This window comes from Cyprinus carpio, chromosome B2 (assembly GCF_018340385.1).
Source record: "Cyprinus carpio isolate SPL01 chromosome B2, ASM1834038v1, whole genome shotgun sequence".
In the NCBI taxonomy this organism is placed as follows: Eukaryota; Metazoa; Chordata; class Actinopteri; order Cypriniformes; family Cyprinidae; genus Cyprinus; species Cyprinus carpio.
This window is the reverse complement of record NC_056598.1, coordinates 11,370,224-11,436,379: the sequence shown is the minus strand read 5'-3', so window position 1 is coordinate 11,436,379 and position 66,156 is coordinate 11,370,224. Positions and strand designations below refer to the sequence as shown.

General features: G+C 36.5%; 1 protein-coding gene across 9 annotated transcripts; it reads left to right on the top strand.

Annotated features, from left to right (window-relative positions):
* The first annotated feature begins 5,701 nt into the window (after positions 1-5,701).
* st3gal3b (ST3 beta-galactoside alpha-2,3-sialyltransferase 3b) lies at positions 5,702-59,616 on the top strand. 9 transcript variants are annotated; one of them, XM_042718030.1, is made up of 14 exons: positions 5,702-5,990; positions 14,359-14,507; positions 19,606-19,689; positions 20,061-20,165; positions 23,163-23,205; positions 25,375-25,467; positions 29,470-29,564; positions 33,049-33,112; positions 33,985-34,080; positions 34,207-34,393; positions 50,397-50,435; positions 52,090-52,236; positions 56,091-56,237; positions 59,145-59,616. In XM_042718030.1, the coding sequence occupies exons 2-14, from the start codon at positions 14,399-14,401 to the stop codon at positions 59,232-59,234; spliced, it is 1,299 nt and encodes a 432-aa protein (XP_042573964.1). In that variant the 5' UTR covers positions 5,702-5,990; positions 14,359-14,398; the 3' UTR covers positions 59,235-59,616. The 9 variants fall into 9 exon arrangements, with proteins under 9 accessions (XP_042573964.1, XP_042573966.1, XP_042573967.1 ...); XM_042718032.1 differs by having other exon boundaries at positions 5,703-5,990; positions 20,061-20,108; XM_042718033.1 differs by lacking the exon at positions 19,606-19,689 and having other exon boundaries at positions 5,703-5,990.
* The last annotated feature ends 6,540 nt before the right edge of the window (positions 59,617-66,156 follow it).

Here is a 66,156-nt window from a genome sequence, read left to right as displayed (position 1 = left end):
GTCGAGGCAACCTTCCTTCTGTAAACAATGCCCATGGTCACGCCCTGCTTGAACCACTGGGGCTCCTTTCAAGGGTCCAGAGCTGCCACGCAGGCCTGGCTCAACCTGACATGAAGGCATCCGGGATGCTACGCATGGGGTGGAACTTGTGGTTTCAGCCAGTACTAAAGAGGTCTCATGGGAAGCAGGCCCAGGTGTAGTACCGCTGATGTGGCGGTCATGAGGTCTTGCATCATTTGAAATGCTTTAAGAGGGCAAGAGGCTCCAATTTGAAGGATGCTGTATGGCCAGTCATGCAGTCTGAGTCAAAAACTGCTCCTAGGAATGAGGTTTATTGGCCGGGAGACAGTGAGGTCTTGGCAAAATTGACCCCAAGTCCCAGGCACTCCAAGTGGCTGAGGAAAAGGGATCTGTGGCATACTAGCTTGAGCCAGTCACTGAGGTATTTCAGAATGCGGATTCCCATCTTTCTCAGAGGGGAAAGAGCCGCATCTATGCACTTTGTAAAAGTGTGAGGAGCAAGGGACAGTCCGAAGGGCAGGACCGTGTACTGATATGCCACTCCCTCAAAGGCGAATCTCAAGAATGGTCTGAGATGGGGGGCTACCTGGATGTGAAAGTATGCAATTTTCAGATCCAGAGAAATTAACCAGTCCCCTGGGTGTATTTGCAACAGGATCTGTTTCAAAGTAGTCATCCTGAATGGCCATTTCACGAGAGCGCAGTTCAGGTGCCTAAGATTGAGGATGGGCCAGAGGCTGCCATCCTTTTTGGGGACAAAGAAGTAACGGCTGTAGAAGCCTGACTCACTCTGAGCTGGCGGGACCATTTCTACAGTACCTTTGCCAGTAAATTCATCACCTCAGAGTGCAGGACATGTGCGTCTTTGCTCTGAACCAAGGTGGGAACCACGCCAGTGGTCAGTGGTAATATTATTAGTGACAGCATTCTCCTTCAGTCTGCCTAAAAAGATCAAACCACTCATTAGAAGAGGGGTACTGCTGATCTTTACATGTAAAAGCAGATCAAAGGTGCAGCGTGTATTCTCTCAAATCCACTCGTAGCAGATAATGGGAGGGGCGGGCCGCCTTCATTGAAGAAGGAAAACCGTGAGCGAGCAGAGAGAGACACAAACTCTCGTAGTGAGAGCTGTCTGTCTCAGTGAATGCAACCTCAGTGTGGGCGTGGCCCGAGCAGCACACTTGAACTCGAAGCTGTCAGCGATATTGAAATCACTGGTGACGGCATTCTGCTCCGATCCCCTTAGTAGGACTGAGCTGCTCTAAAAACGAGGGGCGCTGATCCTCATGTGTAAGTACACTTGGCAGATCAAAGAGCTGCGTGGAGAGTGAAACACATGGGTCTGTGCCAGTGTGAAATAACTCTAACCTGATAGCTCAACCCTGCGCAGCGACCTGCACCACTCTGCTGTTCCTGCTCCAGATAATTTATCTCCAGATAAATTTAACTAAATTTTTTAACTAAAGCATGCTGCTGCTGTGTGCATGGTTTGGCAGAATGCCAGCAAAGAGGCTGCATTTAGAATCTCTAAAAGACATCTCAGTTAATCACAACATCAAGTTACATTACTTTTTTCTCCAAGAAATTTATGAAATCCCAGCATACACGCTCCTGATAAATATTTGTTATTAGAGCATCAACATTCACCGAACAGTTATTTTTAATTGAAGCAAACGGCAGCTGTGTGCATGGTTTGGCAGAATGCCAGCAAAGAGCGCTGAATTTATAATCTCTAAAAGACATTTCAGTTAATCGCAATCTCACAAATCACTGTTGTAACACAATAAATATATGCATGATGAATCTTTCATAATGTCTACAATTCGTGTGTTATAATGAGAGGATTCGTCTTGTGGGAGCAGGTCTCTAATCCACTGGCACTTGACTCGGCAGTGTGTGTACTACATCCTTTTTATCTCTAGATTATAAAACACTGCATTCTGTCAGCAATGTAACACGGCAGTAACGTATACTGTAGAGACCTCGGCTTGTAACTATACTCTAATTACTATTTTGAAAATTATAACGTGTTAAATTACTACGTTACTAAAAAAGTAATCAAATTACAGTAACGCGTTACTAAGTAATGTGTTACTGCCCAACACTGTTTATATTATACCAGTCTTTTGTACTTCTTATATTCTTCTCTACGTCTAATATTCCAAAAATAAAAAGTATTAAATTTGCTGTCTCTGTTAAGCACACAAAATGTAATGTTTGGTGTTAAACTTACTCTACAGGAAGTCATTAAGGGTGTGACCCATACCTTTTTCTAAATGCCTTCCCTCCCATAATGCAAGTTCCTCTGCTCACTCCCACAAAGCTAATAGCCCACAAGACATGATTTAAAGTTAGGGTTTCTGACCATTGTGATCATTGATATTCTCATGATATGAGACAGAGGTTGGATCATTAATGATCCCTTACTAGCAAGCATAACTATTTCATTTACGTTAACTAATAAGTCATTAATCATAAAGCAGTACCTGGCTGATTTAACATTTATTGTCTGCCTACAACAAAGCATCACACAACACGTGGTTATTACAAACTATGTTTATATTCAACAATAAACCCATATTTAATTTAGGTTGTATTATTTTTCTTACCTTACAAAGTTTTGCTCATGGTTTTAGAAGATGAGGGCATGTCACATAACATGTCCATGCTGGCATCTGATTAACCTCCTATTAACTTCCTAATATTCAAATGTGATGGTAAAATATGATAATTAAAAACAATATTCTAAGAAAATTAACAATTTTGAAGTTGGCTCAAAACAGGAAATATTTAATATCCTCCCAATAAAAGGAAGCATGGTCTGAAGATAAGAAATCAAAGTCTGTGCTCATCATACATAACACTATTTACTGTGAAATCTGTCAACTCCTACTGACCAAAACCTGCAGATAGGCCCTGCCTTTCAGCAACAAGCGTTGTCTCATCCAGACTGCAAAAATTGCATGTATTCCACCCTTTACGTTTGTTTCAAAGCCCTTTAGAGCTCAACATATTCTGTGATGGTAATTTGCATTACTGAGTCTGAGTACAGAATCTTCAACATAAAGCATGTGTTGTGCGTACATAATACAATAAGACTGGACCGGGTAAATTGACCTAGAACACAAAATATCACATTACATTTTTTTGTTTATTCTTGTAAGTAGTCATGTAGCAAACAATTTTATCCAGAGGAACATATAGTATCCGTTCTAGGGATAATTCCCCTAGGGCCAATCTGGTGTCATGTGGCTTTATCCAGGCCTCAGTGCCAGTGGCAATAGTCCATGCCTCACCTGGGGATCAAACCAACAACCTATTGCACTGTGCACAATTCTCATAAATCTCATTCTTTAATTTTTCTGTAAAACTGAGTTTTAGCACTATATGTATTGTGAAAGGTGCAATCATCTTCCAGATTATATTTATTTGCATAATTTCTTTGTGGATTTGGATTTAGGTATCATAAATCAAAACAAAATCTGAGTGATTGTTGCACTCATATCAACCAAACTTACCAGATTTGACTTATCATAAGTCTTTGAATACCCAAAAAATAAATACACTCCCATTTTGTTTGCCCAGCAGACATGAGTTAAATTAATGTAGTTAGGTGGATAGTAGTTGTTACGATCACCAGCTAAAGTGCCCATGAACTCCTACAGAGGGCACTCCATCCCGTACCTTTACCATTCACACCGGACTCCATTTCCTGTAATCCTTTGCCTGGACTCATCAGAACTCATCATCAGTTTGCAGCTGTCTCATTAGGAGGACTATAAAGGTTGCATTCACACTCACACACATCGCTTATTATTGTTAGCCTGTTTATTTAGCCATTCTGTGTTCCTTGTTTTTCTGTCTTGGTCCTTGCCTTGCCTAGTTTTGATCCCTGGACTGTTTTCTATTGTGGACTGTTTGTTGATCATTTTCTGCCTACCCTGACCTTATGCCTGTTTATGGATTATGCCTTGCCTCTGTTGTTGTGCTTGCTGATGACTGACCCTGTCTGTGCAACCAATATCTTAATAAAGCCTGCAAGTGGATCCTCAACCCTGTTGTCACACGCTTCCATGTTACAGTAGTCATACACCCTCATGTTGTTGAAAACTTGTACAATCATCTCAAAAGGGGAGAGATGGCAGGATGTTCATGCTACTCTTTTCCATATACAATGTAAGTATATGTTGACCAGGAGCAGCCAAGCTTCAAAAATGAACCATAAAAGAAAATCATTCATGTTTTTCAAAAATGAACCATAAAAGAAAATCATTCATGTGCATATATTACCCCTGAACTATTTTCCAAATCTTCTGAACTCGTTACATCCACACAATATATATGTGTGAAGAACAGACAAAAACAGATGTGATTTACCTAAAATATTCCCGTGCTGTCATATTTAAATGTCAACACAAATGCAAATGACATTTGAGAGCTGTTCCTCACACAAAGCTATCGTGTGGATTCAGAAGACAAATGTAACTTGAGTCGTATGGACTCATTTTATGGTGCATTTAAAAGCACCTGGTCACCATACACTTTCATTGTATGAGCAAAAGACCCATGAACATTCTGCTGAACTTCTTCATAGAAGAATAAAGTAATTTAGGTTTGGAACGGCATGGGTGAATAAATGGTGGCAGAATTAAATTTTTTGGTTGAGCTGCCTGTTTAATGTAATAGAAGTTTACAATCAAACACTGAAAAATACTTGCAGATCAAGTAGAGCACTGTCTTGAGAAGAAAATACCTGTTTTAACTGCTACATACACAATTTACAGGGGTTAAGATTGTTTAAACATTAACTTAGATAACCAGGGGACTATAATAATAATTATAAATTATTTACACACCTCACAAGAGTTTATCACTATTTATTGTCTTCTATTTATGCTATTTATCCATAATCCAGAAAAAATAAATCCAGATGTAATACATTTAAAAGTAAATAGATATATTTCTGTTGGTATTTCCAACAAAAAAGGTCTAAACCATCTGTAGAGCTACTCCAAACAATGATGAAACTAAAATGCTGCTCAACTGCATATAGCCTATAAAAGCCCAACCGGACGATCATGTGCGCCAAACTGCAAAGATATAATACATTAGCTGACGACGACAGACTGTCATGTGAGAAAGACAAAATGCCTGTGAAAAGATGCATTCATTGTCATGAAACTGCCAGATAACACTACATATATTCAAAGCACTCGACATGTGACATTCACCGGAGGCACAACAAAATGAGTTATTTCAATTAGGCGATTTGCCTAACTAGTTGATGGGAAGTCCGAGTCATTTCTGCGAATCGGTTCTTTTGAACAATAGCCTTAACGTTTCAAAGTATCGTTTCATTTCGGATTTCATCACTTCGATTATACTACACATAGGCTAGGCCTACTATCGGCATGCAGGCGTGATATGCTCTAGTCTGAAATGTTACAGTTTAATTTACTTAAATGTTTCCTGTGATTAGATGTAGGCTATTGCAGCGATTGGAAAATTATTTTTGAAACGAAATAGTATATATTTATTTGTAACATTTGTAGGCTAGCCTATTCAGCTATAAATGTAATAATTTTCCTAATAGTCCAAACTTCCTTTTTTTTCGGGGTGGGGGTGTTGGGACAGTCAAACATCCGAATTTCAAAACTAGGTGATGTCCCAAAATTGCGAATTTGTAATCCGTCTACAATGCCGTCTAAATAGTCGACTCGCTAGAATTTGAGACACGTCCGTGCTGAGGTCTGTCTGTAGACCTCCCACTTACTTAAAACGGTGGGGAGAGAGAGAGGGTGATTCCTAAATAAACCAACACGCAGCTTCATTCTCGTTGCTTTGAGGAGGTAATAAAGTATCCTCGCAATTTTTGGTTACCGAAAAAGGATGGCCCATAAAAGCGGAGGAGAAGAAAAATGTGGTCGATAACATTTTAACCTGAGGATTTTGACGACTGGTGGGGACAGGTAATGTGAAACCGATGGAAGGGGGGATTTATATGGAAATTTATATGCGTTCTACCGGACGTTTGTTTTACCATAGAGCTGCCATTCAATCTGCGCGCAACAGACAAACTCAGCGCTGTGTTAAACGTTGAATGTATGAATTTATGAATGCTTTTAAAAGAGTATCGTATGTTGCTTTCTTGTGAATGAGTTTTAGTCCGTCTGGACTGTATTTGTGTGTGGCTGGCTAGCTGAATGAGCGCTAATAGGCTGCTTTGCTTTAGGCCCCTAAACGCATAATCCATGTCGCTTCCTTCGTATTTTCCATTATATGTATTTTAGTCAGATTGAAACTGTCCTCCTTTGACACTCGGTTTTATGTGGTCTGACGTGTCGAAATGTATCGGTAATGTTGTGTTGTTTATCTTGAGAGCAGCCCGCTGGTTTGTGTGTGAAGTACAGAGAAGTGTAAACCGTTAGCCTGCCTGCGCTCTCAGTCTGAGAAAAGCAAACATAGGGACATTCTAAAACGCTTAACGTACGTAACGAAACTCAATTTTTTTTTGTCAAACCTTACTTGAAATAAACACTAACTACTGTCAAAAGAGCGAGCCCTTACGCCACATATAAAGTGAATAATATCACGTTAAGCGTATTTCACGATAAGCGTTTTAGAATGTCCCCGAACATATCGGGACATCACAGTCCCATTATCACACAGCAGTCTGCATACTTTTAGACAGATAAACATTATCAAAATGTATTTGTTTGTGCTTCGGCAGCAAGTCACTTGTGCTTTGAAGAACCGAATAGCCAGATGAGCGTTCAGCATATGGATCTGGACTTTCGCGTCTCAGATTTTAAAACGCCACGTTACATTAGACTAATGGAGTGAATTTTTTTTTTTTTTTTTTTTTTTTTTGTGAGTTACACTGTCCACACACAGTGTACATAGATAGTTAAGCCAGAATGTTTTGATGTCACTGTTTTGGCAACGTAGTTGGCAAGTGTTATTTATACTTTTAATGCAAAGCATTTCACAAAAGTATTTATGTTTTCAGTTGTTAACAACAGATGTACTCAACATAATGAAGATAAAATGTGTTGTCGCACTTTTTGGTTATCAGATATTAGTTGAATATGTTCGTAGTTCGTGTGCGAACTCTAGGGGAAAGGCTTAAATTTATTTGCATGCGTTCTTTGACTTTTAGGTTTTCAGGTTTCATACAGGAGAACATCTCTATAGCACGTATTGTTGTTTTAAATGATCGTTATACTCTTGAGAATAACATATTTGATCTTTTTATTGTAACAGACTTAGATCAACCTTGAGGTGCTACATTTTTCACCATACAAGGAATTGTTTCCATTCTCTTTGATAGGCTGCCATGGGTTAACTTTGTGTTGTTGAAAACCTGTACGTTTTTCAGTCATGTCATCAAATGAGTGGTTAGCAGAATGTTCATGCTACTTTATGTGTAGTGTAAGGGGGTGATGACCAGTAGCAGTCAAGCTCCAAAAATGAACCATAAATGATAGTCATGGAATTGGCTCATACTACTTCTGGACTATTTTCCAAGTGTTCTGAAGGCATACCATAGTTTTGTGTGAAGAACAGTTATGAAGAAAGGTATTTGCTGAAAATATTCCCCCTGCTGGCCTATTTGAATGCGTAAACAGACATGAATGATGTTTGAGAACTGTTTCTTACACAAAGCTGTCCTATGGCTTCAGATGACAAATATAACTTGAGTCGTATGGACTACTTTTATAATGCATTTAAAAGCACTAGGTCACTGTTCATTTTCTCTGTATAGAAGAAAGCAGTGTTAATGTTGTGCTAAACAACTAAAGGTTTGAAATAAATGGTGGCAGAATGACTGAACAGACAAAATACTTGCAGGCCTCCACTTTTAACAAACTGATTATTCCAGAGCAGGGCTGTGTGATATTGAAGAAAAATGCGATATGCGATACCTTGTTAAAAATGTGAAATTCGATATTCTATACGATATTGCTTAAAGTGTGTAAAATCAATTTAAATTATATTTAAAAATGTTTAAAAATGAAATTATAAAAGCAGTTTGTTTCACATTCTTTCTCGGAAAAGAAAGAATCACTATAACTTCTGAAAGTGACCAGCAGTGTTTTAGCATTACATAAAAATTAATGTTACAAATCAGAAAATGTAATTTTAACATCAGTGTGAACACAAAAAATAAATTAATTAATTAATTAATGACACTAATTTTATATCATTGTAACTTTGCTTTCCATACACTTTAAGTACTTTTTCATATACCACTGCAAAAAATATAGTCTGAGAAAGTTCAAACATGAGTAAAGGCAAGTGTAAACAATATTATTTAGGTACAAAAATTTTATAATTAAGTGTAAAATAACATTGCATAGTTTTCACTGTATAAATTAAATTTAGATTAATCTTTGTTATAGCTGTTTTGTTGTTTGATTAACATTAGTGAAATATTCAGCAGCACGTATTTATAGGCTGCTGTCCCTTTAAAACCGACTGCCTGGATCCAGTGTAATGATACACATCCGATTTCTTTCTCAGCTGTTTACATCCATTTTAAACATTACCGACTGCGTTTTTCGAGAATGGTTGTCGAGATGGGTACTGTTGACATAATTCTGTGTATGTGTCTGTTCAAACATGTGAACTCGTTGTTCACGCTGTCTTAAACACCTGTTTTGAACACCTCAGATGCCCCGCGAAACAGTTCTTATTCGCTCTTGAATATAGCCATTTTTTTACTATCGGGCTGAACAGTTCTAAGAACTGTCAGGTACGGTTACAGCTGTATTTCCACATGAGCATGGTACCGTGCTGCACGATTACAAACCGTTCTTGGCCCGGAATTCTCAGCACGGTTAGACATTCTCGGTGCTGTTAGAGTGCATGTGCGTGACGTTACCACTCTGTTGCCTAGCTACCAGTTTCACCGTAGCTGGCTAAATAAGCAGAAGCATGCTATTTGATCAAACAGCCAAGTAAACAGCTACGCTACATTCAATATAAAAAAGAAGAAAATGTCTGAGACAGTTTGGTCTGTGGAGGAAACATTTGTGCTTATTGATATTATACCCGATAGTGGAAAAGCGGCTTATGAATAGCCCATGAAAAAAAATCAAAAATAAGATAATACGGAAGACAAAAAAAAAAATCAAAAGACCTCAGCTGTGTGGGAGCACTTTAAAGGGGTCATATGATGCAATTTAAAATTTTCCTTTCTCTTTGGAGTGTTACAAGCTCTTGGTGCATAAAGAAGATTTGTAAAGTCGCAAAGACTAAAGTCTCAAATCCAAAGAGATATTCTTTATCAAAGTTAAGACTCGTCCACACCCCCAAAAACGATCCGATTTTGTGAATGATCCGTGCTGGTCGCTGAGGAAATACATCAACTTTGCACAGTGTTTCATCAGTTGCTCCTTCGTAGAATCCGTTCTCAAGCCGGCCTCTGCTCACTCTAGGCCTCAGACCAGCACGGATCGTTCACAAAATTGGATCGTTATTGGGGGTTGTGGACGAGTCTTAACTTTTATAAAGAATATCTCTTTGGATTTGAGACTTTAGTCTTTGCAACCGCTCACTCAAGGCCACGGTGTGTGATGCTGTTTCACTACTTTGTTTGGCCTTCCAAAAGAGGACACGACTAGAAATCTTGTTTATAATGGGTTTTATGTTTATGTCTCATCGCTCCGGCCAGACAGGGCATCACAATATGTTAAGGGGCGTAATATTTCAGTCACATGCTTGTTATTTTTAGCAGCATTATATGACCCCTTTAAATTGATTGAGGACAAGACAAAGACAGTGTGCCAAATATGCGATTTGAAACTGGCCTACCACAACAGCACATTGAGTATGAAAAATTACTGTTCTGTAAATAGTACGCCTATAGTATATTGTTGGAGTAAAAAAAAAAACAAGCTGCATTTATCCGCTAAACAGTAATTTTACACATGATAAAAACGTGCACCTAATTTGCATGGAAAACACTTGAGAATATGGCAGTCATAAAAAAATGTACAGTAGCCCAGTTATATATTATAACTAACTAACTAACCGTGAACACTAGATAACTTGCCTGGGGTAAATGCAACGTTAAGTGACGTATTGATCACAAGCTGTTTTATTGGCATCTTTCGATGGTTGAGATATTGACTGAGTGATTACATGAGACATGATACATTTCAGTAAATTGTAAATCCTATAGATACTGGGTTCTCAATGTGGCTGAAATGTGAATTTGTTGCTAGTCATGACTGTTGACACATATGCAAATAAGAACAGTAACCCAGGGTTTAGGAATGTATAGAGTCACACGTCAGATTATGAATAAGCAGGATTATTTGTTAACTCCGGTTAAAGTATGAGTAATGTGAAACATAAAATATGCTATTCCAGAATCAGGGTTTAGAATTACCCAGTGTTAACTATTTCAAGTGTGAGAGACCTTAAATATTTTAACGTTTGAGGTACTGTTAGTGATTTCTGTTAAATATGCCCCTTAGCAGTGGATACTTCTTGATCTATGACTATGCTTTACATGTTGTAACTATAGATAATTCTAATACTCAAAACAATCCAGGTGAGACAAATCTTGGTTTATTGGTGTGAATACAATGTGTGGGGACAGCTGCTAGCCTACACTTAGGTGGCATAAAATTGGTTTCAAACATGTAGACCTAGTTAACAATATTGTATATTTGAACTCTTGGAAGCTTTGGAAGCTGTTAAAATAAACAGAATCCCTTCTTTCAAATATCCCTGAAACTGATTAAAATATAGAATCTTATGAATAGACTACTGAGAGCAAGTTAATGTGCCTCACCTTGACCATTTTATAGTGTGTGTTTTTTTTAGCTCCAAATCTCAGTGAGAAAATTGTCATTACTTTTACAAAATTTTGTTTTGACACGCCAAAACGTATTGTTTCGTTGTTTGTCTTGAGAGCTGGTTTGTGTATGAAGTAAAAGGAATAGTTCTCAAATGTTATTGAAACATGTTCATTAGGATCCTACAATTTCCACAATACGAAAAACAGACAGAACCGCTGAATCCAGTCATAAAAATGGAATTTGCAAACAACACAGAAAAGTAGGCCTAGCACTTTACAATGAATTAAATCTCAGTATGGATGGACTAGTGTCTATGAATATTAAACCGTATAAAGGCTGTGATTTAAATATGAAGTCCGCATGTTGTGTGTCTCTGTGTGAATGAGTTCACTTGACGAGCATTTCATCATGTTCTGTGATAAAACTATCGTAAGATACACACAGAAACTCAAGGCTCTTGACTATAGCCTGCCAAAATAAAAGTAATAATAACATTAATGATATACAGTGCAATACAGTTCTGAAAGAAATAATGCATTTCATATGCCACAATTATTGTTAAAATTTTAATTAATTAAATTGTTTGTTTTTTCATAGGACCCTACTTAATGTGGTGAACTATGCCTGTTGGTAATGTACTGAGATGCCTGTGTGAACTAACTTCAAACATTAAACATCAGTTAGTGAGATTGTTCCCTTTGGGGATGTTTACTTATGTTGTTGGTGGTTTTGTGATACAGTTTGCAGTAAGAACACATTTAATTGATTATTATTTATGATGTGCATTGTTATCCTGTTACACCTGTTGCTGCTATATCATGCTCTTGAATGATGGTGGGTCAGTTTACTTTCTTTTTTACTTATAATTATTATTATTATTATTTCTTTTGTATTCTCTATTTCTAAATATTACAAGCTTTTTCCTTTTAACATAAAGTAGTAAATGTTCTTTTAGACTTGTGTGTTGTTGTTTTTTTTCAGTTTTCTTGTTACATAGTAACTAGTAACTTATTCTGTTTCCAAATGCATTATGCTATGATCACTGTAATCAAAAGTCAGTCAATTTTTGATTTTGAAAGAAGTCTCTTATGGTCACTAAGGCTGCAATTATTTGTTAGGAAATACAATAAAATAATAAGATTGTGAAATATTATTAAAGTTTTAAATTAACTAACTGTACTGTTTATAAATGTCATTTTAAAATATAGTTTTTTTTCTAACAATATAAAGGTTTTTATTGCATTTTTTTTTTTAAATGAATATAATGAATTTTTTGCTGAATGACAGTATCAGTATCTTTCCAAAAAAAAATTATCTGTAAAACGGTATCAATACTATTAAAAAAAACAAAAAACAGTAGCATAAAAACACTAGTACACAGATCTTTGGAACAAGTAGCAGTTTATCTTTCACAAAGTCATGCCAAAACATTCATAAGAGCACTAGACAAAAATCATATAGCAATGCTTACTAATGAAAACTATTACAGTAACCGGTATTGTTGCATGAATAATAAAATGACCTATCCCTAACTTGTAGTAAAGTATTAACAAATTTTGTAGTAAATAAGGTCTAATTTAACAAGAACCAATCCCATCCCAAAACAGAGAAAACCTTTCACAAACATCTACACCTGCAAGCTTATATGTAGTGTGTGAGTTCCATTTGTAGGTGTTATCACAATACTTAACACGACCCCAGACTCTATTAAATTTCGAACTCTTAAAGGGGTCATATGATGCTGCTAAAAAGAACATTATTTTGTGTATTTGGTGTAATGCAATGTGTTTATGCAGTTTAAGGTTAAAAAAACATTATTTTCCATATAATGTATATTATAGTTTCTCCTCTATGCCCCGCCTTCTGAAAAGCGTCCATTTTTACAAAGCTCATCAGTCTGAAAAGCGAGGTGTGCTCTGATTGGCCAGCTATCCAGTGCGTTGTGATTGGCCAAATGTCTCAAGCGTCTGACGGAAATGTTACGCCCCTTAACACATTATGCCGTCTTCCAGGCCAGCAGCACGAGACTCAGTCCAACTGCTCTGCTCGTGCACATCCCATCATCGGTTCTCTTTTAGCAGTTCAGTCAATGTAACTGAATAACTCAGGAAATTGGTTTATTTTGCGTCAGAGGGAGTGTAAGGCACGTTTATAAACCAAATAAGTTATTTGTGGATTAGTGCGTACTGGAGACGCAAACCGTTTCAAACAATTTTTACGCGTTGCGTTGCGTATCGCGCTGCATAAACATAAAACCATGTCTACCTTCGTGATCTGAGAAACAACAAACAACAAGTATACTCTACTGCTCAAAACTCGCCTTTGAATCATCATTGGCAAATTATTTAAATATGAGAAAAACTTACTTACAGACTGTGAGTCAGAAGCGGCAGACTGTCCTTGCAAAATTTGAACTGCCCAACTTTATAGAAACAGCCTTTGTGCCACAGATGCATTGCAGGCTACTGGTTCAGGAAACAGTCCTCATCCTCCATAAAATGCGGAGCACACATCAGAATATTTGGGTTAAACTGTTCTGGAACAGTGTTGAAATACAACTTAACCACTGATTTCTAGTCATGTCCTCTTTTGGAAGAACAAACACAGTTTCACGTCAACTTCACAACATGGCAGCTGGAGCAACAGAGAGAATAAAAGCTATGCCTTCTATCTTTGCGTGAACATTTGGGCGGCGTTATGCAAATCTTCCCACATAGTGACGTAGAGATGTGGGGGCATGTTAGAACAAGCAGTTTTAGGGGGGGTGTGGTTGACCCTTAAATTTATAAAGAATATCTCTTTGGATTTGAGACTTTAGTCTTTGCAACTTTACAAATCTTCTTTATGCACCAAGAGCTTGTAACACTCCAAAGAGAAAGGAAAAATTGAAATCGCATCATATGACCCCTTTAACAAAATGCAATACAACACAACACTGTATTAACTTGTAGAAACGCATGCTTGGACCACCCAGGGACTTAAGTCCCAGAATGAGACTCAAACAATGAGGACTATTCTCACACTCACTCCACATGTCTGTTTTCTCACGCATTGACAGTGACCAGTGAATTTTGTATGTATGATTTCTTGTTTTTTACATTCAATTAAGTAATATGAGAGAAAGAGGAAAGCTGTTTCTCCCAAATATCAGATTGTAAATGTGAAATTGATTTTTGTACAGTTTAGAAACAAGAAGTAAATATGAAGTGACTTACATTTCAGACATTATTGTCTATTTTTGCTTTATATCAAAAAATGAAAATAGATCCAAATGAATCCACAGCAGAAGCGTTGCGCATCTCTGAGTAACGGAAAGCCGGGCGTGAGGTGGCTCATCACTCTTCACCCCTTGTACTTTGCTACTTTGCAGATCCTTCTCACGCTCAAACAGCAACATTACTCACTAAAGGAAGTTAAATATGTAAAAGCTATATTAGGGTCCCTTTAATTATGGGAGTCTGTCTGCTTCATTGCATGCTGTGAACATGTGATTCAGCTTCCCTGGATTTTTCTGTCCTGTTCCTAGGTGATATAACAACACGGTACAATGTGAATGGTTGAGGAACATGAAGCCTGCACACAAACTACTGTTCGTCCTGTGTCCCATGCTGGTCTTGGGGTTCATCTATTACTCTTCTGGGAAGCTCCATTTGCACGTATGGGGCCAGAAGCCACGTGAGTATTGCCTCCCATTGCCATCTATCTTTCAAGTTGTGACCTCTCCGTACGTGGGTGCCTTTTGGTCTGTCAATATGTATGTTTGCCACAGTTTGTTTGTTAGACCCTCTGTCAGTTAAATTATTAATCTTAACAGTCCGCTTGCATGCTTGTATTACAGCAGGTTGTTTAGGTCAGATGAGTCTTGTGTAGGCTCACAAGTTTTGCATTACTGTTTTCAAAGAGGTCACGTTTTTGTCTTTTTTTTTTTTCTTTTTTTTTTCTCTTCTCAAGGTGGATAATTCAGCTTTTATTTAGCAATCGGGCGAGAATTTGGAAAACTGCTAATGGCAATGTTTTCAAATATCCTCCTTTTTAAGTCTGTGTAAATGGTTTGGAGGCGTGGTAGGGATTTGCGTGGATAAATATTTGTTGTTCAAATGTTTGTGCAGGTATTATTTTGTAGCTGGTCCGCGGAACCACACAAGTTTTATTGAGGGATAATCAACTGAAGTTTATTCTAGCTTCAGCTCACTGTGCTTCTCTTTGAGATTGTTTAGGTGGGAGATGTTATAATAGTTGACTTATTTATGGCAGGAGAACAGATGTGTATTTGCATTTGCATGTCAGTTTAGAGTGTCCTTCAGTCGCTGTATTCCACACTCTTTTGACCACACAACAGAGGGTTGTCTTGTGTACAGCAGTAGCCCTACTTTACCAAACACATTTCCATTGTTTGGAAATGGCTGCAGACACAAGCTGTGTTTTCCATTACCTTTCAAATTACACAAATTAAAATTGCGAATTGAAAATACGCCTAATGGAAACGCGTCAATTTTGCAAAAACTCCAATATATAACAAATTGATCAAAAATACAGAAAAAACAGTAATATTGTAAAATATTATTACAACTTAAAATATTAGTTTTCTATTTGAATATACTTTAAAAAAAATAATTTATTCCTGTGATGCAAAGCTGAATTTTCAGCATCATTACTCCAGCCTTCAGTGTCACATGTAACATCCAGTCTATCACATGATCATTTAGAAATCATTCTAATATTCTGATTTATTATGAGTTGTTGGAAACAGTTCTGCTGTCTAATATATTTGATGAATAAAAGGTTAAAAAGAACTGCATTTATTCAAAATAAAAAAAACATTCTAATAATATATATTCTAATAATATATTTTCTTTACTATCACTTTTTATCAATTTAACACATCCTTGCTGAATAAAAGTATTGGTTTTAATAAAAAAAAAAAGAAAGAAAAAAAAAATTACTGACCCCAAATTACTGACCAGTAGTGTATATTGTTATTACAAATATTTATATTTTAAAAACATAGCTTCTTTTTTTATTTTTTATTTGTTTTACTTTTTATTAATCAAATTATCCTAAAAAAAAGTATCACATGTTCTTTAAAAACAATTATTTTAAATTGTAATAATATATCACAATATTACATTTTTTTTCTGTATTTTTGATCAAATAAATGCAGGCTTGATGAGCAGAAGAAACTTCTTTCAAAAACATTAAAAATAGTAATGTTTCCAAACTTTTGACCTGTACTGTATCTTTTAGTGCACAAAAAGACAAAATAATGACTTTATTCAACAATTCTTCTCCCAGTCACTCTAGTACCACAACACATGTGCGTGCTTTGATCTGCACAAAAACAATTCATGTACATGATGCTGCTGACTTAGAACATGCATGTGCTATGCCTTGTTTACGTTCAAAGGAAAGCATAGGTATGCGTCGCGGTACTTGCCATAATGGAGGCAGAGGGTGATTCTGGGGAGAAGAATTGTTGAATAAAGTCATTAGTTAGTCATTAGTAAAAAGTTTTTTTTTTTTTTGCACAAAAAGTATTCTTGTAGCTTTATAAAATTTACAGTTGAACCAGTGATGTCACATGGACTATTTTGTCCATGTTGGTACCTTTTTGTGCCTTGAATGTGTTTGGACCCTTGCTGTCTATAATTTTCCAGATAGTATAATACATAATCTGTGGGATATTTTGAGCTGAAACTTCACGGACACATTCTAGGGACACCCAAGGCAAATATTACATCTTGTAAAAATGGGCATAATAGATGCCCTTTAAAAGCATATGCTTTGAAATAAGGTATCTTTGGAGTTTTTTGTCACATCTGTCATTACCGTATACTCGGGTACATTATGATTCTATGTGTGTGTGTGTGTAGTGTGTGTGTGTGTGTGTGTGTAGTGTGTGTGTGTGTGTGTGTAGTGTGTGTATGTGTGTATATATATATATATATATATATATATAGCTTATATATATATATATATAATTTTTTTTATTGTTTTTTTTTTGTTTATTTTATAAAATTTAATTATGTAAAAAAAATTGGTTATTTGGAAAGTTGATTAATTAGGAATAGAAAACATGCTAGCTGACAGCAGCAAAGTTTAGGGTGGCTCTGATGATTACATTTCCCCAGAATGAAACAAGTGGTGCTACTGATGCCAGGTCATTATACCCTCCTGTTCCTGTTGGTGAATCAAAGTTTGTGCAGCATCTTTAAATAGTTTCACATTCCTTGTTGATCAAAGTTTTAGATTATTTCAGATTATCTCTCTATAACTTGCTGAATCAAATCCAATTGTGAAGTGTGTGAACGCTGATACTTTTGCATAATTGCATAAACTTAAAATGTTAAATCTAATTTGTTTTCATCTAGACTGGTCATAACTGCTTAAAGTCAGTTACGAAAATGTAGACTGGCCAAATTTTAATCAGAAAAGTAAAACTTTACCTGTTGGCTAACTAGTTGATCAAACTAGGTCTTAAGACACAGTCTTAACATCATGTCTATGTTTATGTAACTGGCCTGAACTAGATGAAGCTTTACATGAGACAAGTATGCCTTATGAAAAGAGTTTCAAGAGTGAATCCAATTATGTTATCTAGAAACTTCTTTATTGTGCCAAATGATTGTTTTGGCTTATCATAAGCTGAAGAGGGGGACATGTTGCTGTGTCTGGAAAAGTAATGAAATGTGATGAAGTGTTTACTGCATGTTGTTATTGATTTGAAGATATACATTTTAATCCCTCATTTATCTTCACATTTATACTACTTAAATAAATGTGAAGATTTTTTATTTTTATGTTTTGTTTAGCATTTTTGTATTTTGGAAATAAGTAGTGCCAAGTTCTATTTACCTTTATAGACATCAAGAGTAGAGACATACTGTGGGATATAGACACAGACTTTGTACTTGTCTATAGAAAGCTTGCAGAGATGTTAATGTTAAATGGCCAGTCTTTTTATGTTGTTCCATTACAGTGCTCTCTTATTTATTAGGTGAATCCCAAAACAAGATACTGGCATTTACATTTTAACATCACTGCAACATTTTTTAGCCACTAGAGGGAGGGAGAGCACCACATTACAGGGTCAGATTCACAGTGGGCACTGGAGGCATGTTCACATTGGTGAGCATTTGTCTCCCTTCTCGAAGCAAGCCAAATCTTTCTTTCAGTCCTAAAAAGACAAAAGTCATCAATGACGATTTTTGTTTCTAAAAACCTTGTTTAGCAAAACTAGTATTAATAACATTTAGAAAAACAACACTAAGATGATAAAACCATCACTGTAAGTTTAAGCATAGTATATTGCGTGATTGTTAGATTGCAGATTCTATTAGATATTAGATATTATTAGACATTGCAACAGTGCTCAATCACTTTTGCAGCGACCTTCGTTCTGCAAGTTATTTTCAGACAGGGATTTTTTACAAATATCTTTAAGAGTTATAAGCTGCCCCACTACCAATTTGAAAGTTTCATGCAACTGTCACTAGGGGGCGAAAGGAGACAATCATACAGAAGAGATAGTGGAAAAGTGCCTTCAGTCCACACTCACCACAGCAGGAGGATGTTTGTCATGTACAACACTAAAGTACTTTAGCATGCTGTTGGAAAACGGGTCGGTCCTGGTGCAGACAAGTCAGAACGGTCCCTATGTTCCTGATATGCAAAGGGGCCCGAAATGTGTAAATAGTGGAAATTTGATTGATGTTCTACTTGATAAGACAGAAGAACATGTTTTCATTCCTTGTGGAAAAGAGACTGGGCAGTGATGAAGCAAATAACTATTTGGTTACTGCAATTATTTTGAAGTTTTATTGATTAATGATTTCTTATTGGCCCTCAGAAACACAGCTGAGGAAATGGATCTGGCAGGCTTCTTCATTTATTCCCTTCCCCATGTACAGTCTCTGAGATTATTTAGTGTTCACCAGGCGAGTTATTCTCAGTTTGTTCAATTCATGTTTGCATTCGCTGACTTCGGTATCTTGAATCTCTGTGGAAAAAGTTAGATTAATTATAAACGGCAGTTTTCGACAGCTGCGCCCAGTTTATTTTGGAAAATTTTGTGAACCTGGGATGGGTTTCTTTGAACCTAACCCCTGTTATGAAAGGCACCTTAGGACACATTGTAAAGACAAATCACAATAAATGGCTCTGAAAAGGGTATGAGGGAAGGAAACGCAACCCTATTTTGATGATAAATGGCAAAGAGTGGGCAAGAACCCAGCGCTCTGTTGGTTTGATTGCTGTAGTAGCCTAAACACATAACTGCCATGCATAGCAGTATGATAACGTTTGTAAATTTAGGAAATGTATTAAAAATAAGATGCCATGACACTGTTATAAAGCTCCACTAGTGGTAAATAAATTGGGCTTTATTTAGAAAGGTGTATGCCTGTATAAAATGTGCTAATATAAAATAACCCAGGCAAAAAAATTAAGTTTAATCAGGCAGATGATTGGTCCATGTTAATGAATATTGTGAGATGACATGCTGCTTTGGCGCAATCAAGATGTAGTGTTGAAGACTTGCTCTCGTCATTGTCAAAGTTGGTCTTACAAATGACTGATAACATTTCTGTAAATCTGTTTTGTGCATTTTGGAAAAACGTTCTGTGGCATGAAAACTGAAAACTTTCTGAAAGCACTATATGCTGATGTTTTTCTGGTTTGCACATGTTGAAAAAGTTTACCCTCATTATCATGCTGTTTGACTTTCATATATAGTATTTTAGGAGGTCTGCTAATTTATAACTCTTTTATTTCACAGATAAAGGTGTGGAGCCCACTGTAAAAGTCAGTAAAGTCACTAGTGTTTCTGTCAAAACCACTGTCAAAACCACTGTGACCAAAGGTAGAAACTATTTCTTCCTTTGTGACAATTATTGGGGACTGGTGAAATAATCAATGGGCTCGCCGGTGGGCACTAACATCCTTAACGCTCAATCCATCTGGGCTTTATTTTATTTATTTTTAATTTTTTGGGATAATCAGTTTTACTGCACAGGCAGCCTGTGGTATCAGCTGGAAATTACGGTGATGGGCGTCCTAATATTTCTTCAACCTCATGTAATTCCTGGAGCTAATGCAGCTTTCTAGTTCATACTGTTTGAATAGGTTGGGCTTTGTGGGTTTGGCCTGAGGGTCATTCAGCGTGGCCTTGAAGTTTCCAAAAAATTGTCAAGCACAGAACCACCGGGCCTAACTGATGGTCTTGTGTTTCAGAGCCGGTGGTGGAGGGCCCTGTCTCCGTGGGACGAATAGTAGGCTCAGGTACAGCCTCACTGCAAAGAGTGCACTCTGGTCAACATGAGAACCCCAGCAGGCCGGGTAGTCCTGAGATAATGTCCTTCAATACATTACACACGAAAAAACCCTTTCACACCAAATGCAACACAAAAAGGAACAAAAAACAAGCCAATGAAGTCTTTTTACACTGACAGTGCAGCAAATATTTGTCAAGAGAATAAAGCAAATTTGTCCCAGAACAACAGGTGGAGCTGAATGACAGCGAAGCTCACACTGACCAAAATGGATACCTGAATGGTGCCCCGCTGTATGCCTGACAAGTTTCTAGTTATTGTTTCTAGGCACAATAACTGCAGTGTTTTATTTGTTTTACACACAAGCAGCTGCGTAAATGCAGCCTTAATGGGCATAAGAGACTTCTTGGAAAAACAAAAACAAAAAAACCTTACCATCCCCAAACTTTTAAATGGTAGTGCATATGCAATCAATATTACTCAGATCTTTTTGGTCGGTGTGCTTTCATCACCAGGTGAAACAAAAAATCTTCACCACACAACACAATATTGACAGCAAAAGTTGTGAATAGCTGCATAAGAGTCAATTGTTTCCATTCAAAATTTTGTATGTCACACTTGGTGTGAAAAGGTCTAAAGATACTGTACATGGGTCATTTTTAGGAAATGTTTTTCCCCGTCTTATTTGAAAAGGTTACTACTGAACTTTCAAGAAATCACATTTGCAGGCCCAAAGCATCGGGTCCATAACTACCATAGACAGTGAATTTATTTACCATCAGTATTCCTGCGCTTTTTACCAACATCATTTTTTTCCGTAACTGAGTTGAATTTGAACAGTGTAAGTATAAACAATGAAATGGTGATAAAGTCTCCAAGAGAAACTTATTTAAAATGTGGTATTTTTTTTATTTTTTTAATGTGGCGATAAAGATAATTTCAATTTTAAAACCGACAGTAAAATCATTTTTGAAATACTTCATAGTTAATGTATGTTTTTATATTATTTTTTTATTTTAAGTAAATCCATTAAAATGTAACAGTGTTTAATAGGGATTAATAGGGACAAATTGCCTCATATATTCCCATGAAAAATAGTAAGTATATACAGTCATGGAGACGCATCCAGTACCAGTAACCACATCTTAGCCTTCAGAACTCAGAATGAATGTCTTTATGCCTAGGGCATAATGTGTTGCTTATAAATGTATAATGAGTTTTCACCTTTCATTTTACAAAGACTTGTACAACATATAAATCACAGTGATTTGCAGGCTGTCAATGTCATAACCATATTAGACCTACCAGACCTTTAAAGACATTGGACCTCATTCTTGAAATTTTAGTAAATATATGAGTAAATTTGAAGTAATTTGCATGCAAAATGGGAAAAGCTAAAACACTCTCGTCCTGATTCACAAACACATTGTATACCTCAGATTAGTTAAACATGTGGATACTACTGGTGCTCATATAGCAATCAAAAGGAAGCATGCTATGCGGCTGTCTATTTTTTTTTATTAGCAATTTATTGTATTTTTTTATTTTGCATATAACTAATTAATTTTACTTAATGAAATTCCTAAATGCAGTTTTGGGAGGTGTGAAACCATTTTTCAATTAGCTGCTCTGACATCAGTTGTTTTAACTCTACCAACATAATTTAAGTATCTTGCCATTCATATTCATTTCCCAAACAATAGTAAAGCATGGGGGTTTATTTGAGCTTGAGATGAGGTCACTTCCTTCACTGCAGATAGCAAGCCAAATTTAACCAAAGGTTACACTCCGTTTACCTTAGTTTAACCTTAATATCTTAACAAACAAACTATATGATAAATTAATTTGTGAAATATTATTACATATAGTTTTATCAAAATGCAGTGTCATCAGTTTGACAAAAAAAAACAACAACAACAAAATGTTTTGTGGTTTACACACTATTTATATGTGGTTGGGAGCAAGTGTACATTTTTTTTTGTGTGTGTTTGTACCAACTAACATTTTGAAAATTCTGAAAATTTCAGCTTTCTGAATGTTAAAAAAATAATTCTCCTCGTGTTAAATGAATGAGGCCCATTGTGTGTACTTGGTGTTTTTTCCCCTGCAAAATCCAATTTTACATCCCTGTGAAACTGTAAACAAAGACTTGGGCCACCGTCTGAAAGGGTTTAAGACACACTTTAAGTTAAGACACCAAGTTAAGACACACTTGGAGGGTCTGTCATAGCAAATGGCCAATTTCAAGTTGCTGTGAATAATAGCATCTGCTAAACGTTCCTTTTGGTTTCAGCAGTGGTCACTTTCTAACCAGTTCCTCCTCTCCATTCTGCAGCATCTGTTTAGAGACTTGAGCATCAGTGGAGTTCTCAAACTCTCCCTTTCCATGCCTTAGTGCCATCTGATAAGCAATGCTGATGCTAATGAGAATGTAGCAGCTGAAGTAATGTCATGTTTTGATTCACATTTACCTGTTCACCAGTCCTTTTACTGAGCCCATTATTTCAGTCTGCTTGGTAAATTATTGGTCTTTTGTGAAATGTGTGTTTGTTTTTAGCTGCACTGCTCTGGCTATCACCGTAAGCATGCTAAAAGTCAAACCTGTTGAAGAAATGAAGTAGGCATACTTAAGTATGCATAGCAATCTGTTTTGGTTTTTAAAGCTTTTACCTTTTCCCCCCACTCACACTTTTGTTTTTTCTCTCTTTTTTTTTTAAAGGCTTCGCTACATTGACACCTATGGTCTAATGAAGCCTGCATAGGTGGACAGCTGCTTTTTAACACATTTTCCCAGCTGAACTGTGGAATGTTTTGGCTGCTTTGATCTAATATCGCTGCAACTTCTACATACACTAAAATCCTTTAGATGCTGACATAACTATGAGATCTGTATGAATGTTAACGTATCATTAACATCTTTAGTTGTCTCAAAATGCACTATACATGCATTTTGACAGGATGAAGGCATAACAAGAGAGGATCTACAAGGTGTTTTTTTTTTTTTTTTTTTTTTTTTTTGACTGATGTTATGAGTTAATGCTAATTGTTATATTTCTCTTTGCAGAGTTTGATAAGCAAGGGTTCTTGCTGAATCTGGACACAAAGCTGTAAGTATTCTGTATTCCTTCCTTATACATTTCACCAATAGATAGAAAACTTACTTTAACCAGTTTCAAAAGTTTTTTTTTAATTCATTTGAATTATTTAATCAGTTTATTTAAAATAAATATTTATATAAATATATTCATGATTTAATGATTTAACTATTTATTTTTCACAACATTACTTATGCTCTAGTTTTGTTCAGTCATCCTTAAGTGCAAGCAATTTATTTCTAAAGATACGAATGTTATTGCTGTTCCAGAGTAAATTGCCTTTACACAAAAGTTCAACAAAAGTTATATACACTACTGCACTTTACTTTAGTGGAAACTTTTTCTTCAGGATTCTTTGATGAATAGAAAGTTCCAAAGAATATCGTATATGTGTAGTAGAAAAATTTTGTCATTTTATAAATGTGTTAACCATCACTTTTAATCAATTTAAGGTGACTTTACTGAATTAAAATATTTGTAAAAAAAAAAAATCTTACTGAACCTGTAATCTATCAAGTGGTTGTAACAGTAATGAAATATAAATAGAAACAAAATCTAGGGTACTAAGTAGTCTTAAAAGTCTCAAAAGCAATAAAGGCTTTTGGCCTCATTCAGTACCATCAGTGTCTTTGTGCAATCTTTTCCACTGACCTTGTATGAGGTGTTAAGGTGTGATGTATTATAGGTCTGTGTGTGGTAGGTATATGTTTACATTTCATCTTTGAAGCAGCCAAACTCTCAGACTCTCACCTCGCCCTAATTTCTCCGTGTTAAGTATCAGAGAAGACATGTCTCTCCACACCATGCACACATACAATAAGCAAAGCCTTCGACAGGTTTAGATTTCATTGACGCTGTGAGCAAAAACTGTCTGTGTGGTGCACTTCATCATTCAGCTGGCCTCAATCCACCGTCCTCTCTGCTGCTTAAAGACTCAGAGCTGTCACGACAGCAAAATACGACACTGACCCATTGGGCCAACCACTTAATCAAAATGAAGGCTTCAGCAAATAAGTGTCTTGTGGCTTCTATTTTAACCGTTGAAAAGGTGCTTAGTGTGGGACAGTGTGATTTGGTGTTGAAATCTGTGGCTTTTTAATTAACAATTTAATCTCAGAGATCATAGATTTTTAATGTTTTACTGTTACTTCAGAATTATTAATTACATTGATCAATTCAGGTGGTAAAAATAAGTTCAATGTACTTAATGTGTTCATATTGTATTGCAAAAGACTTTTGCTGCTATTGAGGTGGGATACGGCTAGGGACAGGTTTGGTGGTATGGGTAGGTTTATGGGTGGGTTAAGTTGTAAAGGATGGGTTAACAGTGTAACTATAAATGTAATTACATACAGGTATTTTTAAATATAAGTACAATGTAAAAACATGTATGTACACAATAAGTGCATTGTATCAAATGATTCATTTAAATGTAAGTGCATAGCAGTTAAGGCCACCAAATATAAAGTGGGACCAAAAACACTAAATTATTAAAGTAAGGCACCTACAATGAAGGCAATAAACATTATTTTTTTTTAATATTACACTATTTACATGGCATAACTCTGTCTAAGCATTGTTTGTATTGAGGCAAACTTCTGTCACGCATAACCAGATGTTTATTCATCTAGAAAAGTAGGCAACTTCATAGCTTCATAGAATAATAAACAGTTTTTATGGAATAATTTGTCTAAGTACTTCACATTTCTGCTTCTAAACAACCCAGAACACTGGCCCTGTTTAGTTCCATTGTAAGTGTGTAACCAGTTTTTGCCTTTTTCCCCTATAAAAAAAAAAAAAAAAACTGATGGGCAAGTCAAAATTGTTTTCTGTGCTGTTAACATCATGTCAAATATGCTGTCTTTTAGAGTGCTTTTTGAGCTTGGAACATTCTTTCAGAATAAAAGTATGAAATAAACACACTCACTGTTTGTGCAGCCAGCAAAATGTGTTGCATTCCTATTGTTTGACTATTTCATTTATTTAACACATCAGCGATAAACTGAGTTTCTCAAAAGTAATCCATCACATCCTGCTCTAGATGTCATCCATCATGTGCCAGGCTAGAAAAAAACAATATACCTCAGATTCACCATTACTCTTTAGCATAGTTATGCTGCGTGATATTCCTGTCTAATTAAAATGAATTTCTTCTTTCTTCTCTTCTCTAACTGTCTACAGGCCTCCGGAGTTGGTGTACAAGTACGGAAACCTTAGTGAAGGATCCTGCAAACCCGGCTATGCAGCAGCCAAAATGAGTGCTATCTATCCAAAGTATGAACAGATGCATTGCAAACTGGAACGTTTTGTTTTTCTCTAAGACACATTAGGTAATGTTGAAATTTTTAGAATAAACTTATTGATAGATGTTTTCTCTAACATAAAAAAGGTCTAAATATAAAATAAATAATTTCTTAAAAAGCTGAATAGCAGAAAAAAATTCTGATACTTGCATTGAGGTCTATAAATTGGTTTAATGCTAGATATGGTTGTATTTTGAGGAAAGGTATTTCATATTTCAAGGGAAGGATATTTGAAGATGAAAGTTGGATGGAAGTTTGTTTAGAAGAATACAAAGAGGCTTTGGCTGAATCTTGTGTGCCTTTTTTAAACCTGCTTTTGTTCTGCGAGGCTTTGTGATATTGAGCCAACAGAATGAAGTACAAACTCTGTGAATTGACGACTGCTTTGTTAAAGATTTACTGCTTTAGCTCTGATTTACCAAGTTCCTCATGTGTTCAACTCTCCCTGGTTTCGCCCGTCACCCTTCGAGAGACACTGTCACTTCTCCGTTACGAAGCCCCTGAGGCCAGTCTCATAGTATCTCTTACTGAACAGAAACCTTCTCCTCTGATCCTTTAAGTCCTTGTTAATTTGTGACCTACCACAACAAACAACCACTTCCGCTTGCTCGCCAGCTCCACAGTGCGCCTGTTGTATCTCAGTTTGGACGTGGACAGTGATTCTGTCTTTGCGGCTGAGAGGAGAAAGCCCTGTCAAGCAGCCACTGTGAAGGACCGAATGAGTCAACTTCTTCAGTTTGACTAAATCCTCAGAGCGCTCCGCAACCCTCAATGATGTCACACAGCACTCAGCGACCCTCGGTGACGTCACAGGCCTTTGATGGAACTTTCCATCTTTGCTGGCGTCCGTGTTCCATTGTTCCCTCATCTTTAGGCTGGCTATTGTTAGCACAAGTAATTTTTCCACTACAGCATGCCCAGCGATGATAAACATTAAGCATCACGGTTTGGTTTGTTCATGGATATTTCTTTCATCGCCATATGATTGTTTAGAAATAGCCTTTCCACCAATCAAGCAAGATTATTTTGGAAAGGATTTGAGCAGCTATCACAAAACAGCAACTATCACACAATAGCAACAGCAATATTTAGTCCAAGTCAGATGGTTGCCCTGGATTGGTTTAAACAAAAACGGACTAAACAAAAATATTAATTTCATGGAATAACATTTTAAAGAAGAGAGAATAAAGACATTTTGACAACAACAGTGACGAGTTCATGTTGCAGAAGATGTAGTTTTGGTGTGTCCTTATGTCTCTAGGGTCAGCACAAGCATTAACAGAGCAATGACTGAATTGGTGCCTGAAACTTTTTAACAAGCCCCCAATTAACCGCATATGTGTTAACGGTGTCTACAATGTGCCTCTAATTAACACGTGTGATGGATCAAGCTTCTCAGGGTCTTTGTTTATCTTTTGGGGTCAAAAGGCACTTCTGCCACATCATTACAACACAAATATTTAAGCGTTTTTCTTGTGTGATAAATTATTTATAATGATGTTTAGGATACATTGATTCAGTTTAGATATTTCCAGAATCTGAACTAAATAACGGTTGAAACTTTTTATGTCATTTTTGAATGTATAAAATGGAGAAAGGTATTGTACAAAAATTTAAATTGAAAGTTGCAGTCAGTAACTTTTTGCAATAAAGTTTTTGTTTACATTCAATATACAGCATTTAATTGTTAATTAACTAATAATTATATAATTATAAATATTCATTGATAATACAACAATGTTAATTCATAAAACTTTTGTAAAACATGCAAGTATATGTAGAAATTAACATGAGATTAATACATGTTGAAAAAAGATGATATGATTCCTAATGCATTAACTAATGTAAAATTAATTGAATTTTATTGTATAAAGAGTATATTTTTTTTATTTAGCTTCTAAGACAACAGAATTGTGTCCTCGTGTTTGGATAAAGAACTTTAAGACTAAAATTTAAGTGTCACGGAGTATAATTTTACTTTTATCCGTGCATTTTCACAGTAAATAATTCCGTTGAATAGACAAATATGGATTTGAACCATCGTCAACCTCTTTTTCTTTTTTTTTTTTTTTTTTTTGCATAAAGTAGGGATGGTCCTGTTAATTAATACCCACTTGGCATGTTAAGCATGTGATCATTTGGGCAATCACTGGTCTCGCCCTTTAGGAGTTACATTTTATTGGGGAATCACTGCGTGTGTAGGAAAGCACCTGAAGCCATGTGATCCCACCCTCTGTTAGTTTACCCCTTGAATCCACTTTATTTTCAACACCTCCACTCCTTTCCCAAAATTGTTTGTATTGGACTCTTAAATCAAATGTCTTGGTTGAACTTGAGCGGGCGGTTATGAAAATACAGCCCCCAGTGAGAGATAGCCATGAGGAAATGAGCACAATGTGCACAGGCCTCCTGTTCAGGACCCTTTATAACAAGCAGACGCCTGTCTGTCTTTAGGCCTGAAGCTCTCAACCAGTTATTTATAATGGGAGTTAGTCCGCACCCCACAAGCCACAAGTTAATTAATCTTAGTTTGTTTTAGCAAGGTCTTGCTTTGTCTGCCTTTATCAGGTGATATAAGGAGAGGATCCGATGCAACGTTTTTTCCTTTCTTCTTGACACTGTCGGACATCCTTTGGCCTTAAGCAATTAGCGCATGAAATAGACACACTTTTATCAGAGACTGTTAAACCGTTGCCAATTGTGTTCCCATTCATTTTCTAAACTTATTTCCTGTCGCTGCTCTTTGACATTTTCTTCAATTGACATCTTTGTCCTCACTTTCCCCACATATTGGACATTGTTGTGGATTAAGGTGGTTTAAAAGCAACTGGCGGTCTCCATTACTAAAAAGGCTGTGAACTTGTGCCACTCTGTACTTTGGAAAGAACTGTTGGGAAAGCGGTTCTGCTTTTTTTTTCCCCCCAGAAAGCACAACCTTTATTTTAAATGACCCGTCTGTTCTCTTTACTGACCCATGATTAGTCTTTTGAGTTTTCTTAAGGGGGCGTAATTTTTTTCAAACCTTCTGTACCTCTCGACAAGCTCTCCTTGTTAGTCCCCCCCCACCCCACCCCAAACCAATCTACTGCAATTTTCTAACTTAATCGTAAAAGACCTGAGAAAGAAAGGGAAAAAAACTGAAAAATGATCCAATAACCTCATGTTTGTAAATGAATAATGACCCTGCTGAGTTGGGAGGGTCATAAAAACAGACATCCATCGTGTGGCCACACTTCCAGAAGCAGAAAAGAGTCATGTTTGTAGAAAATGCATCTGCTGTCTGAGACTTACTCGGTTCTTATTAAATTGAATCATTAAATGACCCCTGAAAAGGATTTAGTTTTTGAAAAATGTAGTTGCTTGATGGCTTCTGAAAGTTCACACTGCCTACCGGCACCTTTGAGCGGCTCAGTGTTCCACTTCCTGGAGATTTCCCATTTGGATTGCTTTAAATGTTGTAGAAATGCCCTTTGGTAGCAGGCGGAGTAGATAAGAAATGACAGTGAGGATCTGCGGGTCAGAGGCCCAGGCATTCATCGTTGCGTTTGCACATCTAGCCTTAAGATAGGAGTGTGCTGGGAAATGGCCTCCGGGTAGGGTATCCCCTGACTCCTCTCGAGAAGGGGTGAACAGAGGCCTGGCTTTGTGATTGATTGGTGCTGGTTCAGCCACACTGTTTTAAACTTTAACCACAGGCCAAAGCAGACACAAAGTGAGACCTCTCACAGACAAAAGCCCCTTTTGACTCCCCACCTCCTGAAGTCCGGGAAGTGAATGTGTTGTTTGCCTATATGTTATTAGCCCTTTTGATATGGAATTGACATGTTGCTATGGAGACATTTTTGGTACTGTGCAAAATTTGCTGAATGAATAATATAATTTAAAATAGAATTTATGTGAAAAATAGTTATTATTCTGAATGTTAGTTGTCCTTGGTAATTTTCATTATATTATATTTATTATGCTTTTGCAGGTTTAATAAGCCAGCTTCCATGTTTCTGGACCGAAACTTTAAGCGACTTGCAAAAGTTACAAACTATTTACCTCCATTTGGATTCAAAACACAAGGTATGTATCCATTTTAAAATTAATTTATCACAGACTTTGGGCTGGATTTACTAAACGGGGCAAATTAAGCATTAGAGTGTAGTTATATAAACACTTAGACTGGGGGGGTGGTTCTGCGTGTGATTTACTAACAATGCACACATTAAAGAACACAGACTCAGCCTTCCATATTGACCAGCGCAATCTACCAAGAGCAGCGCAAATTACCACCTGCTTTAAGACATGCTTTTTTTGGGCGTTAAATAATGGCACAAATACCAGTAATTTGACAAGGGCAAACATTAGTAAATCCTGTTGCGTGATTCTTTTTAATACTCTCCTCACATAAATTTTGCATCTTAAAGGAAAACTCCTACAAATGCATATTCAGGCTCAAAAATAACTGTCCACGCCTTTTTAGTGCAAATTCTTCACTGCACGTCTTTAGTAAATCCTGACAGTAGTCTTTTATCGGCAAAGGACGGTTTGCACTGGCTCAAGCTGTTAGTAAATCTGGCCCTTTGCCCCTTAACAACAAAATGTTGTCCAAATGCTTTCTTGTTTCCAGAAATGAATGAACCAGTTATTTTAATGAATACTTAAATAAAAAAAAATAAAAAAATAAAAAAAAGTTTGAATCAGTCTGTAGCACTTTTGAGGACTACACCGGATTTATTTTTTATTTATTTATTTATTTTTAGTCCTGCTTTCTCAATTTTCTAAAAAAAAAAAAAAAAAAAAAAAAAAATTATATTTTGTCCACAACTTTTATATTTTGTTCTGTTCCCACCCCAAATGCATGCAGGTAACAATTTTTGTTTTATAAAAAAAAAGTGTGGGCAATTTAGTCATGCTGGATGCATCACATTTGCATAGACTGTGCCATTTCAATTTACCATTGGTTGTTTGCCAAATTAAAATGTCAGAGGGGATGATAAAATGATTAAATGTAATTTAGTTTCCATTTTTTATGTTCCTGTTAATTTTGTTTGTTTTTGTTTTATGTTTTTGTTCCTTGAAGCAGTTCAGAGCCCTGGCTTGATAGACAATAATGCACTGGTCCTAAAAATTATTCTAATGATAAATTCCAAATGATTTAATCTATTGGCATGCATGTTTCTTTATAGCTTTAGGATGCCAAACTCTTATTATGTTTAAGCATTGCACCACAGGTTCAGGAGTGACTTAGTGTGTACGTGGCCAGATGCATTGCACAGTATGGCAGACATTTATGTACTTCAGTGATGTGGGGGTTTATTCCATTCAACAGAGAACAAGAACTTCATTCTACTGAGCTTTGTGAATGTATCAAAGAGAATGAGACCTTTGGAAAAGACCTGTAGATAAGGCAACGGTTTCTTGAAACCAATTGGTTGTTAATGTAATCCACCGTTGTCTGCTTGAAGCCTTTTTTTCCCCTCTGTCTGAAAAGATGATTACATCTTAGATTTCAGCACATTGTCAAATGTTCCAGCACTTGAGGGCAGCGGGCACATAAGGGTACCTTGAATGTAACCTTTGTGTTCAGTTAAGGCCTGCCGTGTCCACACACATAAAGACTTTCAAAAGAGCAGGTCCCATGTTTACATTACACCTGGTTTTTGTTTGCTGCATGGATCGTGAGCCTAGCGTGACTTCACTTTTAACTTTATTCATTTGGAAAGGTTGATACGTGTGGATCTTGAATAGAGCTTGACAAAGGTTCTCAAGTTGTGGGCCAGAAAGGCATAAAAATAGATGTCTTATTTCTGCACTACCAATTCCAATATAAGCGATCCCTATGGCCACCTACGACTTTGTGATTTCTGCTCTTGATTACATCGCCCTCAGTGGAAAACATCCAGTCAAAGCATTGCACATGGTCCGTAGGGTAATCCCAACATCCTTCACAGAAGGGAGAACCAAATACCTCAAAAGAGAATAAACCATTAGGGCTGTTTTGACTGTAAGTTTGGCCTTTTATAAGTGCCTTACAGTATTAAGTAGCCTCTTAAATGTCTCCAGTGACTCAGGATAAAGTGTCACTTTCGGCTACTTCAGTGAAGTTCCTCTAATACTCGCAATGAATTATACTGAACTAGTTTATGAGTGTGTTTGATCAGTTTTTAAACAAAAAAAATAATATTTTTGACAAACATCCTATGAAAGAAATGTCATTATGTGACTCGAAGTCTCAGAGGTCACACTCCAGATGAATTAGTGATATGGCCCCTAAAAGTACTGTATTTGCATCAAACCCGACTATTTCTGCTGTATTTCAGAGCGTGATTTTCCACTTGCCAAAACAGTGTATGTTAAAGATGAGGGGCTCGTTTGTTTTAACTGCCAAGAGTGATACTTGGCTGAAATGTGTATGCCGTTTATCTCAAAACAATTTGAACCTATTGCTCTTCCCATTTCTTTCTGAAACGGTGATATATATATATATATATATATATATATTTTTTTTTTTTTCTCGTTTCTTATTCCAGTGTGGTCCCGCCACTGTTTATGTAGTCCATGGTGATGCTTGATGTGAGCCGTCAGCGCTTTGTCCAAACAATGACGGCTACTCCCTGATGGTTTTTAATCATTAAGGTTACAGTTTAGGGTCAATACAAATTTTAAGCTCTTACGTTATCTTTTGCACTACACCGACTGTTGTGTTTATGGAGGGCAAATCAATTTACAGAAGGTTCTCACATGCGGTATTGTTGAAATCACAAGGACGACATCGGTACATCCTATTATGTTTGTCTCCCAATAACATAGCGTCTATGCCAATAAAAAAGATAAGCTCACATGTGAGCTCTTTGTTGTCAGAAACAGTAATGGTAGCTATTAAGGTAGATGCTTTCAAACCACCAGACCAAGAAAAAAAAGAAAGAATTATGTACAGATGTACATTTGGTGCCGTACACGTACTGCAAAATGCCTAGCAGACCTCCCAAAGTGTTTCCCTCTGTGTTATGCCTTCTTGACTTTTGTTCATTGGATTATAGTTAGGGTCAAAAACGTATGTTGGGAAAATGGGCAAGGGTGTGCACATTTCACGTCACTGAATTAGCTCTTTTCCAAACTGTTTTCCTGTCTTTGGACTTTTATAGTATGCATACTGATGCTTTTAGGCAACTCAATGGGCCACGCTTATGCACCCTTACTAGGAAAACCGGTGTCTTCACTGACATCAGGTGACATAATGTGTGGCAGCCATGAATGCCTGCGATGGTATCGGAGGAATGATCGCTATGGCCAAACAGATCTGTGAATTTTCTGAAAGTCTCTGGCACAGGAATTTTATTTGTTTGCAAATGACATTCCACTTCTGTTTTTTCAAAGTGTCAGTAACCTATTTTCATTTGCTAATACAACTTCCAGGAGTGAATAACACAATCATGCTCCTCCATCAGACCACCAGGAGTGTGGATGATTGATGAAGAAAATCATTTGATTCAGATCAGTGCCATAACCATCTAGAGTGGTTTTTGTTTCATGGCTTTGTTCTTTCTTGTTTATCTTTCTACAGAAAGAATCATAGATGTTATATTATCTACCACAAAGAAGTATGGACTGGGTCCAGATTTAGATAGGTAAGACTTTTGAAATGCATCACTACAAATTCTTTTGCCTAAAGGTCCGTGTCCAAGAGTTCTGCTCATTTTTATATACACGATCTTGCAAAAGTCTGGGGTTGTTACAATTATTTTTATTCATTCATTTCCTTTGTTTTTTTTTTTTTTTTTTTATTTTTTTTTTTTTTGGAAAGCCTTCATCAAGGCTACTTATTTTTTTATCAGAAATACTGTAACAACAGTAATATTGTGAAATACACATATTACGGGTTATATTACAATGTAATATAACTGAGTTCTGTTTTAATGTTAATGTTACTTATTCCTGTTATGGCAAAGCTGAATTCTCAGCATCCATTACTCAAGTCTTCAGACTCAAAATAACCCTTCAGAAATCATTCTAATATGCTAATTTGATCCTTAAGAATTTCTTATTTTAAACGAGAAAAGATTTACTGCTTCATATTTTTGTGGAAACTGTGATGTGAATGTTTTTTTTTTTTCAGGATTCTTATACTTTTAAGGACAGCTTTTATTGAAATAGCAATCTAACCATCTAGATAATCCAATTTACTTAATGCTGTCGCCGAACAATAAGATTGTTTCACATTTCAGAAGTTACACAGTCCCTTTTGAAAGCATATTTGCTTAAAAAAAAAAAAAGACCCCAAACTTTTGAGAAGCACTGTATGTATATGTGTGTATAATTACTTTTTTTTTTCAAGCATAAAACATTCTGTTTGTCTCTGATTGTCAATGTTTGCATAATGCATGTATATAATTTTTTTTTTTTTTTTTTACCTGACCTAACTGTGCAACTATGCTTGTGCAATTTTTTTTATATACTGATTATGGTTGTAAAGATGTATGCAATTTTGTTCTCTTTGCAGTTTGAGTTGTAAAAGATGTATAATAGTAGGTAATGGCGGTATCCTTAGCAACAAGTCTTTAGGATCCCGCATTGATGAATATGACGTTGTGATAAGGTGAGTGTCCTCAAAGGCACCTTGTTCTGCTTTTTTAATGACCAAATCAATACACTGAACAAACAAAAGGACTTTAGACACACATGCAGTTGATTTGCACTGATTCTTGGTATATTTATTCTTTAGACTCAACGAGGCCCCAGTGAGTGGTTACACCAGGGATGTAGGTACTAAGACCACCCTGAGGATAACCTATCCCGAAGGGGCCATCCAGAAGACCGAGCGCTATGAGAAAGATTCCCTCTTTGTCTTCTCTGCTTTCAAACCTCTTGACTTTAAATGGTTGAGACAGATGGTCTTCAAAGAGAAACTGGTAAGACAAAATGCAGTAGTATGTGACTATACTGTCTTGTTTCTCTCATTAAAATCTGTTGATTTTTTTTTCTTTCTTCTGTTTTTACACTCTCTAATTTTGAAACAGATTGATGCCAGTTGTTTTCATAGGCCAATTTCAAGTTAAGCCTCCTCCTGTGCTGAATTTTTAGAATTTTACACTTGAAGTCATTCATGAATTTAGAGTAATGTTAATATTGCCCTCCAACAAAATGCATTGTATTGGAATTTTTGTGGTTAAAGGATTTTGATTAGGAATAGTTATTGAAGGACTTATTGTTCAAGGACTTTGTCTCGTTTTTAGCGAGTGGTAAAACATTCTCCTTCCAGGTTTGACTGACATCTAGTGAATTAGCCTCTTAATCAGAAGGGTCGGCCCGTCTGAATGAGCTCTCTCTTATCTCACACAGTTTTAATGACTCTGGCTCCATCCCATTTCTTATCACACAAAGAGCAAGCATAAGCACTCTGTTCTCCTCTGAAGTCAGTTGACTCGGCTACTCAAGGAGGGTTTTTTGTTTCTTTTTTTTTTTTCCCATTCGTCTGTCATGTAATCATGGTCAAGGCGTTTGGTCGGCATGTGTGGCTTCTCCCATGATCTCCCTTTTCCAATATACTTGTCTTCCTCAGCTGCACACCTGTTTGCGAATCTGGCAGCAACGTGCCTCAGGAGTTCCCATACAGCACAGCTGCTGGGCTTTCAGGGGACCAGTGCTGGATTTGTTTTACAGGGTGACATTTGTCAATGTGCAAGAGACTCGGCAGAGGAAGAAAAATAAGGAGCTATTTGATTACTCCCCTCCCCTCCTGCCCCTGAAAGAGCCTGTTTTGTCTGAACATCTGATCGTAACAAGCTGGACAGTGGAAAGTGCTCAGATAATTGATCTGCCCTCTGGCTTCTGATACATTGGCTTTGATCTCATGGAAGGAAGAATTTCCTTTACCAAATCAGGGGTCAAGAAAGCTCCAGTGTGTCTGCCATAATGTTAGAAACCACGTTCAGAGAATGATGACTGATGAAAACTGCAGTATTAGGTAACTAAATAGCTTTTTTGAATTAGAAAGCGGAAAATTGAACGTTAATGCTATACTGGAATCTAATAGGTAGGTTCTTGGTTGTAAAAATGGTTGTAAATGGGCAATATTTAGACAGCCAAGTTAATGCAGGAATATTCCAAATACTTGACATAACTACTTGCTAATAAGAAAAGATAAGCATAACTCTTTCCATTGGTCATATACATTTACTTTCATACCATAAATATGTTAGTGCCACGTTTACATCACAGTGTCAGTGACATATTCTTAACACACACACACATATACACACTGCCTCTCAAAAGTTTGGGATCAGTAGGATTTTTATTGTTTTTTTAAAGTAGTTTCTTCTGCTCATCAAGGCTGCATTTATTTGATCAAAAATACAGAAAAAAAAGTATATTGTGAAATCTTACTGCAATTTAAATGGGTCATATGATGTTATTTAAATTTTTTTCTTTCTCTTTGGAGTGTTACAAGCTCTTGGTGCATAAAGAAGATCGGTAAAGTCGAATCGAAGTCGACTAGTCGCTGATGATGTCATTAATGAAAAAAATAATTATAGCTATGGCATATGACACAGCGCTGCCCACGTGGCTACTGCTCCTATAGCAGCTCATTTTTATCAGTTCTTTTGTCTTTGGGTCGTTATATTTCCGACAGCTCATTCTAAATCAGATACAGATAAAGTAGCACAATAAAGATTACATTCATAGGAATGCATTAGTGAGAGCGTTGCGTGTGTGAATTAATTCTACCTGGCAGCGATTCTCTACTAGTGAAGCTGTGGGATCTAGTTAAGAAATATATGCTTGAACTTTTCAGTTTCTAAGCTATTTTATTGAGAAATCACAGAACAGTGTTTATACATTTCCACACTGAATGATTCTGTGTGCGCGCGATCTGTCTGTAGCCTATGTGTGTGCGTTACAGTGCAGCAGCGCATTAGATTAGAATGGAGATTAATTTACTGTACAAATAGGCTGTTTAAAACGTGCATTCTCCCATTCAATATCGAGCATCCAGTAATATAATCACACGTCTTGTGGAGTGCTTTCAAAGCATGCATTTATTTGTCATTTTAACTGTTCAGAAATGGATCGTAAAGTGGAAGTCCTTCAAAGATTTCTTATCCTGTTGTGCCCTCTATAGGACCAGTGACTAGTCGACGTCAAGCTTAAATGGCAGAGCATTGAAGTTGACTAGTCGACTAGTCGATTAGTCGGTGCAACCCCTAAAAGTTGCAAAGACTAAACTCTCAAATCCAAAGAGATGTTCTTTATGAAAGTTAAAGGCTGATTTATACTTCTGCGTTGAAACTACGCCATAGCTATGCCCTAGGTTGTGTGTAGTACATGCAGGCTACAGTGTAGACTCTGACCTGCACCTCTCTAAAAATGTCACAGCGCATCAAATCTACGCGGACCGCAAGGGCTGTGATTGGTCTGCTAGTACCCCTCCCTCATGTATTTGAGTGTTGTGTGTGTTTTTTGCACTTTAATATATTTTAATGTTACACCTTCTTATGTTAAATAAAACTAAGCAAAGAACAAGTGTTTTATCATTTATTATAAAACGTAGCATTACATTACTTTGTTGTACGTTACAAGTTCTTATGGAGATTGAAAAAATGCCATCTTTTGCTGTTCCGTTGTGGTCTCTCTATTTTTTTTTTTTTTTTGTAGTTTTAAATAAATTATCTGTTCTTTGATTTTTTTTTTTTTTTTTTGCCACAGTCATGGCTGATGCTTCTCCGACAAGCTGCTGCTTCTTCGGCTTTTGTCATGGTACTGCGGGTTACACAAACAGCATGCCCGTGGACACTGCAGACTAGCGGTTTGCAGGTATACTGCACATCGATGCGGACAACGACGCAGAAGTATAAATAAAAACCAATGCACAGCCTACGGCATAGAGGCTATGATGTATGTCCGATGCAGAAGTATAAATCTGCCTTAAGAGTCAACCACTCCTACCTAAAGTGGCTCATTTTAACACACCCCACATGTCTACGTCACGATTTGGGAAGATTTGCATAACACCGCCCAAACATTCATGCAAAGAAAAAAGGCGTAACATTTATTCTCGCTGTCGCTGCCATGTGGAGATGCTGTGTGTTTCATTGTGAAAGCAGAATTACTTTGTTTGGCCTTCTAAAAGAGGACACAACTAGAAATCAGTGGTTCAACACTGTTCCAGAACAGTTAAACCCAAATATTCAGATGTGTGCAGTGCATTTTGTGGAGGATGAGGACAGTTTCCTGTGAGAGTAGCATACAATGCCAGTGTCTGTTTCTATACAGTAGGGCACTTCCAACTTAGCAAGGACAGTCTGGTGCTTCTGACTCACAGTCTGTAAGTACATTTTCATATTTAAACAATTTACCACTGATAATTCAAACGTGAGTTTTGAGCAGTGTAGAGTAGCGCTTGTTGTTTGTCGTTTCTCCGATCACAAATGTAGACATGGTTTTATGTTTATGCAGCGCGATACGTAATGCATAAAAAGACAGTATAAGTCATTAGAATCAGTAATTATGTCCCCACTGGATGGAACAAATGCCTCGTTTATAATGGGTTTTTATTTTTTTTTGTCTTGTCATGCCGGAACACACGGCATCACAGTATGGTAAGGGGCGTAACATCTCTGTCACACGCTTGAGGTATTCGGCCAAACACAACACACGGGATAGCTGGCCAATCAGCGTACACCTCGCCTTTCAGAACGATGAGCTTTGTAAAAATCGTTGCGTTTCAGAAAGGCGAGGCATAGAGGAGAAACAATAATGTACATTATGTGGAAAATAATGTGTTTTTTAGACTTTAAATCGCATAAACATATTTCATTACACCAAATACACAAAATAATGTTCTTTTTGGCAGCATCACATGACCCCTTTTAAATTAACAGTTTTCTTTGAAATATAATTTATCCCTGTGATAAAAGCTGAATTTTCAGTATCATTACTCCGGTCTTCAGTGTCACACATGATCCTTCAGAAATCATTCTAACATGTTAATTCATAATCAATGATAGAAGCAGTTGTGCTGCTTAATATTATTATTATTATCATTATTATTATTATTATTATTATTATTATTATTATTTTGGAACCTGTGACACTTTTGTCAGGATTTTTGATGAATAAAAAAAAAAAAAAAAAAACAATATGTAATTTTTCGCCCTAGAGGGTGCGTATTCAAAATAAACAAAGAGTGTGGAATCATGGGAGTTGTGGTCTTCATCCCCACAACTGACACAGTTCGACGGGACTCGGGCAGAAATCATGTTTAGGGATGAGCTAATGATTTATTAAGGTAGTAGAATGAAGCAGGGTGAGGCTGAAAGCCGTCGAAGTGAAACGAGGCCGCTGAATGAGCGCGATACACGGCTCAAAAGCAGCGGAGCTTTTATTATGCCACAGTTGGCCACTTCCGCTCCTTCCGGTCGTGCGTATGTGAAAAAAAAAAAAAAACTGTGCTGTTTTATCACACTAGATACATTTGAAAGTTCTGTTACAATACTACTCTGTGCAGTCGTCACCTGTCTAATAAAATGCACAACATATTAAACGCGCCTTTTTTTTGTTTCCATGTTTTCTACAAAACAAAACTGGAAATCGAGGGGGTGTGACATCATTGGCAGGCATTTATTTGATCAAAGCTCGTCAATGAACATTTTTCGTCATAGTTTTCGTTAACGAAATTAACGCTAGGTACACTGTGCTTTGTGTTTCTGGAACATAGGAGTGAAATTGCTGGAGAGAATTTTGTGTGAATCCAAACTGGAATGCTGGAAGATTTGACCCTTGTATCAGGACCTAGTAGTGATTAATCGTAGAATTTTCAGAATTTGTCCAGATTATTTTTATTTTTTTTCTCCTTGCTGGAATCTCTGTATGTGGCTTATTATACCTCCCTAAATAATGTGGCTTTTTGTAGAAAGAGCAATCACACTAATACGTTTTTTGCCTGATGGACTATAAAAAAGGCAACAAAAAAAACTCTTAGTTTTACGATGAAGAAAGGACTCGAGCCATATCTAGGAACTGAATATCAGAGACCACCCAGAATACCTTAGCGACCACATTGCAATTCATATAAACCACTAAGAACACCGTAGCAACCGCATAAAAACCCCTGGCAGCGATTTTTGTTCAGACAAGCAGCCCTCAGATTTTCTTCAGAAAATGTAAAAATGCAGTTTCAGATTGTTTTTCTTCCTCCGGCAGACAGCCACAGCTGTAAAAGATGTTTATATCTAGCTAGTCTATGTGACCTCCCGTGTATGTATTAAGTTGTAAGAGTATCATGTTTAAAGTGGCTTTTAACCGATTGTCACTTGACAAATGAAGCCTATCGCTATTGTGAATTCTTACGGATGAAAAACGACTGACTTCTATTCTTCTCTCTTGATCAACGTCAGGCTCCAAGAGCCCCTCGCATTCCCTCGCTCCCTTCTCAAACAGTTTAACTTTGGCTTTGTTTATTTTTAACTGGCAAGTCAAAGGGATGGTATTTTAGGGCCCGATGAAAATCTGACTAAGCGTTTATCTAGTTTGCGCGCTCTATACGTACCACAGATGTTTCTTTGAGTAATTTGAGTAATCTCTAAACAATAACAGGCATTCATCGCCATGCTTAATCACACATAATCTTATCAAACACTGTGTCCCTAACAACAGTATACAGTTCATCTCATGTTTGAAAACAAATACATTCCCTGCGGCCCGCTTCCAAGTCTTATTTAGATCTTGCGACATATCTTTGAAAATATCATTGATACAATGAAAATTCTGTTGAGTGACTTGTGGTGAAGTTGCTGCTGCTTTGCCAACATATGAATGCTTCCCTTTAATGGCAGAAACATGGTGGCGAAATGGAAAATGCTTTGTTTTTGCAAGCGGTGACAGCGATTGAAATCCATTGTGTGGTGACGTCTTTCATTTGGAGATGAACACATAAAAGCATGTGTGACTGTGTGGGCAGTTGGCTTTAGAAAGGCACGTAGCTTTAAACTTCAGTGTAATCCTCAACTAGCACTGACTCCTCACTCTCTTCATCTCAAACAGTCACACCGATGTAACTTTGAACAGGGGCTGCTTGCCGCTTTGAAGTATTTTTCTATCTTCTGCTCTTTTGTACACTGTGAACGCTCATGGGTGGAAGGAATGCCAGCCTTTTCAGTTTGTATTGACAGAACAGTAGATGGATGCATTCCCAGCGTTGAAGAACCTTTGCGAAGTCCACCTGAATATCCAGCCATGAGGCTTGAGCGCTCTTAACAGATACACATTGGAAAACAGCCAAATGTCAGTCAAATTATTACAATTTGATGAAAGATTATGAAGAAAAACTTTTTTTTTTTTAATAACTTGCATGTGATTGATCTTTCACAGTAAATCAGTAATGTCCATTAAAGTTGACATGACATCAAAATTGGCACTGTATATTTTCCTTATGCATGTTATTGGTCTTACAGAGGTGAAGCAGGGATTAGGTACAGTATTTTTGTAGATCAAAACCCTAGTTAATATTTTAGCATGTCTGGTTCCAACGTCTTTATTTTTTTTTACTAATGCCTGGTCTGAGGTTAACACAAACTGAAGATATTTCTGTGTTTGACATATGTCTAAATTAAGTGACTAAATGGGACTAAAGAGGTTGTTGGGAACATTAAACATTATTACACCAAACTGGTAAACTCATCTACTCGCTTTCACAGCCTCATTGTGTTTATAATAACACCATAGGCAACCATCTAACTCCAGCTCAAAGATGTTTTTTTTTTTTTTTTTTTAAATGCGACCATAGAGTAGTTTATAATCCACGCTTAGTTTTTACTTCTGCCATTTGTGTTTACAATTGTGTCAATTCATAAGTTGTGTACATCTAAGAAGATTATCTTGATGAGTGAAACATGAAAGATTCTAAACTTTTGTTGGTCACACAGATTATTTTTTTTTAAATTATCCAAAAGCCATTGTAAAAATCCTACCAGAATAATGCTAGCTTCTGGGTTGGTCTGCAAAAATATGTCACGACTGCGACACTCTATAGTGAACATTATTCATGCATATATTTTTTTACAAATATTTCTTTACCTCCTAACCTTGAGTCAAAATCTGACATCTTGATTTTTGCGACAAGTTTAAGACAATTTTCTGTGGTTGTTGAGTTGAGCTTGTTTTGAATCTGGAACATTCCTTTCACACAAACCAACACAACTCTTTTGTATGTCACACGTTTCTCTTGATTTCACCCATTTTAGTCATTCAAAATGGATTACTGCCTCAGAGGTCACTCATGTAAAAACGTATGCAGGAGCCTTATTTGAAAATAGGCATTGGGCCAGCCGTCATGTGCGATAAGAGCGTACTTAATTAACGAGTCCTGGAGGTCGCTAAGGAGCATGTGGCTCCCACGATAATTATTTTCGTTCAGAATACCATTGACTAGGTAATCCTCTGGCTTCTGTCTGAATGTATTTACCCATCACTTCCCTCTCCCATATGTCTTAATCCCTTATTATTTCAGCCTTACATGGTAAGAGTGAGGCAAGAGTGTGTCACTTATCAGACACTCCTTCAGGCTCCTGCTGTTGGCGTTTATTGAAGGTACTTTCCATGTGTTAGCGTGATGCACAGCATTGCCTGTTGTATAACGGTTGTCTGTTATATTTTGTGGTTTAGTCTGTAGTAGCTTTATTTGTATGTCAAAATGCAACTCCTCCATGACTTTATCTCTGTGGGTGCCTGTGGAGAGCGTGCCTTTGTTTACTCAAGAAAACCTCAGGAAAGGTGACTCATGGCACATTTGCGAAACCTTAAAGGTATACTTCACCCAGAATTTTTGTTTGTCGTTTACTCATCCTGGGGAATTCAAAAACAGTTGAGCTGTTCAATATAATGAAATGAAAGATAACCAAAAACAACAAAAACAAAAATACCAACACAATAATAACAACTGAATTATTATATTATAATCCAATTCTTCACAACACATAATAGTAGGTCTAGACAGAAACCGATGTTTGTCTAATTCGCCCTACCTGGCATTCATGAAAGAAATAGCAGTGACTGATTCATGAACGAGTCATTCTTTGCAATGAATCAGTCGATCCAGTTCACAAAACTGCTCTAAATGATTCATTCATTGATTTAACAGCCCACTAGAGGGATCAGGGTAATAATGAAACAAAAATAACAACAATCAAAAAACAATGATAAACACTTTTTGAAAAACGAAACATTATTTGTCAGTTAAACTAGAGTTGGATGCAGGTGTCGTCTTTCCCTCTTTTCTGATGTTTGATTATCGAGAGTCAGCACTTTAGATCTCTTTGTGGCTTGATTGAGAGTCAGCATGTTCAAGCCCTTTGTAGTGGTGTTTCTGTAGAAACCTGTCTGTTTTTAGAGTTTGATGCAGGTGTCGTCTCTCCCTTTGACCCAGTGGGGCAGCAAGCCAGGGGTTGACAAGGGGACTTATGGATGTTTGCCTCTGAACATGCCAACAGTCAGGCTTTCATCCTCCAAATCAGCCTAACAGTCACTTCTGTTGAACATATGAGGTAATATAAAGGTAAAAATTAAAATGGTAGGTCAATCCTTTAACCAGTCCACTCCACTGATGCTTAGGGGTAGACTCAGTCTCTGATAACCACCTATGAACCATCCACAGGCCATTTGTTGACCAGTATTCTGACTGACTTTTTTATTTTTCTGTACTTGGAATGAAGTTGTGTTTACAACAAGCCATTTTAAGGGTTAAAATTACTGGATGAGCCAAACTGTAGCATCAAAGATAACAAGTTTTGTTGAAGGAACCTTGTTAAATAGATATCTACAAACACAACTGTTCTGTTCTGTCTTGATTTATTTTTTATTTTTGCTTAAACTGTGCTATTTGGAGGATTATTTAAGTTGAACCCAGCCATAAATGGCACATGATAAAATAAAAATTTGATTGTTTGGTTTACATATCAGTTAAACAGTCTGATAAGCAATGAGGCCATGATTTGCATGAGGTATTATTTCCTTAGCTCTGGCCACATGAGACTATATACTTAGGACGTCATTTTCCCTTTAAACACCCTATTTGCTTTTTGGTTGCCTTCTACTAACAAACCTTTTCTTAAGCCTAAGTGATTTAGTCAGTTGATCCAATTGTCCTGTTTGCTGCTTTATGAAGTGTGAAGATGCAGATCTCATACACAGGATGACCCAAGTGAGTCTAGCAAGCAGAAACCCACAGCTCAAGGCAAAGAAATGTCAGAACTTAGACGAAAAGACAACAAAAACGAGCAAATGGCTCAGATTCCTGCTAACAAAAGGAGTATCATCGGAGTATCCTATAGTGTTTGGATTCCTGACCCGGTCAAGAGCAACGGGATTTAGATTTCATGAACCTGACCCGCTCTGGATGAGTGCTCTACGAAATGTGCACATGGAGCGCTCATAAACCTTCAGTGCTTTATATACAAACTGAAGTTCATATGAATCATACAGGGCCTGGAGTGAAATGGTTTGCCAGTGCAGGTTTACACTTCTTATCAGGCTTCAGCACTGACTGTGGTGGTATAAATTTGCATGTTGATATGTCACAGCCTAGCTGCAGTTGCAAATTTGTCATCTGGCCTGATATGTTTATAGGCATTCAGAGCATGGCAACTAGAGCAGCAGAAACAACATCTGTCCGACAGCGTGCCTGAGCCTCTAGAAGACGTGGCTTTGATTGCAGCTCTGTCGGCTAGAGCACACACCATAAAAACAGATCATTTCACTTTAACAGTGTACCTCCCAAGTTTATTGACCTTTTAAATATAAACCTAAAGATAAACAGGAAACTTTTTCAAAATAGCCTGTTTTTTCCTTAGCTTGAACAGTGCGTGCAGTATCTTGAGAAATGGAGAGAAAAGGTTGTGATTATTTTGAGGAGAACAGCTAAATTTTTCACGTAATACTAAGGAGCCCTTGGCTATTTTTTTCTCCTCGTGAGCACCTGTGGAATGGTCCATTGACAACCTGTTGCCCCTCTGTGACCAGATCAAATTTCCTTGAGCATCATTTTTGAAAGAAACTCATGGTTCGGAAGTTTCTTATTGAGTCTGACCATGTCAGGTATAAACCTGATCAAAGCAATATGAATACATCTAGGTTGTTTGAAAGTGTTTTTTCTTTTGCCTTTTCTAGATTGTGTACCTGTTATACTGTACAACTCGATCTTTTCGAAACCTAATCTTTTTTTTTTCAACTCCGAACTTTCCAAAAAATGTTTTCTTTAATTCAAAAAAATAAAAAATAAGATAAATTAGAAATCTTGCCTTGGCAACTAAATAATTAAGTACTAAAATGAAATAAATAAATACACACACACACACACACACACACACACTAGGGCTGTAAGTTTAACGTGTTAACTTAATTAATTAGTTATGATAAAAATAACCCGATTAAAATATTTTAACGCAGTTAAAGCACTGGCCCCGTCCCCAGACCTGTCGGCAAATATAATGCAGGGTAACAACTCCATAAATGCAGTTATGCGCTGAAATTCAAGATATTTGGGCAAAAATGCCCCTGTATGAGTTTTTGTCATATTTAACTTTATATCATATGATATGCAATATCACACCACCAGCGAGAACGATTTCACAAGAGTGCAAATGTGATTAGTCCTGTAAATAATAAGTTAATATTGTACTGTATTTTAAACACAATAAAGTGTGTTTTTGTTACATTTTGCGATAATATGAAAATATTACTTAAAAAGCCATAGCAGAATTGTTGTGCGTTTCCGAGCAACACAACTGTGTTTAGTTTCTGAATGAATTCGCGTTTTGAACGAATCGTGTGAACCAATGATTCAAAGACCCATTCATAAAGAGAGCCATTTACTTCATTCCTGAATGAATCAGCCATTTGAACGAATCGACTCATAAAGACATTTAACGCCACCTGCTGGTAGTTTTAGGCTACGTCCACACGAAGCCAAAGCTTTCCCTATCCAATCTTTTTTTTTTTCTCATCTCAAGAAATATGTTTACATGAAACCACAAAACCGACACAAAACGATGTAGTATACATGCCAGACCAGCATGTGGTGCTGTAATTCTGCCACAGAGATACACTAAAAATGGAGAAGACTACTTGTACTATACGCATAAACCTTGCGCGCGGTATACAAACGAACATGGAACAATACATTTATTAATCGGTGTTAATTTTAGTTAATAAAAAGACAATCATTCAGTGTTTGTTCATGTTTTTGTTGCTGTTACGTGACATAGCGGTGTCTGACTAGGGACAAGACTTCAAATTAATACACCATTGTACCAGAAAACAAAAAAAATAGATTTCAACACAAAAAATGCAAGGGCGGCATTTTCAAATTTATCCACTATGGGACCCGGTTTCAAAAAATATAGGTTTCACTCTCCCAAAACGCCGGATCCATGTGGACGAAACGATACAAAATGTATGCATATACAGCGAAACACGTCTCCATGTGGACGGGGCATTAGTTTCTTGTTTAAAGTATAATTTCATTTATTAAATAAATAAATAAAAACATTAAAGGGATAATTCACCAAAAATAAATCAATTCTGTCATCATTTACTCACCCTCCTGTCGTTTCAAACCTGAATGACTTAATTTCTTTTGCACAACATAAAAGAAGGTATTTTGAATACTGTTGGTTACGAAGCTGTTTTGGTCACTAGTGACCAAAGTTTCATTGCATGAACAAAAAATACTGAGATGTTTCTCAAATCATCTTCTTTTATGTTCCATACTTTATGTTAGGCCATTGTATCCTAATCATTTAACACAATAATAGCTTTAAATTATCTTTTGGGTGTATACTCTTAAACTAAAAATAAACTGTAAATATAAAAATAAAATCAAATTAAAAATATTAGTAAAAACTGTAATATTATATAAGTGATACTAAAATAACCTTTACATAGTGGTTGATTTACAGTCTACTCAGTGGAGCCCTGAAGGGGCCAGATTTATCCTCTCATTGTGCATTAACTTTTTGGCTTGCAGGTTCTTTATAGTGAAGTTCGCCTTTTATATTTGTTGCCTTTTCTTGCTATCTAAGCCATACGTTTGCATAACATATGGAAGAAATCAGAAGTGTTTACACCGATGTCAAAGGAGAACAAATCAAATACCTTTCACACTGAGCTTCACACTTCACTGCAAATAACATCAACTTTTACATATTCCTCCCTGAAACTTGAGCTGTTGAATGCAAATTTGTCAAGCACTAAATGTAATTTTGTGTTTTGACAAACATTAAATGTATTTTCCAAGTTTGTGTTCAATCAGGAAAAATGTTTAAATCTCATAAACTTTGAAAAAAGACTACAAACAGTGTAATAACTTCTATGGCTTTTTAGAAACCAGCCGCATTTTTTATTTTTATTTTTTTGACAAAGATAGGTTTAAAGTTGGCATTAAATGAAAATTCAGTCAATTTCATTATGGATCTCATTGATCTTAATGTGAATGTTTCGTCCATACATGTTTCATTTTTGACCTTGTACTACTTAGTCTTCTGGTGAAATGATTTCTTTCTGGTGATGTATGCCAGACTTCTCCAATCTTTTAGTCAGTTTGAACCTGCACCTTTCTTGAATTCAACTGCAGGCTTGCATATAAATCTACCTCCATCCACACTTTTTTCCCCACTTTTTTATAATCAGTTTTTTTCAGATGTTTGTAACGAGGAAGAAATGATGTGCCACTATTTCCACTTCATTTCTATTAATAAAAATACCACTAGAAAAACATGACAGCTGGTTTTACACATCAAAATTCTAAAATTTTAGTTCAGACTCCTCTTTTCTGGTTTGTCAGTGCTAGTATTTTTTGTTAATTAAGAAACTTCTCCCCAGTTGTTCCTGGGAAGATTCTTCCCACCACACATCTGCGGTTTTCCCAGCCACCACTGAACGTTCACCCTGACCTCTCATTTCCAGCGGCTGATGGAGAGAGAGGCCGGCGATGTGGCCTGTGATTTTTATGGAGTGATTTAACACTCGGCAGCCATGCTGGAAGCTTGTTAAGGGTGTGCTGGAGCTGCATTCGGGAATTGAGTGGCCTCTCTCACCTGCTGTTTTATTAGATGGATCAGTTTCAGGGCCCGTCCTGTTTGACAAAAGTGTGGCGGTTGTTAAAGTTCCTGCACTGCAAACGACTTGTGGTTTTGAGGGTTTGGAGAGATGATCAGTCAGGGTATCTCTCACTCACTTTTTCTTTCTAAGCATTCCTGGCTGGGATTCCCTGGAATGCTGATGAGAGGTCTGGAGTGAAGCCAGGCGGAACCAATGTAGAAGATGTCAACAATAGAGCTATGTTTAGAATGACCTTGTCTAACTTTGGTGGGATTGTAATGCAAACCAGAATCAGGCTGTCAATAAGAAAATCTAGACACGCAAATTTTAGTTAAGTTAGTTGAGTTAATTTTTAGTCACTTCTTTGTCTTAGAAATAAAAAAAACAAAGTCTAACATATTATACCCAAAAAAAAAAAAACTTTTCTTAAAAGTTTTTGAACAAATAGGCGCATTTCATTTTGCTAACTTTTATACAAATATTTTGTAAAATTATAAATGTAACTGTCATTAATTTAATGCATCCTTGATAAATAAATAATATTGATTTCTTTCTAAAATAAAATAAAATATGTATACATGTATACTCACCGGCCACTTTATTAGGTACATCTGTTCAATTGCTTGATAACACAAATTGATAATCAGCCAATCACATGGCAGCAACTCAATGAATTTAGACATCTAGATGTGGTGAAGACGACTTGAAGTTCAAACCGAGCATCAGAATGGGGAAGAAAGGGGACTTTGAACGTGGAATGGTTGTTGGTACCAGATGGGCTGGTCTGAGTATTTGAAAAACCACTGAACTACTGGGATTTTCACGCACAACCATCTCTAGGGTTTACAGAGAATGGTCCGAAAAAGAGAAAATATCCAGTGAGCGGCAGTTGTGTGGACAAAAATGCCTTGTTGATGTCAGAGGTCAGAGGAGAATGTGCAGACTGGTTAGAGATGATAGAAAGGCAACAGTAAGTCAAATAACCACTCATTACAACCAAAGTAGGGCTGTGCGATTAATCGAAATCGTCATAAAATCACGATTTGAGCGTGCATGATTTCTAAATTGCTTTGTAGCATGATTTTCCGTGGCCCCGACCTCCCGCAGTATGCTATCCATCCATTCAGAATGCAGCGCGCCTAAATGGAGCGTGAGAACAGAACAGACTGGGCATATGCCTACGTAACTCCAGGTTCACACACTGTCTGTGATGCGTATTTTTCCCGAGCCCATGTTAACAGAAAAAGATGCGAAAAGATGTGAACAGAAAAGGTGAGAAATAGAAAGGTGCGAAAATAATTAATATCTAGCACATGAGCATAGAGAGAGTTGTGAGTGCACAGGACGCAGTTTGAGCAAGAGGAGACATGTTTTCAGTGCGCACACTCTCTCCGGGCGAGAGCAGCGTGTATCTGAGCATGCGCGTCTGGTTTTGTGACAGAGCAAAGGAAATCTACATGCGAGCGGATGTGCTTTTGCGTTACAATAATGCGCTCTCGCTGCTGCTTCTGCACCGCATACACATACTGTATACGCACTGCAGACGGAGTACTTGTGAACCTGTATAATGGATAACAAATCTATTTAAACACCTGAGGCACCACTACAATGAGCTCTATGACCAATGCATGACAAAAAAGAAAAAAATCCCTGGACACGGGATTTTTATTTTTATTTTTATTTTTTTTGCCAAATGTCTAGACATTTTGTAACACCTTTACTTAGTGATTATTTTGACTTATGTCTGTTCTAGAGACATGTTACAACTTTTTGATAAAGCTCTAATTGGTTTTCTTTTGGAAATATGTTTCAAATTCATACCGAATGCATTTATGACTGTAAAGCATGCGTGTCAAAATCGTTATTAAAATCGAAATTGCAAAATTGATCAAAGAAATCGCGATAAACAGCCCTAAACCAAAGTATGCAGAATACCATCTCTGAATGCACAACATGTCGAACCCTGAAGCAGATAGGCTACAGCAGCAGAATACCACACCAGGTGCCGCTCCTGTCAGCTAAGAACAGGAAACAGAGGCTACAATTTGCACAGGCTCACCAAACTTGGACAATAGAAGATTGGAAAAAACGTTGCCTGGTCTGATGAGTCTCGATTTCTGCTGCGACATTGAGATAGTAGGGTCAGAATTTGGCATAAAGAACGTGAAAGTATGGATCCATCCTGCCTTTAAATCAATATTTTCTTGGCACACTTTGGGCCCCTTAGTACCAGTTGTGCATCGTTAAAATGCCACAGCCTACCTTGAATATTGTTGCTGACCATGTCCATCCCTTTATAACTACAGTGTATCCATCTTCTGAAGGCTACTTCCAGCAGGATAATGCACCATGTCACAAAGCTCAAAGCTCATGAAAATGAGTTCACTTTTTTCAAACAGCATCCACAGTCACCAGATCTCAATCCAATAGAGCAGCTTTGGGATGTGGTGGAACGGGAGATTTGCATCATGGATGTGCAGCTGACAAATCTGCAGCAACTGTGTGATGCTATCATGTCAATATGGACCAAAATCTCTGAAGAGTGTTTCCAACACCTTGTTGAATCCATGCCATGAAGAATTAAGGCAGTTCTGAAGGCAAAATGCGGTCCAACCCGGTACTAGCAAGGTGTACCTAATAAAGTGGCCAGTGAGTGTATATGCTATACCTGGTTTATAAAAATGTTCACAGTCTTAGTTAGGACATTTACTTAAGTACTACTATTTCCAATTTAACTTGTTTAACTAGTCTGTCACCAGACTAACTCTTGGGTTGGGCTTGTTCAGATGCTTTGATATGTCACTGTGCTCTTTGTATTTTCAGTTGACATTTCCAGTACTGTTTCCAACTGTACAGATATATGTGAGTATGGAAATATAAATAACTGTACTCTATATTTAGTTGTTTTTAGGCAATTTTTTTTTCTTTTATGCATTTCTTATTATTGCTGCAATTATGTGAAATGTTAAAATCTTGTGAAATGTATTTAGAAGAAGATTTATTTGAAATTTAGCACTGACAACAGCAGTCGTTTAATCGGCTAACCATTGATCTTCAAGCCACTGTATGTCCAGTAAACATTTAGCGTTTTATTGTCCCACTGAACACAAGAGTGTTTGCCTAGGATGTTTAATTACTGCTTATAAAAGTCACAGTCCTCAACACGCCTGTGCGAGACTATTAGTGCTGGCCGCCTTTAGTGCTTAATACCTCATGAATATATGAATAATGAATGAATAGACAAACAAATCAATACAAAATTCAGTGTTGTTTGAAAGGATTTGGAGTAAGCTGAACCTAAGCTTCTGTAGACACTCAATGATTTCGATGAAAGATTGAATTTTAATGTCATTATTTACAGTCTGGCCAGGAATGTTCTCTGGGTTTTTTTCCATAACAACTCTGTTACGTAAGTCACAAGAGTAACTCCTGTACAATATTAAACCTGTCCTTCGAGACCTAAATGATCTTACCATCTCAGCCCGATGCACTGGAAGGAATGTTGAAGATTACAGAGACATCCTTACTTGTGTTAAGTGATTTTAAAAGAATGAATCAGGGACTTCCTGTTTTATTTCTTTTTCAAACAACCTATCACTCTTATAGCAAACACTACTGGGTTCGGATGCCAGCACGTTTCCCATGTGTTTACTTGCACTTTAAATCCTGTTATGCTCCGGAAAAAGACATACTTCAGTTTGGCAACGTGTATCCAGTATATACTTCACACTTTGCTGGATACTGTGTCTCTGTGGTTGGGTAAATGTGCCCCAGAATCTGTGATTTTTATTTTTGTTGTCAAGTTTTTCCCTGTTTACACCTGCTTGTGGTTGCAGCATTCCACAGAATTTCTGCTTCTGTTCTGCAAAACCCTACCATTGACAGAAGAGATGATGTTTTCTTGCCATGGCTTGTTGTGGGCGCGGGGGCCTTCCAAAACTGCTTCAAAGCCGTTTGCCTGGCTCAATAGTCGCTCCTATTGTTGGGCTATATCAAAGGCACAGTCTGCTTATTTGAACAGGTGACTCCCATTAAGTCCGATGACCCGGCTGGCTGTTTGCCAGCAGTGCTGCCGTGGCTTCGCAGAGCTTGTCTAGTCGGGACGCTAATACCTGATGATCTCAGTGCCAGGTCGCAGATTGAATAATTGCTGAGCTATGGCACTCTGTAGGTCTCCAGAGTAATTGTTATGGGAGAAGCTGGGGGCCGCTGCTCCCCGAATGCTCGTGGAGGTCAGGATTTCATTTGTCCACTTCCTTTGGGCTTGTCCAACCTGGACGGCCTGCTTCACTTTTAATGAAAGCCGTCTAGACTGCTTCCATCAGTATGCAGTGATGGCACATTATAGGTATTGGGTCTGAACTCATGATTATGGAATAGATGATTTCTTCACATCTGCTGTAAGATGATATAAAAATTTTCCATGCATTTTTCATGATGCAAACTTGGATGTGCAGAGTCCATTTATCCATAGCATAATGCCTCCCTCTAATGATTTTTTTCTTTCTTTCTTTAGCAAGGAACAGAGGGCTTCTGGAAGTCTGTAGCGCACTTTGTGCCCCGGCAACCCTCGGAGATACGGATCCTCAACCCCTACTTCATACAAGAGGCTGCCTTCCAGTTTATTGGCCTTCCACAGAACAATGGCCTCATGGGTAAAGGGGTAAGCAACATGCTTGTTGAATTTGAGTACTTTTCATGACATTGTTTACGTTAAGCTATTATGAAGTTACTAGAATTGGTAACTCCTCGAGAATAATTGTTCGACTGCCTGGTTTATTGAACCAAAATGGCAGGCAGTGCCTTTAGTCAACCTTATGTTAATAGGGGTCACAGGAAGCCTTAGACACATGTTTCCTCAATTAGTCTGTAATTACCATAAAGATCACCATAGGTCAAAGGTAGCTTGACTAATCCAGTGGGTGGGGAGAGTTTATGGTGCATATTTTGTCCAAACCTGGACAAAGCTGTGTTTTAAAACCTTGTTTTCCAGTGCCTAACATGAAATTGATTTAAACAGCAATAAGTTTTCAAAATAGTTGATTTAAAAAAAAAAAAAAAAAAAAAAACTGCTGGTATGAATAACAAAGGTCATTAAATATAAGTTGTATTTTGTGTCGTTTTCCAGACCACCTGTTATGTTTTGCGGGACTTTTATTTTATTTTATTTTATTTTATTTTATTTTATTTTACTAGATATAACTCGCATGAACATTAAAGTTGCTCAATCTGTAGTGATCAGGATTGTTTGCTATTCAGAATTAAATCAAGAATGCCTTTTTAAATTCAGTTCAATTCTTGAATTTGAGTTTAATTTAAATTGATGTAGCAACTGGATGCAGAATTGCTATTTGAATTTAAATTGCACATATTATAAATTTTTGAAAATTAACTTTCATGCAGTGTGTAACACAGCTCTAATGAAATGAAACATCCTGCAAAGTTTTAAATCTGAAAGTGCACCGTGTATAAAGTTATTGTCTCTCAAACGAAAGAGTCAACTCTGAATCATTTGAAATGAGTCATTTTTAAAACGAATCCCAAGTGTTTCAAGCTGACTACAAGGTGAAACATTAGCATATTGCCCGCCCATTTGTTGGTCTTTTTCATTGGTCTGACTAAAGATGCAGATTCAATCTCTACCACTAGGTGCTGCTTTTGGAGCGGTAAAAATAGCAGTTTCCCCGGTAACGCTGTACATAAAGAAGCACTGCGCTTGCAAACGCTGCTTTATCAGGCATCACAGGCATGATGAAATGAAAACGAGACCAATTGGACTAATCATGCAGTTTAGCGTCACGCAAAGGAGGGGTTTGGAAAAATGAATCATTAAACGAATCGTTTGGGAGTCGTTGAGCAAGTAAAGTAAAAATAAATGCATATTATAAGTCAATGCAAGTATTCTTTAACCTGAGGTTTTTGCATGCCTGTCAACCTGTTGTTGGGGACTCCCAAAACCAAAATATGAAACTTTCATTACCCATAATAGGGGCACTTTAAGAAGAATTAAAATGAATTGAAATTCTAAGAAATTTTCAATGCTTTATAAACCTTTAATACTAACAGATCATTTTTAAGATGCCCCCTATAGAAATGTATTAGTTTATACATTTTCATTTACATTTACATCTAGACATTTAGTAGACTCTTTTATCCAAAGTGACTTACAAATGAGGACAATAGAAGCATTCAATTTCAACCTATTTAATAAATGTAATACATTTTTCTTAACGAGGGTAGAAGAGCACTTCATTTCCAATTACCTGTTAAATTTCATTGAATTTTAACTTTCCATAATTTAAATTCACACCCAAGAGTTTTTCTTCTTTCAATGAAATGGATTCATTAGCAAATCCGTCAGAATTTGAAATAAAATAATAATAAAAATCATTATCCTGTAATCATAAACAACTGGAAAGTTCATGAAAATTCATTCGGTGAGAAAGCCTCGTATATTATTTGACATGCTTAAATTCTTCTATTAAAATGTGTCAGGTATATTGTAGCCACACTCGGAAAACCCCCACCCTATTTGCAAACACATTTTATTCAGACATGGGTGTTGGGTGTGCCATATACTAAGGGCCAGACTGGGAATCAGCACTGTCATAAAAGAACTGTGTGATATGTCTCAAACCTCAAACACAGGCTACAGCAAAGAGTACTCGTTTACTTGGAGCTCATAAACAACACTCTTTACTTTCAGTCTCAGGAAATTGGACTTGAGAAAGTAGATAAATGCCACTAGCATCATAGCTTGATGAAGCTCTCAGCCATCCCATCATGGCATGAGTACAGACAAGGGTCTGTGTGGGAGCTCGGCCACCTCCTGAAAACTCAGACCTCCTCTGAATGGTGGAACATGTGCAGTGCATGTGGAGCAGAGTTCAGGCCCCTAAGGTTTGTGTGGGTAGGGGGGCAGCACAGGAGGGAAGCTGTCCCATACGGTACTGATCAAGGTGGGATACATTTTGACAGCCTCCTCCATTGAGCACTCCAAACACCCACCTGCTTAAGGCTGCATACACTGACACTGTGTGTGTGTGTTTGTGTGTGTGTGTGTGTGTGTGTGTGTGTGTGTGTGTGTGTGTGTGTGTGTGTGTGTGTGTGAATCAGACCCCAGGCCACTGCAAGCTAATGATTTAGAATGGTTTGCTCCTCCAGGGAGATGAGGAAGTGAAGGTCTGCCTCCTGAAATTGGTGTATCAGGGGTGGGGGTCTGTTTAAGCAAATTGTTAATCACACGCAGCTCAAGATGAGTTAACAATTGCAGAGCAGAACTAAGCCAGAACGCTTCAGGCACAATGCCATATCGACCTCAAGGAAGAGCTGTGGACCAGAGCAAACCACAGACAGCAATGTTAAATAGATTCAAATATAGCACAGCAAGCATACTTATTCATGCTTCATTTGTGGTTTTACTCGTGCTGACATTGACACATTTAAAATCGTTAAATTTTACAGAATCATTCGTAACTCAGTTGATTTTAATTGCATATTTAACATTTTGTTAAATATGTTTTGTGTGTGTATATATATATATATAATATATATATATACATATACATATACATACATATATACATATATATATATATATATATATATATATATACACATACACTACATACATACATACATATACATATATATATATATATATATATATATATATATATATATATATAGTATATATATATATATAAACCTATATATATAAACCTAAAATGTGTTTAATGTCACTATTGATGAGGATTGTATGATCTTTGAATAATATTGGTCTTTAAATGCAAGATATTTCCTGAAGTATACTTATAATAGTACCACTTTAGCACAATCAGATAAACTTCAGTATATCTTTAGTTGAAACTTCAGCACTACTTTGGAACAATTTAAGTGCATTAAGCACAAAATTAGTTGTTCTAATTTAGCTGACTTTAAATATACACGTTTAGTATACAAAAAGTACAATTGCAGGGTATTTTTATTAATTACATAATATTTACACATATTTGTAGCATACTTGGCACAAAAGAAAAGTATTTCAAATACATTTTAGTATATTTATTTTTCACTAGGGTGTGTGTGTGTGTGTGTGTGTGTGTTTGTTATGAGATTCTATTATTGTATACACAGTCCATTTAATTTAGACTCTAAACTCACAATTTAAAATATTAAAATAATTTAATTTGCTTTAACGCTGCAGATTTGAATGTTAAATATAGTGCTTATGGCATGTTAGCATTTTACGCACAATTAAACAAGCAGTAAACTGTATTTTCTTGTCTGTTATCAGGTCTAACATATGATTTGCATCAATATTTGGTGATTATGATTTACATAACAAGCACAAGATATTGTAGTGTGGTTTAGGGTGAGAGTCTGTGGATCAGTGCAGCTCAATCTTCACCAGAGAACAGCCTGCATGTTAAGAACCTGTTGGTAAAATGTTAAAATGCTGCTTTATTTTATAATCTGACAATCTGATAGATGATAAACTTGTGCTTATTTCCATAGAACATTCCAACGTTGGGCACCGTCGCCATAACGATGGCCCTTCATAACTGCGATGAGGTTGCTGTTGCTGGATTTGGCTATGACATGAACACCCCTCATGCACCCCTGCACTACTACGAAACAGTGAAAATGTCTGCCATAAAAGAGGTAACAGTTCTATGTTTCTTTAATTGGCAAATTAACTTCTAAAGTGAAACATGAAAATCAGTTTTTTTTTTTTTAAGAGGTGTTTGAATGCATAGACAAAACATTTTGTACAGTACCTCAGCCTATTGTTTCTGTCCGTGTTTGTTTATCTGTTCACTTTATGGAAAATTACAATGATGTCATTAACAGAATGCCCTGGGCTACCTGCTACTTTATTTTTTCATTTTTGACCTTAGATCAGTCCGTATGAAGATAACTTTGTTGTTGTGTTTTATAAATTCCTCTCTGCCCACATTTGCCATGGCTGTAAAAGCACACTCATAAAACAGAGCTGTTAATGCATAGTTAGCTCCTGACTGCTCTGGCACCCATCCTTGTCAAATCACAGTCAGGTACCATTCATGCAGAACTCACTCGCTTCCTGCGGCCTGTTTTCTGTCAGTTTAAGACTTCTACACTATGTGATTTAGTCTTGAACAAATGGGATTTAAGCTATTGGCCTTGTATAGTGAGTACTTCATAGTACTACTATAACAGTATAGGGTATTTGTCTTTCTAGGTTTTGACAGGTACTTTCTAGGTTCATCCTAGCTGTGATGTAAGGGATTCATTTCAACTCTAGATTGACTTCATGGCTTTCAGTGGTAATGCCAGGATTAGAGTAATAGCTTGTTTCACCACCTTGTTGGGGAAAATGTAACACATACATGAAAGTACTTCAAAATCCTGTGAGAAAGACTCTAGAAATTATTTAGAGACCTTTATAATGTCTATATGAGTAGTTTAGCAGCATTTTATGCAAAATATATTATGAAAAATTATATACATTATCATTCAAAAGGTTGGGGTCTGTATTTTTTTTAATGAAAATAATTTTATTCAGCAAAGATGCATTAAATTGCACATCTAATGTTACAAGAGATTTCATTTTCAAGTAAATGTTCTTTTGTACTGTCTGTTCATCAAAGAATCTTGAAAAATGTTTCCACAAAAATAATTACATTTTAAAATATATTAAAATAGAAAACATTTTTTTTAATATATATATTTTAATAGTAATCGAATAGTAATAGTAATTCAGAATAGTATGTAATAGTAATAATAACATGTAATAGTAATTCACAATGTTACCATTTTTACTGTATTTTTGATCAAATAAATGTAGCCTTGGTTCGTTCAAAAATATTAAAACATCTTATGGATCCAAAAAGCAGAGAGCTATTTCTTTAACTATAGAGGCATAAGGAAGAGCTTGTTTCAGACCCTATCTCCCTAAGGCAGTTTGGCCTAAGGAGGCTCTTAACCCAGCTTTCATTTTGGCCTGTGCCCTTTTCTCTCTTCTGGAGAGTGAAACTTTACTCTTGGATCTGCTGGATTTTTCGTGAATGTGATCCTTCACAAGGGCTGACCAGGCTGACGCAGACAGCCCCGAGACTCTGACGAGATGCTTTTGGCTTAGTATCACGGCCCCAGCAGGCCCAGAACATCCTGTCAGGGGCAGTTGTGGGGTCCACCCATTCGGACCGAGAGCCTCTCACAGGAACCCAAAGCTCTGGTTTCATCCAGCAATACCAGGCCTGTAGGTCCTCTGCTGTGGCTTTCTGTTTCTGAAAATCATGTTGAAGAACAATAGGATAGTAAAAGAAAACTGGAGAGGATGGTTTTCACAGGAGTCAGTACAGCTCCAGTTCTTTGATCCCAGAACACACTCAATCCTTGTCCTGTGACTCAGAGATCTGTTATTGTTGTAATAATAGACTCTAGTGGATGTGAGGTGCTGTGGATTTAAGAATTAATGTAGCTTATTTATCATGTGTAGATACTGACCTCCACCAAACAACAAATAAAATAAAATAAAATAATTACTGGCCATTTTCAATGCAACTTAACAGCAGTTATCCATACATAAAATGTCTCCAGGGCACCAGTAATGGTGACAAAATACACCCTGAGCATTATTTTTTTTCCAAATCTTTAATCCACAGCATTAACAATCTCAAGATGTATTTAAACTATCCGTCACCCTTAGCAGTGATAAATGGTTTTAGGTCATTGTCGTGTGGTTTTCTAAATAAGAGTTCCTGTTTAAAAACGTTTATCCCTGTAAAGCTACTTTGACACTGAATCTGTATTGTATTAAACGCTAAATAAATGAAGTTGACTTGACTGACTTAAAAAGTTCACAGTATTATAGAAACAGTTCAGTTACTTACATCAGCTATAGTCACTTGCAAATTGGGCTTTTGTTTTGTCACCTGATCTACATTCTCTGCCATTTTAACCACCTTCCAGCATTATAATAGAAAAAAATATATATAATATCCCATTAATTATACCACTTTTATGAGCAAATTAGTGGCTAATGTATACCTCGTAGCTTGTTTGCAATCATGTGTTTCTGATGACACGCGAAATTCAGATGGAGGGCAGTAAGTAAAAAGCAGCAAGGAAGTCTTTTCTGTTCTGTACTGGTTTAGACACTATTACGAGAGAAAGGTATAAACAGAAAATCAAAACATATATTGGATGTGATCCTTATGTTATGAACTTATGTTACTTGCCTGCTATCAAGGCAGTGGACATAAGCAACTAACTCTGATTGCAAACAAGCTGTCTCAATACATTCCATCAATAGCACATCAGTTGCAAATATGCAAAGATAATAACGTGATTACTGAACTATCACTTGCACAGTCTATTACCTAAAATGCCCCTGCATATCTTAATGAATGCTGCTTGTCCAATTTTCACCAATTTTAATGCTAATAGGCAAAAGTCTCTAACATTCTTGGGCTAATGAGAATAAAAGGGCAGAATGTCATGTTGAGAGGGTCTGTGCTGTAAATGCAAGAAAGTTGGCCACATTCAGTAAAAAATGATAGTCTTCTGTTTATGTCTCCCCCACAGTCATGGACTCACAACATCTCAAAAGAAAAGGAGTTTCTCCGCAAGTTGGTGAAGGCCAACATTATCACAGACTTAACCAATGGGATTTGAACCTCCCAAGGTTGGGTGCCTTTCTAGGAGGACTCAAAAACACAGAGTCCTGGGAAACCCTGGACCAGACAACACAGAGGAGCGAGATTTCAGAGGTGGGAGCGATGGCTCAGTTAAGATGCACATGTGCCTTCTAACCGACAGGCTTCCTCTGAGTGGTACGTTGAAGGTTTCTTGAATGTCTCGGGAGACAATCCTTGTTCAAGTACAGTTGGAAGATATCAGAGACTTTGAGGTGACCAACACACACAGTGCTTGAGGAACGAGTCGCAACATTAACTGATTGTGCCAAATGTACCTCTTTCGAAGGAGATGCCCCTCTCCTCTCCTGCCTGAATGTATTAACGGTGTAAATATTAAAGATTTTTACGGTGCATTTTAATGAACTGCTACGGCCCCTGGGGTTCTGCCTTCACACGTGATTCTCCGTCCAGGGCAATCAGTACATATCCTTCCCTAGTGTGACGAAGGGCAGAGGCAGGTCTTTGATTCAGCCCTTCTTCTGAGCACAGGAGGCTCTTTATCTCCTGAATGTGAGCTTATTATTTTACGGCTTCTTTTGTCGAAGAAAGGAGCTCAGTCTCTAAGTTATTTATTTTGGTACACAGAAATAAGGCCTTTGTTTTTTTTGGAAAGCTCCCTTTACAAAATTGATCATTAATACCGCAATTTGCTTTAGGTGGGAAACTGAGTACCTATTAGGGGTGCACCGATACCACTTTTTTCCAATATAATTCTGATACCTGAATTTTTGACCTGAAACCTGCTATACATACACACTACTTAATTATGAATAAGTGGAAAACACATGGAGAAACATTCTATCCTACTGTTCAAAAGTTTGGAATTATTTATTTTTTATTTTATTTTATTTTATTTTTATTTTTATTTATTTTTTATTTTTGAAAGCATTAATCTTATAATTAATCATATTCAGCAAGAATGCATTAAATTGATCAAAAGTGGTAGTAAAGGCTTTCACATTATTACATTAACTATATTCAAATAAATTTTTCTTCTGAAAAAAAAAAAAAAATAATAATAATAATAATAGAGTAGTAGACATGTGCCGGTATTCAGTAATGCAATTTATCACGGTAATAATTATGCACGATATTGTTATCTTGGGTACTTTAAAATACCATGAATAATTATTTAATAGTAAAAGACGCATGAGCACTCTCATGTAAACAAGCACGGAAGAGAAGCGCGTGGCAGAACGCATGAGAGACACTCTGAATTAAAGCGCACATTCACTCTCTGACAGCAGATGGCGCTAAACAGCAAAAATGCAGCCGTTACCCCAGAAACCCTGGAAATAAAGCAGCTGCACTAATTTCTAAAAACATATTTAAATGGTTTAAACCAAAGATACATATCTATGGTTTAAACCGCCATTCAGATTTTTGTATTCGCAGTGGTGTTCATCACAGCATCAAATAACCTACTTAAATATTTAGACTTAACAGGCTATTTTATTTTATTTTAATCTGGACTACAACATGCCCTAGATATTGTTTAAAAATGTTTTGATTCTTTATTGTTTGCTCACACTTTAGGCTTCATTAAGGCTCTATTAATTAACATTAGTTAATTCATTAGTTAATATAAACTGCCAATGAAAAATTCTTCTAAATATTCATTAATCAGGTAATTTCAATATTTAATAGCACGTTGTTGAAATCAAAAGGTGCAACTATTATTTAATGACAGTTTTTTTTTTCAGTATCAAATATAGCTATTGCTCATTATGAATTGTTAATGCATTAACTAAGGTTAACTAATGAGATCATATTGTAAAGTGTTACTTATTGGTCTTTATAATTATTTTGCACTTTGTGTGATTTTTTTTTTTTTTTTTTTTTTTTTTACTTTATATATTTTGTGTATTTATTGTATGTAAATGATCAGTTCTTTTTGTAATAAGAAAAAAGTATTAAAGTTTATGATAACACTTTTTGCAACTAAATTATAATACCGTGATAATACCATATACCGTGATAAAAAGCATTTGCAATTAATCACAACATGAAAATTTCATACCGTCACATGCCTATACAGTAGCAAGAACAACAACATTTAGAAAATGCAAAATACAGTCCTTTTAAACAAAACAAACAAAAACATTTTATATACAGATTATGCACAATGGGAACATTGGGACAACTGGGACCAGGGTCTTACTGTTCTGGCTGTTGTAATCAATAATGCTAAATGCATAATGACATTTGACATTTCATGATTGAATTATCCATAGAAAACGTATACATACATATTCTGTGCTATTGTTCAAAAGCTTGGGGTCAGTTTTTTTTTTATTCTTATTAAACAAGGATGTATTGGTCACACTTCATTATAAGCTTCAATTCTCGCTATTAAAAAAATTCACTATGACTTTTGACTCAAACTACTAAATTGCTGCTTATTAATAGTTAGTAAGGTAGTTGTTAAGTTTAGGTATTGGTAGGATTAGGGATGTAGAGTACTGTATGTTCATGCAGAATATGTGCTTTTTAAGTACTATTAAACAGCTAATGTGTTAATAACAGGCATGCTAATAAGCAGATATTTAATAGTGAGAATTGGTCCCTGTACTAAAGTGTATTAAATTGATCAAAAGTGACAGTAATGAATTTTACATTGTAAAATTGGTAATTCTGTTTCAAATAAATGCTGTTTAATATTTTATACTACTGTTTTTACTATGTATTTGATCAAGTAAGAGCATAAGAGACAACTTTCAAAAACAAACGAAAAAACATACAGTGCATTAATCTAGTAAACACCCAGAACTACAACATTAAGAAACCACAATAAACCTCAGCAAAATACAGTACATTTAAACAAAAACTCAGACGTTTTGTATACAGATTATGCATGACATTGGGACATCTCAGACAAGGTTTTTACTGTTTAACTGACCGTTTTTGCATGCTGCAAATAATCAAGCCAAGTGGAAACAAATTGTTGATGCCTTATGTCCCACTCGGGACAAAGAGAAGTAAATCAGTCTGACCATTTTTGTGAACTTAAATACCCATCCTTTTTTGTAGTTTGATAGTAACAACCATGATTAATGCACAGTTTCTGATTAAGATTGTTCCTATGTCATCCATATCTTGTCTGACAAAAATTGCGTCAATGCGGTAGGATGCTGGTATTGGATTGGTGCATCCCTAGTAACTATTCAGATAGACCTTAAAATCAGCTGGCGTTATGGTACACTGCCATCCTGAATTCTGCCTTCTTACTTTCCAAATGCAGCAGTTACCAATTCACCAAGAAGGACTGTTTTCAAGTTATGAGTTTTGGTACTTTTTTTTTTTTTTTTTGGGCAGTACACGCCATTTTAAGGAGTACTTGTTCTAGTGCATTAAAGTTTGAGCTGCGAGCTTTCAGAGAAAAGCTGCAACATGGGCAGAGTCCTGGAAACATACCATTGCACTAACCATGAGAATTCATCAAAATAAACCTCAAAACTGCACAGCATAGATGTTCACTACATCTGGTACTCGACTCATCAAGATCCCACAGCAGGGAGCAGTCATTATCCTGACATAGCGCATTTTGAAAGAGCTCTCATGGAAAGGTGCATTTATACTGTGCATTATACCACCAATCAGCATTATTATAATGATCTTTTGGGATTGAAAGGACAAAAGTATTATTTTTTTATATATATAATATATATATATATATAGATATATATATATATATATATATATATATATATATATATCATATATATATATATCCTTAAGTTGTAATAAAATAAATGTGTTTGGCCCTAAATGGAATTTTTAGACTGTGTCTATCTTTTTCTGCTATTTTCAAAGACAGTGCAAAGTATACTTGAATCAGAAATTGAAGGAGTGTTGTTCATTCGCAGTAAACAGTTGATTTGATAATTTCAGTATTACACAAATCAAATCTACGAGTATTTTAAAGTTTTGTTGTACCTTACAATAAATCACAATCATAATAAATCAAGGACAACTTCTTGCATTTCTCTTTCAAAAACTGACCTTTATCCATTATAGCAAATATCATCGACACAAAACATAAACACTAAAATTGCTGGTCGATGTAAGCGGGTATGTGTTTGTCTTTGTGTGTTTTCCCTATGATGAACTGGCCATCCGTCCAGGGTGTTTCCCTAAAGGCACTGGGATGGGTTCCAGCATCCTTGTGACCCTACATAGTGCAAGCGGTTTGGAAAATGGATGGATTACATTATTCAGAGATAATGGTTTTGAATTTGTGCCAAGAAGAAAAAAAAAAAAAACTCTTAAACTGATTTTTAAACTGATTATTATTATTATTATTTAGTCTATAATAAAAAAAAATGTAAAACTACATATTACACTACCATTCAAAAGTCAGTAAAAATGTATTTATTAAATTTATTCAGCAAGGGCATATTAAATTGTTCAAAAGTTACAGTGAAGACATTTGTAATGTTACAACAGATTTCTGTTTCAAATAAAACCTTGTTCATCAAAGAATCCTGAAAAGATGTATTTCAGTTTCCACAAAAATATTAAGCAGCACAACTGTTTTAAACATTGGTGGTAATAATAAATGTTTCTTGAGCATTTTAAATTATAATATTTCACAATATTACTGTTGGAACATAAGTGACATCTTTTTAGGTACCATTTGATTAGATTTTTCTGTTTAATGTATTTAAAATGTTATGGTGAAGAATGGGGACATTTATGACTATACAAACAGTGTTGTTGTTGTTTTTCATTTTATTTATTAGTTTTAACTTTAGTGTGTATTGTAAAAATAATTATGCAGTTAATAGGGTTGGATGTTGACAACTACATCAGTAAATCATATACCCCACAGTATCATAATTTCATCATGAGCTGGTTACACCTCATAAAAATAGCTCTGTAAGTGCTGGAAAAACATCCATCTCAGATTTTTCACTTGTTTGGACAGTCTGCTTTTTCATTAATGAACTGCGAGACATTTAAATACTTAAATAAAAATATCAACAGAATATTGTAAGGAAAGAAATGTTGTGACTATGCTGATATGTAATTATATACTGGTATATAATTGTTCTCTGAATATATTTATAGCCTACTGATTGATTACTGAAGTGATGCAGAGCCTAAACAGTAGTGATTAATCACTGTATTATTTAGAGTAGACCTTCCTATGATGATGAATTGGGATTTTCCAGACCAAGACTCAACAGAGCATCCTGAAGCAACTGCACTTAGAATGACCTGCTGTCAAAACCGCAGCCAGATTACAAGTCAACCAAGACATATACAGCGCTATCTAACCTACAGGCTTGTTTTTAAAGCTTAGTACTGAAAACAAAAAATAAAGAGCTTCTGGAGAAAATCCTTGTTCCATCTCCATGTTGTGTAGGAGACCTGAGGACAAAATAACATATATAACAGCAGTTGCTGTGAATCAAACTGATAATGCAGAATCTTTTAGCTATTATTTGGCTTCAGAATAGTTGACATATAGTGTCATGTAGACTCCAGTTTTGGATCTTTTATGATGCTTTTTTTTAAATCTTTTGTTAGTGTCCTTCCTTAACAACTCATTTTGTGTTCTACAGCGGAAAGACAGACATACAGGTTTGAAATGACATGAGGGTAAGTAAATTATTATTGTTTGTTTTATCATGTGCACTGTGATTGGATTACAGCAACATTTTTGTAGATCAAGATTAAAATGAGAATAGTGATTAAGTGTGCAGTGATCTATAAAGCTGTAAAGCTCTTGCAAGTCAGTCTGCAACATGATATACAGTACACTAATTAGCCACAATATTCAAATCAGCTGCCTAATATTGTGTAGGTCCCCCTCATGCTGCCAAATCTGATGTCGAGGCATGGACTCCACAAAACATCTGAATGTGTGCTTTGTTGCCTGGCATCAAGACATTAGCAGCAGATCCTTAAGTCCAAGGATCAGAGCAAAATCAGAGTTGTTTGTACAGCACACTCCATAGATGCGCAATCAGATGGAGAAGTCAGGAATTTGGAGGCCAGTGCAACACCTCAAACCATTCCTGAACAATTCTTTTCAGTGTATCAGATTGCATTATTTTGATTAAAGAGGCTACTGCCATCAGGGGACACCATTGCCACATGATCTACAACAATCTAGGCAGGTGGGTTATGTGAAAGTACTGTAACATCCACATGAATGCCAGGACCCAATTCATTCAGCCATTCGTATCTCTTCTTGTGTGATTTGGACCAGACAGGCAATCCTTTGCATCCCACATGCATCAGTGAGCATTGGGTGCCCATGACCCTGATGCTGGTTTACTGGACCGTTTTTGGTAGGTACTAACCATTGGTATACTAGTAGGAACAGCCCACAAAACTTGCCATTTTGGCAAGCCGTCACTTTTGGTCCAGAATCACTCACTCTTTTCACTTGCCTATTTTTCTTGCTTCCAATGCATGTGATTCGAGAACTGACAGTTCACTTGTTCCCTGATGTATCCTATCCCTTGACAGATGCCACTTTAATGATATAATCAATGTTATTTATTTCACCTGGCAGTGGTTTTTAATGTTGTGGCTGATCAGAGTAAACTAAATGTGCAACCTTAAGTTAATAAAATTAATAAGAGTTTTCATTTATAAACTTCTTTTAAATAATAATAGTAATTGGTGATTTTTTTAAAACAAATATGACCTCATTTACAACTTGGATCCATCAGGACCTTCTGAAAATAAGTGTCAGACAGGGAGAAAAGCCTTCCTTCACTCTACCAGAGAGAGATTGTGTGAAAATGAAGTGAAGGATATTGCTTTATTTGATTCTCTCCTTCCCTTTATTTATTTTAATGCTCAAGTGTATTTTGGACAAGGATCTGATTTCATCTGTGTGGCTCTGGAAGATCCCCTGTAACAGTGGGACATGCTCTCAGCTG

What these genes read in the sequence shown, in the direction of transcription:
- st3gal3b (XM_042718030.1), top strand. Translation starts at nt 14,399, where the DNA reads ATGAAGCCTGCACACAAACTACTGTTCGTCCTGTGTCCCATGCTGGTC. An exon ending in CGTATGGGGCCAGAAGCCAC is followed by an intron (nt 14,508 to 19,605) that starts GTGAGTATTGCC and finishes TTTATTTCACAG; the next exon opens with ATAAAGGTGTGGAGCCCACT. An exon ending in GAATATGACGTTGTGATAAG is followed by an intron (nt 34,081 to 34,206) that starts GTGAGTGTCCTC and finishes TTTATTCTTTAG; the next exon opens with ACTCAACGAGGCCCCAGTGA.